Raw genomic sequence first — 72,089 nt, 5'->3', positions numbered from 1 at the left:
TGTTGCCATTGTTTGGGGTAGGGGTCTGTGGAGGGTTTGGTAGAGCAGGTGTAATGGGTCAGTGTTGTGTATAGTTCCAATTTCTGCCTTTATGTGCAGGAGTTCCCTATCCCCATGTAGTAGGTCGTTAACCACCGCCAGCTGGGAGGCACAGCAGTAAGCTCGGAGACAGGGCACGCCGATACCCCCCTCCCAAACCGATCTCTGGAGTGTAGCCAGTGCAATACGAGGCTGTCCCCCTCCCCATATGAGTTCTCTAAGGAGGGAGTCAAGGCAGTCAAATTCGGCGTCCTGAATCTCCAGTGGTGCGTTTTGCAGTACATAGAGGAATCTGGGCAGGGTAATCATCTTAAAGAGAGCGGCTCTTCCCATTAGTGTCAGGGGGAGAAGCCTCCAGTGGCGGACATGGTCTTTAAAATGGTCCATGATCGGCTGGAGGTTATGGGCTTTGTTGCGCGTCAGGTCCTCCGATATCCAAATCCCAAGATACCGGAAGCCGCTTGGTTCCACCTTGTATGGGCATTTCTGGGGGATGGCCAGTGTACCGCCCTTTACCGGGAAAAGGATAGATTTGTCCCAGTTGATTCTCAGCCCACTGAATTCACTGTATCGGATGAGCATTTGCGTTACTATGGGGCAGGTTCGTATCGGGTCACCCAAGTATACCAAGAGATCATCCGCGTACAGAGACGCCCTGTCTTTGTGCCCCTCCGGCCACCTGAATCCCAACTAGTCCTTGCTCTGGCAGAGCCACAGGGCGAGTGTCTCTATCGCGAGGGCAAAGAGAAGGGGGGACAAGGGGTATCCCTGCCAAGTGCCCTTGCCCAGGGGGAAAAGCCCATTTACCTTCACCTCTGCTTGTGGATCTGTGTAGAGAAGTTGTACCCATCCCAGGAAGTTGTCCCCAAATCCCATTCTTTGCATAGTTTCGCAGAGGCTGTCCCAACGAACCGAGTCGAACGCCTTCTCAAAATCTATGGCAAGTAGTGCAAGCGGTTTGTCTATGATAGGGGCCCTTTCCAGCTATAGGTGGAGGCGCCGCAAATTCATACGTGTCGATTTATGTGGCATAAACCCACATTGGTCTGGGTGGACCAGGGAGGTAATTACCGCTTGCAACCGGTTGGCCAGGATCTTGGCGAGGATTTTGGTTTCGCTATTGAGTAATGAGATAGGCCTATAGGAGGCACATTGCTTGGGTGGTTTACCTGTTTTGCGAATAACGACTATCGTGGCTTTGCGCAGGTCTGGCGGGAGAGCGCCCTGGTCGTGGGCCCCGAGGAACATTTTGTGAAGGTATGGTGCCAGTTTCTCCCCACCCAGTTTCTTCCAGGTCTCGACCGGGAACCCTTTGGGGCCCAGTGTTTTCCCCGACTGCAACTGAGCTACAGCCTCAGCAATCTCCACTTTCGGTGAGAGTAGAGTCCAGATGTGCCCTCTGTAGTTCCGATAGGAATGGTAGGGTGATGTTGTCTAGTGGGAAGGGATCTAGAGGGGACACTGGGGCGGCGTACAGAGTAGCATAGAAGTCAGCGAAAGCCTGTGCTATATCACTGTCTGAGTGGCATTTCCCATTCTGCGGGGTTATAATCTCTCTAACGTGGCGTTGACCCTCATCTCTTCTCTCGAGCCAGGCCAGCATTTTCCCAGCTTTGTCCCCGTTCCTTTTGTCTCTTGCTCAGTAATAATTAAGCAATCATGTGGTAATCATTTCTCACTCCCTTTTTCACTGGGAGGGGCAATAACTCAGCCGGATTTAAAGTGCAACATCTCTTAATTTGAATATGTGATGCAAATAGGATACCTCGTTAGTCGTGCAGATGTGACATGTTGCGTCTGTGTTCTATTTAGAATAACGTCTACTGAATGGGGTATCATCACGGCTAAAGAGTGACCTAAAACCATCCCCTCGGTTTGCTTTACTGGTGCGGCAGCTGCAGCAACAGCTTGCAAGCAACGTGGCAAAGCACATGCAACAGGATCCATCATGGAAGAGAAATAACCGCATTTCTGCCCCTGTGTTCCTGAGTCAAAACACCCAAAGTACATCCATCATTTTCATGTACAAATAACATAAACACTTCTCATAATTTGGCGCGCCCAAATCCGGAGCTGAGTATAACGCAGCTCTGAGCAGGTCAAAAGCTTCTTGACACTCCATGTTCCATAGCAAAGGTAAAGTAACATCCTTCCTTGTCAATGCCACTATGGGAAAAAATTAGCAATCCACTGCCTACAATATGAAGGCATGCCAATTAAAGCCCTGACTTCCTTTTGGGTGTTTGGAATAGGCATATCAGAGATGCTTTCTATGCGTTCTGGTGTCAACCTTCTTCCCCCTCTTCGATAAGAGGTAGCCCAAATATGCCACTTCCTCTCGACAATACTGGAATTTCTTCAATGATGCCTTATGACCGTGTGACGCTAAATGTGTCAATAGTGCGACAGTGCTTTCTTTACAAATGACCTCGGAATCTGCTGCTCTAAGCATGTCATCAATATACTGCAATACTATGCACCCTGCTGGTAATTCAAGCATATCTAGCTGTTCCTTCAATAACCTACTGTAAATACTAGGACTTTCAGTGTAACCTTGTGGAATATGTGTAACTGTGAATGAGCGCCCTCCTAATGTAAATGCGAATACATATCTGCTATCTGGATGAACAGGAATACTAAAGAACACATTTTTCAATTCAATGACGCTGAAGTGCGATGCAGAAGCTGGAATCATAGTTAAAATGGTGGTCACATCGGGGACTAATGGGAATTGGGGATCTACTACTTTGTTCACCGCACGCATATCAATTATAAAACAGTAAGGGATTTCATTCCCACCTTTCTTGTAAACTGGAAGAATTGGGCTATTGCAAGTACTAAAAGAAATATCTTCAATTACATGTCTAGCAATTAAATCTGACACAATGTATTTCAGCGCTCTTTCATCTTCACTCAAAATTTTGGATTGCGGAATACGCAGTAAATTAATTCCTTCCTTCAAAATAATGTTTACTTGTTCTACTTTCAAACATCCTACATCATTATCGTTCACTGCCCATATACAAGTCAGCACATCACTCAATTCAGTCGGTAATGGCAAAGATACAAATTGCGATACGGGAGTTTGTTGTGGTGAAATGGTCAAATATACGCCATCAGGAAAACAATATATTACTGCATTCAATTTCTTCAATAGATTCAATCCCAACAAATTTTCACTGCAATTCGTTGTCAAAAGAAATGGACATGAATCAGTAAATGGACCCAATGTGATTGCCACTGGTTGTGAAACTGGACTAATTACTGGCGTACCTGAGAATCCTGCTGAGACCTTTCTATGCCCTGACAGTGATATATTTGGAACCCGCTGATGATCGATTGAACATTTCTGTGCTCCTGTGTCCACTAGAAAAATGTGCTCCCTATTCCCAACCTTGATTTCTATGTAGGGCCCTTTCTGGTTAATGGGAATAGGCACTGGTTCCAACCCATGTTTTGGGCTATCCTAGGGGAACAGTACATCATCAGATGTAAAGTCTCCAGAGTAATATGCATTGGAGGGATTATCAAAAACATTTCCACCATTCATGGTGTTCTGTTGTTGATTCTGATTAATCTGATTATCCTGAAATTGTGGCTGCATCTGGTTTCTATTCTGGCCCGCTATTCCTGGCCAACCTCTAAACGGTCTTCTTGACATAGTCCCATTCCTATTCTGTAATTGTGGGCATTGTGCTCGCCAATGGCTTTCTTGTCTACAATAGGCACATTGGTTTATACCTATTGGACCCCCTTGCATGTTTGATGATAATGCAAATTGGACTCTAGGCAGTGCATTTCCACCATCTCTATTATTTTTGGCTAACTGCTGCAGTAACATTCTGGTTTTCAAGTCTCCTTTCTTTCTTATTTCCTTAACCTTTTCTGAATTTACTCGGTTCTCATAATATTGGGCCATATGTAATACTTTGCTTTGTGATTTTGCTTGCACTTTCAGATGGCATTATCAATGTCTGAGTTTCTGGTAACAATCCTCACACAAACTTATCAACAAATAATCTCTTCCCAGGTTCGGTACTTAGATCTTGATCACTAAAATCTGCAAATACATCTTCAAACCAGTTAAAGAAATCTGTCGCTCCTTCTAATTTGACTTGTAGACAAGCAGTCCATTTTTCCCAAACTATTCTCTTCTCGGGCACTAACGTTTTCAATTTCTCTACTATTCATGAAGGCAAAGTTAAAATTACTTGTGGAGGTTTTGCCTCAGCCTTTCTCTCACTATCAACTCTTATCAAAGTTTCTCATGTATCGCCTAACATCGGCGCATCCTTTATACTTCTAATCTGCTTCCATATGTCCGCAGGAAGTATCATGTGGAACAATAAATCAATGTCACTGAGTGTAAAAACAGATGAATTCAAAACAGATTTGATTTCCTTATAGTAACCAACAGGATTTTTCCTAATGCCAGGGACTGTCTGCTTTATAGTGTTCACTTCTTGCCTAGAAAAGGGAACATGTACAAACTGTGCAATATAATGGGCTTCTATCGTCCGCGCTGGTATTGCTCCATCAGCAGCAACCTCTACTTTCGGGACAAACGTGGGAGGAACCTCCCTCATAGGTAATTGCAACATGGGGGATTCTACATCTGTTCGTTTATTAAGCAACAAAGCCAAATCAAGGGAAAAAGCAGTCATTGCAGTGTCAGACGAAAATGCTCTTTTATAAATCGTCATCAAATCAGCAGGACAACAAACCTTCTTTTTCATGCATTCATCCTGTAAATACTCAACCATAACCTGTAACACCTTCCTCTGCACTTCTGGTGTATATTGACTAAATGTATCATGCACTTCTATCGGGGAAATGGCGGCATCCGTAATCCATCTAAGCGCATCTCGCGTACAAATTCGCATTTCTTCAGTAACAGGTTTCAATGGCGGAAGAAATTGTTTCTGGATATATGACATATGCGATTCACGCTTACTCATTGGGCCTCATTACACGGAAGGCGGTGAGCCATGGCGCTATTAGCGCCATGGCTCATGCCGGTAAAATACCGGCACCGCCTTGGCGGAAAGGGGATTTACCGCCCCATTCCAAGGTTGGTGGGGTGGTAAATCCCCCTTCCGCCATTGCCCTTCCCCATTCCCATTTCTGCCCCATAGGGCTCTATGGGAATGGGGAAGGCGCTAATTACGGCACCGCAATTTTGCGGTGCCGTAATTAGCTCCGAGGTCCCTTAGCGGGTTGGTTTTTAACGCCTGCAAAAAGCAGGCGTTAAAGCACCAACCCGCTAAGGGACCTCGTAGTAAGGCGGTAATGGTTAACGGTCACCGTTACCATTAACGGTGGCCGTTAACCATTACCGCCTTCCGTGTAATGAGGCCCACTATCTCTTTATGCAACCGATCAAGTTCTTTCTTGAACACAAATATTCGCCCTGCATGTTCTCGTTTTTTCACCGCATTATCTCGCAATTTGGAAAGGACAATCAAATCATGCAACTCTTGCGGTACAACTGTGCTAGTCAAATCACTCCATATTTTAACATGGTAATCTTCCATACATCTAACAATACCTGCTGTTCACCAAGGCCTCTAATATCAGATATGGAACTTTGCACAGCCACTTAATTGCCATCATCAAAATACGTCTAAGCCCACTGTTTCAGTTTGTCTTTCCATTCCTTGCTAATCGTACTATGAGTCAGTCTAATACTTCCTCTTTCTGGCCCTATTGATGCAGAACTGCCAGCTAAAGCGTATATCTCAGGCTCTGTAGGAGGTGGAGGGAATGATGTCACAGGCGCAGATGGGACGGCTACTGCAGGTGCAGATAGAATTGTGGGAATAGCAACAGGAGGAATTACATAGGGAGGCGGTACAACTGGGTCAGTAGTTGGTGGATAATTTCTTCGCTCATTTAGTATCTTATTTATCAGTTTGTCTGATGTATGCAAACCTTGAGAAGGATATATTTTCTTCATGTCTAACTGGAAGGCCCTATCCCTGTTCCTAATGGCTTTTGTCTGCTTCTGTTGATCATGCTCTAGCATTTTCTCTACGGTTGATTTATGTCTACGTGAATGTTTCTCTCTACTTTCAAGCGTTGATTTGCTTCCTTCCTCCAGTCCCTTACAAAGTCGAACACTGCAGGTCTGGCCTTTTTTCGTAGGAAAACTGATTCTAAATGTTATATACATGCTAGTTTGAAGCTCCCACTATTCGGCCACTGAAGGTCACACATGTCTGGTTTACCTATGCCAAACTACATTAAACACTACTGCCCCTATTCCATATTTAATGTACATATCATGTGCCGTCGACCCCTCGGGTGGCGTGGCCTGGCCAGTTTCCAAAGATTGTCTATCGCAGTGAAAAAATCTCACTAGACAGGAAGACAAATTCACCAGGCATGGTTATGGTTAACACTTACCTCTTCTTACCCTGGGCGTTTGTACTTGCAAGTGCAACACTCAACCAATATCAGGACGTTTAAGAATCGGGACACGACTCAAGTGATCAATCAATTTGTCTCTCAGCACGCAATTCGCCCGTATACAGGCGCAACCAAGAATCGTCATGACCACGTGTCTAGCACAATTTGCTTCACTTCCAGAACCCTCGCCTCGATGCTCTCTAGACACTGCCCGTCGATCAGGGATCGGCTGTGTACAGATCTGCAGAGGAGTCTCTTATCACTTCTGCAGGGGTGCCCTGAACACCTTCCAATCTGGGTCCAACAGCCTCGTCCTCGACTCGTTTTTGCCTTCAACGTATGCGATGGAGCATCACAGGGAGGGTCCCTATTCGGGTGCCATCTTTGTAAGACCATGTATGGAATAAAGGCACAATTACCACATACTAAATGACACGGCAGTCGTGTGGTTCGAATTCCAAACAAGTCTGGTTTATTCATAAAGTATCTCAGTTGGCCGAACGGGTCTCAATGCCTCACGACGTGTGTTCCCAAACACAGTGAGATGAGAGAGAACGAGCAGCGGTAAAGCAGTCATATATATATATAACAAATCATCCTTTACAATATCATTCGGCCCGCCCTTATACATGACGAACAAGCTATGGTTCAGTAATTGACAGCTATGTATGTAACTTGTCAGTCTAAACATTAGTATTCTAGCAAAGGCTACAGAGACAGTTTTCTGTTATGGGGAACATGGGGCACTGGCGCAGGGGAAGATATCATGTTCTAGCACGGAGACATTCCAATCAATGGTATCTGTTCACTGCAGCTTATGAGCTAAGGATCAGACAGTTCCGAGGCAGAGAAAATACCATCTTCCATGAAGGAGCACCGTTAGTTGCATATAACTCACATTTAACTGCCTTTTACAACAGCACTTGCAAGACAAACTGGCACCTGGGCTACTGATTAGGGTTGACTCTGTGCAGCGCTTTAAGGCCTCCATGTGAGGAAAACAATGTATTTCTGTACGGCTCTAAATTCCTGTCTACGTTAGAATTTCAGAGTTCAAGCTGTGGCCTCGCACCGTGTGTGGATTTGAACCATAGAATATGTATGCAAAGTATTACAAAAACAAAAATGGCCGGCATTTACAAAATGGACTCCCAATGGTCACATTCAGGTTCAATGGTTTGCAATGTTTGTCACATGATACGATTTGCTCCTGGCCAACATAATATTCATCTCATTCGACTATACGATTTCATTTACGGTATAACAGTATGGATCTACTTTTGTGATCCAAACAGACCATCAACCCTTGAGATGGTTAATGCAAATGAAAGGGGAGAACCCAAAACTTCTAAGATGGTAAATCTGCCTGCAAGGGTTTGATTCCCCCATTGAGCACAGATCAGGATGTCACCACCGACAGAGATTCATCCAGGAGTGCATTACATCCTCCTGTCCCTTAGTCTGGGGGTGGGGGGCGAGTGTTAGAGAGAATTCAAAGAATGCCTAAATTCCCTTACCTACTGAGTCCCTCAGCAGCTTTGCTGGATATCTGGGATTTATTTTTTTCACCTGGTAAGAGTGTGACCCTTTTTTTTCCCACTCTTACATGTGTTTTGCTTAGTGTGTTTAACATTTTTGTGTTCATAGTCTGTGGAGCCTAACCTACTCCATAGGCATCATCTTTTTACTGTGTGTTACACAGCACCTTCAGTGCAGTGACACAGGGTTGTCTTTTTCAAACTTCCCACTTTAAACTCCATTTTCTGGGACTGACTACAGTCTCCCAGAACATGTAAAGTTGCCATTGACTTTATTAGTATTTTCAAATACACAGACCCAGAACAAATTATCTTACATAGAGTTCTGGAAAGGGTTAATAGTTATCCCTTTTTGTCTGTTTCTCATGGTCCATTATTTAATTCCCATTTCATTAAGATTTGGCTGGTGGCAGTGGTATCTACCCTATTTTTCCTACTGCAGTTATTTTAAATAGCCTCAGTATTGTTTTGGGCTATCTTAGTAGCCTCAAACTTAAACCCGCTGGACCACAATTAATTTTATTCGGTTCCAGCTGGGTTTATTTGCCATTTCTTTTTGTAAAGGTCTTTCTCGTGTTTTACTCTGTGTGCCAAACCGGTTTGGTTCCTTTGTTTGCCATCCTTTGGCAGGCTTCTGCACAGAAGCCCTCCTCAGGCGCCTGAATGTCTGAGGGGGACAGGATGTGAGGGAGGGGTTTGAGACTCCCTGCACAGGGTCTCCTTGGAGACCCATGTCATACTCTGTGTGATTGACTGTGGTGACTGTCCCGCCGGGACAGCCACCCTGCTGTGCGATTGACAACCAGGCTGTGTGAATGGGGGAAAACTGCCTAAAATGCAGGTCTCTGGGACTGAGGAGGCAGAGTCACCACTGGATCTAGAGAACCAAAGAGAAGCTGACAGAAGAGGACCTCTATCACGACTGAACCTCCCGGTGAAGCCCTGCTGCGGGTCCGAATCTCCAAACTTCGACGACAGGGAAGATCTGCAAGGAATCTTCTCCCCTTGAGCTGATGGGAACAACCAGTTCGCCAAACTGCAAGCCAGGCCTCCCTGGTCTGGTCGAATTTGCTGTGCACAGCTACAGTGAACCGGATAGCCAGGAGAACCGGACTCTGCTTGGTTTTTAAGGAGCGCACCTTTTATTTGTTGCTTTGCTCTGCTGCTGGTTTCGTCTCTGGGCAGTGCAGGACCCTCCAGTCTTCCTACTTCATGTCAGTCTGACAGTCGCTTCAGGAACCGTGAGCCTGCAGGACCTGCCATGAATGTCTGCCTCAGCTACAGCCTTCTTCTCCATTTAAGGTACTGTTCAAATCCGGTCATTCGTTCCGTCCGACCTCGCTAAAAATGCTTGAAATCTTTTGCCAAAATGAGGACTTGTCCTTCTCCATTCTTTAAAGTAACTTTTTGTCTTACCAACTTCGTTCTGAAGTCTTGGCAAAGACTTAACCGTGAACTACTCTGAACTGTGTGATCCTCTGCAAAGACTTTGGTCCATTGACATTGGACCAGGACTCTTGATTTGATTTCCTCACTGTATTTACTTTTTCTAGATTACCCTGCTAACTTACTGGTTGGTGCTGCTCAACTTTTGTCTAACTTTGTTTTTCCCTCTCTTTTAAATCACTGGGGTGCCATTTTGCTCACACTTCATTTTGAGCTCAACTTGTCCAGAATCTATTTGGTGTGGTGTACTGCATTAAGATTGTGATTTTCAACTGCTTGATAATAATGAAAAGTTTTATAACTGATGTATAAATAAATGTATATTCTTTTACTCAGAAACCTTGAGTCTGTGTTTGTTTGAACCATAGTAATTGCTATCCTTTGTTTAACTATTGATACTGCTCACTTTACTCTTGAGATAAGTCTGGCTGCTCAGCCATCGCTACCACTTTACTGTGCAGTACAGGCCAGGCTTGTACCAAAGGTGAATTTATATTGTCACTTGTAGTCTTAATTGTGTGTGGTGTTCCCAAAGGGTACTGCATATGATTCTGCCTAACAGAAGAGTGCAGACATACCATAGCCAATTATCCTATACTGTTAACCCTATTTCTAGGCCCATAAGGGTGGTCTATGGTTTTGGTACACGTAGCCTCCAATCGTCACTATTTCAGAAGTGCCTCAGCACATTCTGATTAGGATTGTACCTGTATACACTAGACATGGGAACAAGACTTGTGTTACTCATCAATGAAAGAGCAATGGGAAGCCATATGTGTGAGTGGAAATACCTCCTCTTTGGCAACTGGACCAAAACAAGTTACATAAATGAAACATAACCTACCCAAAACATGCTGGAAACAGTATAGAATGTGGGCTTTTTCTTGCACATTTGGTGGGTATGTCTGAGGATAATACCATTTTAGAAAGAAATCCAGAGATTTGTAGGAGAGGAGCTGGAACGAGAAATACCATAGGAAACTAGCATATAGGTATTGTGAATCCTAAGAAGCTTTTAGGGTATTGAAAAAGTCTAAGTTGGAGCCAACAATGCCCTGCTCAATGGTGGAACAGTGCTTTTCAAGTGGTAATGCCTAATTTATTTGAGAAATGTCAACTGAAAGATAGACACTAAATACCATATTTGCTTTGGGAGTTAGGGAAAGGGTCGAGAGCAAGATTGATCCTAGTGTTTTTATTTTGGATTGAATCTTAACAGAAGGTACTGCAAGATTTAATTCTGAATAGAGGGTGAATGTTTTTATAATCCAGTAGGGGGAATCAACAAGCATGATTTCAATAGTTTCTTGATTTAATACCGGTCTATTCTCAAGTATCCAATGCTCATTTTGGCTAACGATAAATTACATTTGTGCATTATTGGTTGCAGGGTCATGGTCGAGATGAACGATCATTTGAATACCACCCAAAGCATTTTGAAAGGTCTCCCCAAAGTCAAAGACTTCATATAGATATAGAAGAGTATGTGTGAGATGCAGGGCAACTAGGTTCCCCCACACTCTAACACTTCTGGTTGGGAAACATAATCCCTGAGTTTGATCTGCGAGGTTCTATTACTGAGGACAGAGACAATGCAGCTGACTGCAGACTCACATACAATGGCACATACAATGGCTGACTCCCTAATATGATGAAATAATAGTGTGTGATCAATTCTAACAAATGCAAAAGGAGGCCAAGAAGCATCAGCAAACCCATGTGGCCTTTGTCTATATTCTGTAGGAGAGAGTATGTCTGTATGTCCATAGGTGCTAGCCCTGTACCTCTGCCAGGCTGAAAGCCCCATTGTTGATGTGATTCAGGATATTGATGCTGCAGGTGTGATACCAGATCAAGAATCTTGTAGAGAGAGGGGGTATTACTGAGAGGTTGATAATTTCCACAGCCTTCTGGGTAAAGATTAGCTTTCCTAAATCATTTTTGAGCCAGGCTTCTTTGAGCCGACAGACTTAATTTGGTAATTAAACACTCCTTCATGCTATTAGAGAGAAACAGCTCATTAGTATGTTTGCAGTTTTATGTGTGGCTAGATAAGATTTGTATCTTTAATAGAGATTGCATGGAATTTGAATAGTACAACATCAGGCACCTTAGCAATGCAAACAATTGTAGTAGCTTGCACTTGTGAAAGTTAATTCTTAGAACATACTGGATAGAGATCTGATGAGGAGTGAATACACACTTAAGTAGTACGAATATCCAACAGGAAATTTGCTTGATTTGTTTTACACCATAATGAAGATATTGGTAGCATGGTTCTAGTGGTAGAATCATAATTGTTCAAAGTATGCGAGACTCATAGCTGCTTCAATTCGTGAGGCATATAAACCTCCCTTCAATTTCACAATGTCTTTTTAATAACAAAGCCTAGCATGTTTAAGTAAAAGCACTATTATGTAGATTTGGCTCCTTCTTTATTTGAGACTAGGTTTTAGAGTGTTACGAATAGAAATATAGCACTTATGTTAAACTTTGATCAGTTTGAATTTCAGTGGGGCAACTGAGTCTAAATGTCAGCGGGGAGCGTATTGTGAATCGATGCTATAGGGCCAACATGGGCATCATCCTTGAGTCTTAATTCTATATATTTGAAGTGAGGGTTAAGGTAGCCTACCATTCATTTAGTTTTATCTTTGAAAAGTATTGGCACCTAGACAGATCCTGAAGATGGGTAACCCTGGAATTTAGGCAAGTGAAATAAAAAAGCCATATGAGATGGCCAACCATCAGGAAGGACACTCGGGTTACAAGTATCAATATTCCATGCAATAACAAAATCAAAAGTAGCATCCCTGTTGTGTTTTGGAGGAAATTGATTTCCAAGATCTTTATGAATAGTGTGTAGGAGCATAGCTCGAGTGTCGCTGTCATCATTGAGCTCGAGGTTAAAATGTCATAACCGTCTCTGAGGTGAAGAAAGCTGCACAAAACAAAGGATGAACTCTATTAAGTTTTCCAAAAAGTTATATTCACAATTCAGAGGATGATTAATTATATAATTGTGCACCGAAGGATGTCTAAATAAGTAGAGACTGAGGCAGTTAGATATTTTTGTAAAATGAAGGCTATGACGCCACCCTTTACCTGTTTCCTGTGTGTTGAAAATATGTTATAGTCCTCTGGGATTGTATCAGCAATGGCATGATAAAGAAACAAAAAAATACTCTTTCAGCCAAGACTCTGTAATGTCTAGAAAGACAATGTGATGTTGCATTCAGATCCCTGCTGAATCGCATGGTAGATATCATGCATTGATTAGTGCCAATTAGAAATAGTCAAACGTGCACTGATAGATTTTATTCTCAACAATACTAGTTTCTCCCTTAATTAAAACTTCCTGAGCATGTGATATTGAAGGATAGGGCATGTACATATAATTGAAGGAAAAGCTCCTTAGGCAATCTGTGAAAGAGTTCAACATAGCCTATCCACTGATGAGGTTTGGAAGGTAGGGTTGTATTGAAATACTGTGAGAGCATAGGCAAAGATTCACCAGAGTTGGCCAGTGATGTTTTTGATAGTCAAGACATGTGACTGATTATTACAATAAAGTGTGGTGCAGTGATTGCCATCGGTAAATGTGGCTGAGTGGTAGGTTGAACCTGGAGGATAATTTCTCTTGATCTGATCGATAAAAATGTAGTTATTTCTCAATAATATACTTATCATTTGACGACACATTTAAGGGGACATGCACACACATACATAAAGAGAAACAGATAATAAAAGCAGAGATGCTTATAACCATAAGATCATTAAAAGTGTTCCAGAGGATGAACGGCTAACATGCTTCACCTTAGGTATCTTGTAGCAAACAAGCAATAACAGGCTTTATGGCATTGCCAGCATGATATGTCTGTTAGCTGACACAAGATGATTTGTAAATCAGGCAGACACGCTTCAAGATTGGAGATGCAGTTCAAAAGGTGTTGGCAGTCTGAAAGTGAGAGGTGCAATACAAAGGGGCGCCTCAAGACAGACAGGCTGCCTATTACCCTCTGCTGTAAAGATGAATAAAGGAAAGAAAAAAGCCCTAATACAGTCAATTTGATAATTTATTAATCCATATGTTGAGAATGAGAAGAACACCAAACAAGCAATCAAATATGAGTATATGAGACAAATCAAAGCAAGCCAGGCACTCTCACTAACTTGAGTCCAGCAGGGATGTCAATTCACCAAAATGCCTGGGTTAACGCTAGTAACATCACTTACCCAATGATGACATCACTCAACCTTTCCCCTTGATGACATCACAGGAAGTAGCACAAGAAGGCTTTTGACCCTCAGGACTTCACACAAAAAATACAATTAATATTTACATTATATATTTATTCATATTTGAATTCCATGCAATCTTTATTGAAGATACACATTTTATCTTGCCAAACATAAACCTGCAAACCTACTAATGACCAATGTCTCTCTAATATCATGAATGAGTGTTTAATTACCACATTTTCAAAGCTTCCTTCAGACACTGTAAAGTTCTAGATGTGCTCAAAAAAGCCTGGTTCAGGCTTGTCAGTTCATAAAGAACTTTCACAAATTTAACATCATAAATTCAAATAAAAGGAAGTAACACGCATTACATTCAAACACAATTTCATTTCCGATCAAATTTCTTAATTCTTTCTTAAAAAGAGGGCAATTGGAACCAGTGCATCTCCAGTATAAAAGATATCACTCAAGTGACAATCCCGAGTGAACAGGAAATTATCTTACTGGGTGCAACAGTGCCAGGGTCCTATCCAAGGACCGGGAGGACTGCCAATCTTCTTACACAAATGCTATTAGCGGGGAGGATCATGACTGCCAGCACAAAACCACTGAGGCCCCTCTATGAATCTATTGTGAACCAAACTCTGGGACATCTTTGTGGTGGAAAAGGTCACGGCAGCCAAAGCCGGCCTCCTGCACTGATTTACAGACATTTGGGCCCCGCTTATAGAATATGACCGGAAGTTCCCGGCACAGACAAGATACACCAAACTAGCAACAAGTGACCCTGGCCTGTGTGGCCAGGGGAATGCCTGACCTGGTGGATTCGGGGGATGCGATAGGGGAAGTGGGGAGCCAATAGTTTTTGTGCTATGACAAGATGTATGCTTTGTATTTATGTGCTATCTCCGCTGGTGCAACTGTTTCAAAAATTAAAATGTTAAAAAAAAGAGGGCAATAAAAACAATATCCCGTCAATGGGCCGGCTGCCATGGATTTCCAGTTGCATAATTTACAATAAGGTTGGGACCTTATAGTTTGAGTATCCTCCACAAGCCAATTGTTTGTACTTAACTCTACTAGGTATCATATCCTTAAGGAATTAGGCCCTTCAAGTATTTTTCTCCCTGTAGCCACACATGACAAAGTGCAATATGCAATGAGTCTGACCCCGAATTGAGGCAATATGTCCAGAAACCCTCAGTCTTGATCATGTCATAGCTCTGCACACTGTCAAAGATACACATATAAACCAATGTCTTGCATTCGGTGAATACATGTTTTGTTGTTTCCAATTGGTTGAACAACTTGCACATTACCTCTTCTCTTGTGGATTTTTTTATTGTGATCTCTGAATTGTCACCAAAGGGAGCCGATTTGTGTGTAAACACAGCACAAAACCTAATGCTGCAGGGCTCGGGCTTTTAAGTGAATACGTCTGTGTTTTTTAGTATCTTTGGGACACCTGGACACACTATTATAACTCTGTTAGTTAGATACGCCATGGTGACACACTAATATAACTCTGGGCAGTTTAAACACCTTATGCCAAAACATCCAGAGAAACCCGGTGGTGAAAAGGGCAGCTGTGGAGATTTCGCTGTTTTGTGCTGTCTGTGGAACGTATTGGAACTTTGCATAATCCTTTGTTAAAAACTCTATTTCTTCCGTGGTAATTGGGAACCTGCAACCTTAAAAGCAGCAAGGGAGGAAAGACTCGCCCCTTCAGAAAGCAGTGTACTTTAACTCCACCTTGCAGCCCTCGCAGTGATGAGCCCGGTGGTGAAAAGGGCAGCTGTGAAGATTTCGCTGTTATATGCTGTTTGGTGCAGGACATGCGGTATTTGTGCTCATATGCTTAACATTCAGGGGACCTATTGTTTATAACTATTCATCTTTCCCTACCACAGCACAGGTAACAGGCTGTGTTGCTATTTTGGGCATCTCTTGGTGACTGTGTGGAGTTGCCGTGTGGCTGTTCCCTTTGACCCAAGACCAGTCTTTTTCATGTAGGTCCTCTTCTACACTTGGAATCTTCATTCTGGAGGTAGACTGCGGGGTGGCACGGTGACTGCAGGCTTTAGACTTTGAGCCGTGCTTTCCACTTAAAGCCCGGCTGCGATGACAAGGGTGGCGTGTTTGAGTCTGGAGTTTCTGTTTGCCAGTAGCTCCTTGGCCTGTGCAGGAGACTGTTGGAGGTTTGTCTCCTTTGATCCTGCTTGATTTTTTTTCTTCTTTTTTTGGGGGGCTGCGGGGGACTGCTGTGTGGCAATTTCCTTTGACCCAATTTGAACTTGGTGCTCAAACAGAACCGACAAAAGGGTACTCACGCTATGGATAGTCCTAAATTCTGTTGATTAGTTAGGTAATATCTCCATAATATTTCAAGGATAGTGCTTACAGAAAAAGTCACTGAGGGTCAACCAAAGTAGAAGTCTAGAGAGTACTGGCAATAGATTTATTGTTAAGAGCACAGTTTTTAGTTATTCAGAATTTTTACAAAAGTTAAATGAAGCAATTGAAAAAAACGAAGAAAGTCATGAAACATAACATTCATCATATATACATAAAATACAAAAGAACAACATGTTCATCGAATAACAAATTGGATTGTTGGGGAAACCAATTGTTACCAATTGTTCCTACAACATAAAGGCTACCAGGGTGTATTAAAAATTACCCTGGTAGGTATAGAGAGAGAGTAGTCACTCAGCTAAATTTGCATGGTTGTCTGCCAACGTGTAGGAAAAGATCATAAACTTGTTCCCAAAGGGAACAACACACATGGATATTACGTTTCAAGTTGGACTTGGCGCTTGATTTACTTTTAACTTTTAAGAGACACAGTGCCTGTGGGCTTTCTGCCTTTGAGCTGTGTCTTCTGTTTGAAGTTTGCTGTTTTAAATATTGATTTTCCTTTTTCTTTATACGTATATTTTTTTTTTTATCTTGTTTGCTATGGTCGCCCTGAGAAGTGGTTTCAGGGCGAGTACCTGCAACATGGAACCCGAACCAGTGCAGAATTTGCGACATATTCCTCACCTTAATGTTGAAATAACACAGGGGACCTTGCCTGTACTTTTATCTGTAGCCAATGAGCCCGGATGTTGCTAAAAAGGTACCAGCTGGGGGTAATGTGACTCTAACTAGTGCTACAATCAATCCTGTACAGGCGGATCTGCCTATGGCTGAATTACCTTTAAATGTATTGCCTTTACATGATGGGACTCTGGATACTTCAGGGAATGCTCCCCTAGATGTTGGCCTAATGGAATTAACTGATGCTGAATGCCTGCAGGAAACTGATGAGAGGGTAGCTCCTCTGGCAATGAGGAAAATTGTGAGATTTCATGCTTCCACTCCTCAACCCATTGGGTCCTTTGAGAAATCCAGTGCCCTAATTGGAAACCGCGTAATGACTGGTGGGTTGGTGGTTCATTCTCAGGTTGGGGCACTTTTAAAAATTCATGTAAATGTTCTGCATCTAATGTGTTTGTTTTTGGTAAGTCTACCGAGGGTGCACCCCCTAGTAATGTGCATCACATTTTGCCTGTAAGCGATGGAGGTCACCTAAACCAACATGGCCCTGTAGAAGGCTCTTTTGTTACCTCACAACAGGACTTAACACAGGAAATCTGTTCAGAGTATTAATTCCCTAAGGCGGTAAATGCTACTAGGGATTTGATGCGTGATAATATTGATCTGAACTCATCACCTCCCATGCCTTCTCATGGGAAAGTCTTTCCTAGTTTGATTACAACAATGAACTCCCCGATTGGTTCGTGTGTTCCCAAAATAGGGTTACCCTCTAAATCTCAGCCTATGAAAGAGGTTCCTATTGGGGTGTCTGAGAAGGGGATATGTGAACTAATTTCCCCACTTTTGTCTAATTTACACATTAGTTTAAACTTGGCACTCAAGGTCTTATGTGATACTCAGGAAAATCTGGGGGACTATGGCTGCTCAGCAGAAGGCATTTAATGATCTTACTCTACGTATGGCTGGACATGAGAATATACTTAATAATGTGAATTCAATGAATAGGTCTGTTGTTGTGGGATCCGACTCTCATGATGATTTCAATTTTAGGTTGGAGAGGTTGGATGAGAAAATGTCTGCTGTTTTGGATGCACTCTCAGTCAGACCCCACGGAGACCCTGTAGAGTATGGCCCCAATGTATGTGATCAAGCTGAAAGAAGTGTTCATCCTTTGCCAATGGATAAAAGGTCTGTGGAATGCTCATACAGTCCCTCAGCTCTGATAGAAGCAATGGGTAATCTGCATGATAGTGCTGTAGAACAGGAGGCAATTCTGGTGGATGATTCCAATCTTTAGATTACTGAAAATGATTTGGATATACAGTCAGTGCCCACTAATCCTATTGGGGGAAAAAGGCGTAGGAAGAAAGCATCAAATAATTAAAAAAATTCTAAGAATATGCCCTCTGTGAAGACTAAGAGAGTAATTCCAACCTTAAGGCTATTCGTAAGTTAAGCCATCACGAGACAGCTGATAAAGTGAGCTGTGTTGAACAGGTTGATAAGAGATCAGTGGCTGAAGTATTGGAGAATTGCCCCAGACAGGTCCAGGATACTACTAAAGGAGATGGATCACCGTTGGAAACTTCAGGTACCTCTAGGGGACCTAAAAAGGAGGTCCACGGTGGAAAGGTGTTAGAATGGGTGCAAACTAAACAGACAAAAATGACAGCATTTGGTAAAGTGATTAGTACAATGCATGCTTGTATGTCTACTGTTCATTTACAACCAACTGCACCTACCAATGTTGCCAACCGGGTGACGGTTACAGGTCTTTCTGGGTCTACTCAGGAAGATATACAAGTGGAACAAACTATGAGAGGTCTGCTAGTGCCCAATGTGGGGATGGGGCACTGCGGTTCTCTGGTGGGTGTTACCCGCACCCAGTTCTGACACAACATGTTGGTGGAGTGGCCCCTACTCAAATCTTGGATGGAGCAGTACCGGTGTCTTCTGTTCCAGGCTTGGGCTTACAGGCCAGTGTGGGGTCCTGTCAGGGGGATACAGGGGCTGCACCACGTCCAAGCAGTACAATCATAGGTTGGATACCTATTGAGAATGGCACAAAGGGGAACAGCCTTAACAGAGTCAGGTTACTGGCTTTTTTAAGGCAATTCCACTCCTCAGATCAATAACTACTGATGACATAGATGCCATATCTCTCCCTAGAGTAGCTAATGGCAGAATGATTAGCTTTTTTCATTCAGGCACGGTTGTTCACATGGTTTGGGACCAACAGTGTAATGTAAAATCGATGGGATTTGACCTGGTGGAATTGCATGATACTGCGGAAGCAAAAATATTTCTTTCCTTTGTACAACCTGTGGTGACTACCCCTGAAATAGTTGTGGGGATTACCCCAGTGCCTATGGTCGACTCTGGAAAGTTGCATCTCTTATTTCTAACCTCGTGGGTAATAGCCAGGATCGGTCATGGATACAACCTGCCCTTAGATCTTTACAGAGTCTAGGGCTAGGTATGGCACATTCATGACAGGATAACTATTGATGTTATATCTTGGAATACTTGTGGTTGTTCTAACCTGTATAAACTATTCCACAATTCGTCCTGTACTAGTATTCCTAAAATATATTTACTGCAGGAGAGTATGCTGATGGTTGATCCTTCTTTAGCGGGGTATACTACTGTTTCCTGTCCTGCGGTTAGGGGTATTGAAGGGTGTCAGAGAGGAGGTCTTACCATTGCTATAAATTGCAATCTGCAGCATTCATGGGAAATATGGTGCTGTCTGGAATGGCTCTTGGCTATTGAGTTAAACTTGGGTGCTGGCTTCTCGCCGATATTGATACTTATTCTCTATTGACACCCTATCCAAGTTAATTTTGAAACCGTTGAGAAGGGGATAGGAGGGATTTTGTTTGACTGGATTCAGAGGGGCTGTGGTTTTCAAGTCATTTTGGGAGGGGATTTGAATTCCTTCTGTGCAGAAGGTGCCTGGTGGAATTCACTGGGGGCTCTCCCTTTGGCCCAGCACGTGAACCTTAGTCGAGACATAGGGTGGGATACTTTTCTTAAAGAGTGGGACTTGTCTTTACTGGATCAATCGTCCTCTTCTACTGCCTTTAAACAAACTTGGCATAGAGGAGTTTCAACCTCTCGTATTGATTACTTTTATGTCTCAGAGGGCATTAGGAAACAGTGTGGTTATTTTAGTCATCTTGACCTTGCTTTGAATTACTATCTTCCCATTTCTTTTACCCTGACTATTCCCTTGTCTGTCCCTTGTATTAGGCCGGATTTGGCAGGATTGGAGTGCAATAACAGGGGCACGAGAGTTAAGTGGAACAGGAAAATTGTATTTAAATTCAATCAACTTCTCTCTGTGATGCTCTAAAGGCCTGGTGGTGTTCTTCATTGCCATGATATTGAGGTTGGTGATGATACCTCTTCTTGTAATATGATCTTGGCCTGTATTTGTAAAATTAGGGACTCTATTGGCTCTGTGAATCCCCATAAGAAATGTGTCATGAAAGATGAAAGAATCTTATCTACTAAACTCGTAAAAGAAAAGAGCTTACTGTTTTCAGGAAGGGTGATCGTAAACCCGCTGACTATGGGAAACTCAAACGTTCTATTATTTTGAGGCATGAGAATTATGTCAAATCCCTTAAGATGGACACCTATTCTCTCTGCCATCAAAATATGTTGGAACTTTTGTGTAGGGGGAAAGACAGACATTTTTCGTCAACGGTTAACAGGCTTTTGGGGAATGTTAAAGGGAGTACCGTTTGCCCCATAGATTCTGCTTCCTGGGTATCCTTTTATACCAAGAAATATACCCTGCCTGACCTCTTTTGAGTATTGAAACATTCTGATTTGGGTTTACCTGAGAAGGGTATCTGTAATTGGAACAAGGAGGATATTGCATGGACAATTGCCCACTTCAAGCCATCTAGGGCCCCTGGCCCTGATGGGATTACCCCCTTTGTTCTTAAAGAGGACCCTGGAATTTGCATCAAACTGTTAAAACCTATGTTCGACCACATTTTTCTGACTCATACAGTGGCTGTTTCTTGGTCTAAATCCAATATTGTACCCATCTTTAAAAGGGGCAATACATTGGATTTTTCCAATTACAGACCCATAGCTCTAACAGACGCTACAAGTAGGGTTTTTTCAATTCTGTTATTAAGGGACCTCAATTTTGTTATCAGGGAACGTAACCTTCTGAGTAGGTTCCAGGTGGGGTTTCGTGTTGAGCTTGGTACTTCTTTAAATGCGGCTATCCTTTCCCATCTTAGACATTATGTCCACCACTCGCGTGTTGGGGACATTTATTTGGCATCAATGGACATGTCTAGTGCCTTCGATGGGGTGATTAGATCCAGGCTTTGGTACAAAATGATTACTTTGGGCATTCCCCGAAAGATGGTCCAGTTGATTGCTTTGTTGCACTCTAATACACCCATCTGTGTACTTTTATTTGAAGATGGTGTTCTCTCCTCTGAGCTACCTACCTTTACAGGGGTTAAACAGGGATGCACTCTGTCCCCTACACTCTTCAATCTCTATACGTGCAATGCTGAGAGACTGTGGCAGGGCTCCTCCATTGCACCGGCGAGATTGGGGAGCGTAGGGCTGGATGATTTATACTGTTCAACAAAACTCTGCAAGGATTTAGGGTTAGGATGCAGCTTTTCTATGAATATACAGTGGCAATCAATCTGTTTCCTAATGCCTCAAAATTTAAAGTCCTAGTTCTAACTAAAAGGAAAAAGGATATCCAATCTGCATGGACTATGGGAGCAGATACTCTGGAGCAGGTCAAGACAGTAGTTTATTTGGGATACTATTTGGCTAACAGGGTCAGCATGGAACATTGGAAATCTATTCTGTATGATAAAGCCAAGAAACTTACTGCCCATATGACATTTCTAAGCAGAAAGTATGTAAATTCTCGCTTATTCCCCTGATATGATACTATTTGGCCAAATGTGAGGCTATTAACCTCTATGGTCTTGACCTTTGCTCTCAGAACATGGGAGACCTTTTGAATACTATTCAGGGAGTTTTATGGAAGAACGTACTTGGTCTTTCTGTGGCCATTCCAAACACCATGATTAGACACCAGTTGTGTCTGGTGTCTTTAAAGGCTAGGTATGTGTGGAGACAGTCGTCTCTATTTAGGAGAATCAAGGCTCTGCCCAAAAAACTCCCTTTATGAGAGTCTTAAGGCTGTCATGTTAGCAGGTTCAGTACCATCTTTAAGAGAGTTTAATGAACGGATGTGTTCTGCGTTGGTCCATATTTGTTCATCTGAAGAGGACTGGGCCGAGACGGTTGACTGTATTGGATTTGTGGCGTATGCAATGTTTATATATACTAAGGAATGTCTTCCGCTATATTTTTAAAAATGTTCCTTATTCTATTATACTCATGAATTTCATGCATTTCAGCTTAAACCAACAACCTGTTTTTGGGAAACTTAAAAGCTGGAAAACCATGAACATCAATGAGGGGCCAAATGTATCGGACAAGGAATGTAGGTTTTGTAGGGTAAGAAATACCCGCGAGACTCTGAAACACTTTGTAGTAGAGTGTACATTTTTTGGTGCAGAACAACTTAGGTTTTTCAAGGACTACACAATTGATTGTACAGAGGTAGCTAGACATTTTTTTTGGTGTCGCTGTATGTGGGGCTCTGCTATTTCCTTGGTTTTATCTCTGAATCATTTTCTTATATTTCTTATTTCTGAGTTGAATAAGACACATTTAGCTTTGGAAGGGAATTATTCTTTTTAAACTGAAGTTTTCTTTGCTTTACTTATATTTGGTTTTGTTCTGATCTTTCTTTTCTTTTTTTTCTTTTCTTTTTCTTTTCTCTCATTTTATCTTTTTTCCTTTCCTTGTGTTTTTATAATATGAAATTTGTTGAATTGTTTTTATATTTGCTGTATGTACTTTGTTGTGTATGTTTATTTTTGTAAACTGTAAATGCAACAACAATAAAAATAAAATAAAAAAAAAAAAACCCTCCATCGATTTAGCCAAACCACATCACTCATAGTCAATGCCTTAAGGCTATACATCATCAAGGGACAAAAGCACTGTTTATAGAGTGTCAACACACCCTGAATGGTGCAGCCAGCTGTCTACTGGCAAATGTATTGAAAAGGTATGAGAGCTGGCAAGCCTTTGTTACTTAATCCTCCCTTATAAGCTGGTATCCATTGTTACTGCTCATTTCATATCCCAGGTAATTATGTTTGCATATTCAATGCTGCCTAGAGTGGTGGTCATTTCCAGTTTACATACCTTGTTACCAATGACCAAAATGTTATTCTTCTGGGTAACATTCATAACCAATTATTTTTTCAATGCAAAATCGTGTAACTCATTCAACAATCATACTCGGTAGGTATGATCAAAGATCCCTAATTTATCCGCATAAAGCATACTGGCCACTCGTGCAGCACTCAAATTTAGGGGGGGCAGTTCATTTTAGCGAGCAGCCGAGGAGGAAGGCCTGTCAAGTGCAGATTAAACAGCAAGGTAGCTGGCACACAACCTTGCTTGTCTCCCCTCTGTGCGGATATCTTCACTGATATTCCCCATCCATTATCCAAACGCACACATCTGAGGTATTCTTTTGTAGGAGCTGGATCTCATGTACCAGCCATTTTGGGCATCCCATGTGCACAAGCGTCTGCCATAATATTGCATGGCAACGTGATAAAATGCTGATGGAAAATCAATGGTATTACCCAAATTGGTTTTTTCACAACTTGCCGAATTCAGCCAGTACCATTTGGTCATTTTGAAATGACCAATTTGGGTGGATAATCACTACCAAACATGGGGAGCGGCAGTTGCAGGGGTGTCCCCCGCTTCCCATGTTTGGTCGTGATTGCCTTTGGGAGTAGCAGGGGTGTCCCCGCTTCCGGATATCTGGAGGCGGGGGACCAAAAAACAAAAAAAAACAAATGAACAGCATACACTGCGGCGTCAGATTCGACCTGCACAGGAGGGACTGATCCGACGCTGCAAGGTAAAAACATGCACAGACCGCAAAAAGGTAAGTAGGTGGTGGGTGGGGACTGTGTGGTGGTGGGTTGGGGGTTTTAATTAGGGCCGTTTTGGCCATGGCAAAATTGGCTTTGTGGCACAATTGACCAGAGGCAATTCAGCCGCAAGAAATTGTGCCACTGCCAAAACGTACACATCCAAATGAACATATGTAACATGTAGTGGTGCTTTGTCTTTAAAAAAAAACCCTTAATAAAACTATCTAAAAATCTAATACTGTGTTTGGTGGATGAACCTGGGCAAAAACCAGTCTGGTATACATAAAGGAACTCCCCTGTATACACCCATGCCTGTAATTCATTTAACACAAAGGAGGCAATGTGCTTCCCTGTTGGTTCCAGCATGGACGACAGTCTATAGTATATGGGTATATTTCGTTTCTGTCACCCTTCTGCCGCCATGAGGATGTAATGTGGTTTTCAAGGAAGACTCTTTTCAATAACACAATAAGGATCTTAGCCCAGAGCTTTGGTGACTTCTTGAGCACTATGATAGCAAGGCCATTGGGGCAAAGAGCCCTGGAACTCTTTAGCTTCTCAGTGGATGCAGCTAAGGAATCATGAGTACGCTTAAGAGGCCACTGCTCTTCTCAATTGGGGTCAACTGGAGGAGGATGTGTGCCATGGTCCTGTGACTTTCCTACGTGGCTCACCCAAGCTTCCTGTTTAATTGGGATTACTATCCTCTTTAAGTTGTTACCCTTTGCTTCTGTTAATATTTTCCATATAGAGCTAGTGTTTCTTCTTCTGAGCACCCCTAGCATTCGCTGCCACTGAGCATTCTTAATTGATAGCCTCCAACAGCTGAGCCAGTTACGGTACCTGCATTTTTCTGCTCTTACCTGGGATACTTTCGCCTCAACAGGGCACATAGAATTTAAAATTTTTCTCAGGGCTCTCCGTAGATTGTGCTTGGCATCTTAGATCACTAAATCAGATACATGTGTGTGTCCTTTGTCCAAGATGGCCAAATGCTTGCCCGAGGACGCTTCTGTCATGTCTGCAACTAGCTTCAGCCATTTTGCAAATTCATCAGGTGTAAGGCTAGTTAACATATCAATGTCCTAGAGAGTTGCATGCAGTGCTACATTTGTGGTCTTGTTGAGATTGTCTGCTGATCAATAAATACGGTTACCTGCATGGTTGAGATCAAAATCTTTATAAATATGTCTACTTCTACTCTCCCCCTCTGGAAATCATCCAGAACAGGACTGCAAGACTTATCCTTGGCCTCAAGCTCAGGGATTGTATCTTTCCAGGACTGAATCTCTGCACTGGCACCTAGTGGCTGCAAGGATTAAGTTCAAAATCCTCTGCATTGTCCACAAGGCCTTCTGGGGCCTGGCGCCTCATTACCTCAACTCTCTCTTCCTAAATATCTTCCTTCTCGAGCTCTTCGCTCATCCACCTCCAACTCCCTCAGGGTCAGTCGCTTCTCCAAGCAACGAGTTGGCGGGTAGTTCTCTTTCTTCAGTAGGGGTGTCCCTGTGGAACAGCCTTCCTGCCTCCCTGAAACTTGAGGAGAACCACCTCTTGTGTATAGGCACGCATATAGGTGTATAGGCACGTTATAGATGCCATATCAAGCCCTCCAGTTCAACATAGGATTACATTCCTTAGTGTCCATTTCTAAAGCCAAGGAAAGTATTGCCTGCTCACTATTGTCACAAAACTTCATACTTAACTCAAGCACCTTTTCCAGTAGCGTGTTACTACAAAACAGGTAGTCCAAGGTGGCCCAGCTTGCCACTTTTCTCCATGAGGCCTTCCCAAGGCAATCACCTTTAGCTCTTCTATTAATAAGGGTCAGCTTCCACTCTTTCGTGAAGGCCATCCATAAATTGCTCTGCCTATTCCTCTTTTTTGTAGCATTACACTCTTGCTCGAAATATTCCTACAGGCAGCACATTCAGAATCATCTGTGCATCGAGCGTTTAGATCACCTGCCGCCAGGATTGGTTCCTGGTTTGCTCCCCCTACTATTCTGTGCAGGTGTCTTCAATCCAATCATGGATTTCCTCCAAGTTAACACTTTCTGGCAGTACATACACGTTCACCAGAAGCACTTACCACTTGTTTCACTTTCATTCAATTGAACCTCAACTGTTAAAACATTGTCATTGGCGGACTTTGATAAGATAATACAACATTTTAAATTGCGTCTAACACCAATTATAAGGCCTCCGTACCATCGCCCCCAAGTGCCCTTTTTTGCAAAACCTCCTAAAGCTGAAAGCCATCAATACTTATTGCAGAGGTCAGCCAGGTTTCCTGAAGCATAACAATGGCATATTTTCTAAGGGTACCCAGGCTTGTATTTCAGCAGGCTGCCTCAACATTTCATGTTGTCTCTACCCCTGAGTGAGGAGGAAACCCTTCAGCCATTCCCACCCTCTCTCATTTTCATTCAATGGTGTCAGGGAAGTGACATTCTGGCTCTTCAGTACATTTAATCCACCCTTTGCTTTTCCCTGGCATTTTTCACAGCACCCCACCTCCCTATTATTAGCCACCTCTTTATCCATTTAATAGGTTAGGGTGATGGGAACATACCAAGTGTGCAGTTTCAAGGAGAGCACAATGGATACTCAAAGTTGTGCCATTATGACAATTCAGGGGATCCACAAACTCAAAATCACTGGAGTTTAGTACTCTTAAAGAAGGAATTTTATGATGGATGTGTAGGAGTTCAGTTTGGTTTATCCTCCTCTTAGTTGAGTCCACAGGCTCAGTAACTCTCTTCCAAATCTCTGCATCCAACGGCTGTTTGGCCTCTACCATAATAACTGTCCTTTCCTTATGGATGGAGGCACATCCCATCCATGCTGTATGCTCTCTGACTTTTACTTGCGCAGCTGAGGCCCCAGCGGCTTGCTCGAGCTACACTGAGATACCACACAGGAGGTTTTGGTCTTGTCTCCTAGTTCTTCAATGAGCTCAGTATCCTTTTCTTTTTACAGCCAACTAGTCGCAGTCCGGTGGCATTTTTGCGTCCTTTATTATGCATGGATTCCCTCCTCCTAGCCCTCCTTGATTTAAGATGAATACGAGTATTAGTGATGGAATTTAGGGGGTGGGGTCATTTCTAATGGCACACGCAGGAGAGTTGACTACCGTAACTGACTTGCTCCTCTGCCTGCGTGTCTGGAATAGTGTAAATTCATCCTCCATTTCCACCACCTTTATCTGGTGCCGCGAGCCTGGGCTCAAGCTAATAGGCACTGTGTTCGAGGGCATGCTATTATTTGCTAGTGGGTCAGCTTTTTCGCTTTTTCTGGGGTTGTGTTTTAAGTAGCTCTTTCAGTTTTACAATTGCTGCTCCTTGTAGGTTAACCACCTGAAGGGTACTGCCACGAATTTTCAATACTATCTTGATGGCCAATTGTAATAGTCCAGGGCTCTCCTTTGAGCCCACGTTGCTTAGATTACTCTGTATGGTGTAATTTAAATGTCCCGAGTCATCCGAACTCCCTTTTCCTCAAAGTCTAGGTCATAGCACGGGTGTTGCCGACATCCTATGGGAGTGACTTGAGTTGACGCAGTAGGTGTAAAAGTAGGTGTAAAGAGAGTTGGAGGAGGAGCTTCCTGAACCCAGATAGCAAAGCAGGCTCGTTGGCAGTCGTTACTTTTAATGCACATATTTGTAAAGTGCCTTGCAGTCTATGACTCGGGAGGATAGCTCAGGGGCAACGTGCTCGCCCTGGAAACAATATGACACAGAGCAACTTGGAAGCAATATGACACGGAGCAACACAGCTTCGATCCCTGGTCTTTACTTAGAAACCTCTGGGTTTGAACCGCGTTATAAATAACCTATCATATCTTGACATAATTCAAGCAGGAAATTATTGTCTATTTTCCGTGCCGGAAGAATTGAACTTTTGTGCCTGCACCCTCTCCTCTTGATCAATTTGTAAGTTGTTCCTGCGGCCCTGACTTTCTTCTGCCTCCTGGTGGAATTTGCCCTCGTATGCAGCTAACATTAGTTTTCTCAGTCTCTTCAACATTTCCCACTTCAGGTTCAATTACCTTTTCAGCCTCGTTAGCTAAAGTTTGTGGCCTTGTGGTGGGCATTTTTCAGAAGGGTTTCGCTTTCCGCAGCTTTGCTTTTTTCCCCGTATTCTAAACTTTCCCAGGCATTGGCAAACGTGTCCGTCAGAAGTAATTTTAACAAATACTTTGGCGATCCGCCGGTATCAATTTAAATGGACAATTTTAATATGCGAGACCTAATGTTAACCATTTCAGGGGGCCAGGTTACAATACAGATTACAAAATGATAATCTTGTTTTCAAATGTAACTCATCAATACAGGTAATCTCTCATTCATTCCTTGCACGTGATAGTGGAATGTGTGTGTTAACACCCAGGGACGTCATTTCACCAAAATTCCAGGGGTAGCGAAAGTGACATCACCCGACCCTTGGCCCCTGATGATATCACAGGAAGTGATGTCATTTCACCCCAAAGTAATAGGTAGGATGGAACACAACCTTTCACCCGTTGACAAAACAGGAAGTGGCATCACATAGCATTGTACACTACGAAAAATATGGTTATGATATCACTATAATGTGATGTACATTTCATACAAGAATGTATCGCCATATGTATCATTAAGATCAGTGTGTATAGGCCCATATAACAAATTACTGTGAATGTAAGCAGACGTCCATGACCAAATGAAAATTATGTGTTATTATATAGCACTTACGCTTAAGCGCTTTATATAGAGATAATTTACACCCAATATCACCCAACCTGTGTTGGTACTCATTTATCGACCTCAGAAGGATGAAAGGCTGAGTTGAGGCAAACAGACTTAATCAGTGACTCACCCCCTTAAGTGTGCCTGAAATAAACCTTTAATGAGTCTAGCAATTATTGTATAGAATTCCAGAAAGACACATTATTTGGTTTTCCTATTCTTTCGTATTTAGAGTCTGTGCTGAAAGTGTTAGACTTGTGGCACTCCTGTTCTTATTTTTCTTCTTTTTTCTAAGGGGCCTGGACAAGAAAGCCAGCCACTCAGAAGTAAAGAGCCACATGGTGCTGGCCAGAGCCCAGGAGCTTGCATTACACAAAAAATAGAGGTCGCAAGGGAGTACACAGAGGTTGCAGGGGGGAGACCCTAAAATAATGTCCCTGTTAACATCCGTCTCGCCAGGCTTCAGAGGGCAGGCCAAAGGGGCAGTGAGGATGGGAGAAAAGAGTTATGTAGTGTCTTGCATGTGGGTACTGCTGTCCAATGGCAATTGTAGGCTAACACCACAGATGAAGTCTTAATATGCATCACATGGCCAGGCAATACCATAGTATGCCAAGTGCAGTATTAAGCTGCCAAGTCAGATGTTGAAGCAATCCCATCCAATGCCAAATGAAGCCTCCTTCATTGACAGGCATAAGTCCAGCAACTGATAGCCAAGTGCTGCATCACATGCTAATTGCATCCACAACATCCCTACTATTTCAGTACAATATTATACAGCGCTTCATATACCTGTTTTAGTCACCATATGTATGGTACAGCTGTATATTTCAATGTACAGACACCATGGGCCTCACATCGAGTTTGGAGGTAATCATGGCGCTATTAGCGACATAACTACCCCCAGTACCGGTACCGAGTCCGCCCCCGTTCACTGGGGATTTACCGGTCTATTCCGACCTTTGCATTGAAAAAGCCATTCCCCATTTCCATTTGAGCCCCCATAGGGCTCAATGGGAAGGCGCTAATAACGGTACCGCATATTGCGGTACCGTTATTAGATCTAAAGTCCCTTAACGGGTCCTGTCTTTAACGCCTGGTAAAACCAGGCATTAAGGAAGGGAACCGCTAAGGGAACTCGGACTAGGGCGCAAAGGGATTACCGGAACCGGTGTCCTTAGCGGTGCCCGGTATGCGTTTGCGCCAAACTCGGAATGGGGCCCCATATACCAAATACAGCATCACATTAACCAGTAATGATATCTAATGACAGTCAATGGCTCATATGTATGATACATTCTTCATATGTAAGGCACAGCTTAACATCATCTGATTTGTCCCTTATGACTTACCTACTACTGGAATCACCCCTACGTCAAAGGCTTCTTAAACCCTTGTTAGGAACCACCATGTAAATCACAACACAACGGTGTGGTATTTGCACCACTTAAAGATTGAAGAAAACAATAGTGCAATTCTATATTTAAAGTACATAAAGTGCAAACGAACAGCTACCTCTGCACATTATAAGGATGCAGTAAGTACTTGGGAAGTTGCACGTTACAGCAAATATACAGGTGTTGGTCTCCAAAGCATTTGATAGACATTGTGGCAAGACATTCTGGAGCTGCCGTAGTGTATTACAGTCTGGCTTAGAAATATGCAATTGTTTGTTCTAGATATTAGGTGGCACTGAAAGTGCTGGCACTAAGCCAAAATAATTGTCATGGGAAGTGCACCTGGGGGAAAGATTGGATGGGATGAGGGAAACAGCCTGTGCACTTTGTTTGGTTATTAACCAACCAATTGACTGCCCATAGCTGTGAAAGTCTCTATGGGCTATCTGCTCCTACCTGCCTACCTTGGATCTCAGAGTGTAGTTCTCTGCATTCTGTGCAGCTTTCCAAAAGGAAATGGCTTAGTTACACTTATAAAGCAGCTTAACCAGCTCCTGGTGTAATATGACTGTTTTAAGCAAGTGTACCATTGGCCGCTTGATTTGCAAACAGTATGTGTACCCTTGCATGTGTGCCTTGCACCGAATTCAAATTAAAAACATGCATTAGCAAAGCAAACAGTTTTGGCTAATGTGTAGGTAATAAGTAGGTGTTTTCCAGGCACCAAAATTATGTTTCCAGGAACTGCCACCACTTGCAGGCTGTTGCGTTCTCATGGCCAGCTCGCAACATTTTAGACCATTTTATCAGTTATTGAAAAATACTGAACCAGTTCCTACATACAAGCCAAAACGGTTGCATTTGCCAATGCTTGTTATCAGTCGCATCCAGCCCAACAAACTAGGATGTATGTTTAAATGTGACTGTAAATTCCTTCATGAAATGCTTCAGGAAAACATATGCTGCCTGACCAACCCAACCCACAATTTAACATAAACAAAGTGCATATCTCTTGCCTGTGGCTGCTGAAACCACTGCCCATTTTCAGAATGTAAACATTGCTCTCTGAGCTGTGCTTTGCATTCTCTGAACCACACTGCTTTTGTAAACTCTGTCAGATCAAAGGCTTGCAAGATCCAGACAGGGATAACAAGAAGAAAGCCAGTGGTCGAAGTTGCAACCCATGGCTACTCTCAAATTACGTCCATAGAGTCTGATAAGCCTGGTAGGCACCACATGATGATGTGTAAGCTAGGTAACCACGCAGCAGGATGGGTGTTGTATTTCCTAAAACTTTGCTGTGTTACAAAGGTGAGAAGTGCAACACAAAGGAGAGCCTAAAGGTCAAAGGACAACCTAATACCCTCTGCCAAATACAGACAAACAATGCGTCTATGTGTTGAACAAGACTAAATTAAACATAGCATTGCATTGTGAGCAATCAGAGCAGCAATACATCAATCAAGTATGAGTAAATGAGACTGAACAAAACAAAGCAGCTGTACTGTTAACACTTGATCTGGGTCCCCCAATTTATTAGGCACTCGCTCAGCAGCCTCAACACCCTGTTCTAAAATATATTGCAGAAAACAAGGCAGCAGTAATCAGAGCCGCCACCACTGCATCATACAGGACTCTTTGTGTACAAAGAATGGTGTGATGGAATGGACGACTACATCACACTCTCCTCCCGCACAAACTGCATGGTCAGGCCAGATGATCAGGTGTGATCTCAGAATGATTGCAATTGGGCAATGGAAGGCTGGCCACATTGTTGAGATGTTCAAATTGAATGCACATAGGGGTTAGCGCATACGAGCTTAGACAAACACCCAAAACGGTGGGTCATATTGCTCTCTGGTACATGGGTTGTATAGTAGTTCTGCATTTTGAGTGGGTATAGAAGTGCAAGTATGTATGCATTAGAAAATGAATTAACATTTAAGTGGAAAGAGGCCATTACCACAACAAAGCACAGCTGTGTTACCATAAACTGGCTTGAACAAATAGGTGTAAAAAAAGTGGGGTGAGGCGCGCACTCCAATTCCTGGCCAATTTACTACCTGAAAAAGGAAAAAGAATAAATGGGTTGAATCCCAAAGTGTCCAATTCACTGGGTTAGATCCCAAGTGTTACAAAAATATTCACAGGGTTAGATCCCTTATGCTGCATTGTTACTGCTGTTCTCCTCCTCCAAATATTCACAGGGTTGGATCCCTTATGCTGCATTGGTACTGCTGTTGTCCTCCTCCAAATATTCACAGGGTTGGATCCCTTATGCTGCATTGGTACTGCTGTTCTCCTCCTCCAAATATTCACAGGGTTGGATCCCTTATGCTGCATTTGAACTGCTGTTCTCCTCCTCCTAGAGCTTTCGTGTCCCAACACTCTTCAGGGAGGCTGTGTTGCCTTTCACTTCAGGCGAGTCCTATTAAATTGCGATTGCAGTCTCTGAGAATTATGGGAGCTGTAGTGAAATAATGTGTTCAATTCAGGTGGCCAAGGAAAGATTTCCCTCCAGGAGCACACATCTTACCCTTAGCAGGGGGAGGGGGAAAACCATAACTATGATTCTCCACTGTAGGGAAATATGCCCCCGGTGCCGCAGCCTCTGGAGTCCGGATTGTCACAAATTACATGTAAAAAAAGAGGGGTGAGGCACGCACTCCAATTCCTGGCCAATATACTACCTGAAAAAGGAAAAAGAATAAATGGGTTAAATCCCAAAGTGTCCAATTCACTGGGTTAGATCCTAAGTGTTGCAAAAATATTCACAGGGTTAGATCCCAATTGCTGCAAACATATTCACAGGTTTAGATCCCTTATGCTGCATAGGTACTGCTGTTCTCCTCCTCCAAATATTCACAGGGTTGGATCCCTTATGCTGGTAAGTGCAGAATATAGTGTCTGCCATCTTTTTATGGGAACCAGGCCTGCACAACCAAATTCTGGCTCCAGCGCAGAAGACAGCATGGTGATTACATGCTAATTACATTTACTTACCCTACCAATGTACTCCAGCAAGTCCCTATGACGCTATAGGCCGCTGAGTGAAATATCCATAAAAGTATGTCACCCTAAAACTTTAAAAAGTGATATCACTGGTGGCATTGCATACTTCAACCAATTGATCTGGGTCACACAATTCCTGAGGGGCACTCACAATTAAATGACAAACATTAGCCTTGAACCCTTGCTTCCAAATCTATTGTGGGGCGTAAAACAGCCATAGCTATCACGAAAAGTGCTGGGCTAATGCCTGTGTGCTTGAATAGATAACTCTCTTCTCTCATCCCCTCTGCCTCTTTGGCCTGCCTATGAAAGTAATGGCGCCTGGCATTATTCAATGGCTAGGAACCGTCCTGTGTTAATATGAGAAACAACATTATAAAAGGTTGTGTACAGCCAGCGTAAATCAGCGTCAACACATCACCAAATATGGTACCAAATAAGGTATCCAATGCAGCTTTTTCGTTTGATACAGTGTTGTATTGTATTGTATTGTTTATTCATTTTTATAGCACACCGAGCCCTGGGGCAACTGAGCGCATTACAAGATACTTAATTACAGATGACATTGACATAAAAATATATATACATAATAATACATTTTGGTGGCAGAGATGTGCATATTTACAGATGTGCATATTTACAGAGAGATGCATCAATTAGATACATTAAATACAGATTATTGCTTAGATATGGTATACAGGATATGGTGCATGGATACATGAACATGAGATCACAGGTCACAAGAGTGCATTCACTTTGTATCATTAATTTCGAAGGCGTGGAAAGGAGAAGTGGCTTTTAGGGAATCAGGGATGGAATTCCATAATTGCGCCACCAAGACTGGGAAGCTAGAGCCTCCTGTTTTTTTTTGTTTGAATTTGGGTATTCTCAGGCTATTAGATTGTGCCTTTCTGATAGGTCATTCTCAGGTGTATTTGGCGAATCTATCCAAGAGATATAGTTGAGCTTTGTTGGAGATACATTTATGAATAAGGCTGAGTGATTTCAGCTTGATTCTGTTGTTTATGGATAGCCAGTTGGCGGAGCGTCTTGCCTGGGAGATATGCTGAGTTTTGGGGATACCTAGGTCAGATCTTAAGGTATTGAGTTTATTGGTATTGTGTTCACTGGTGCCTACGTAAAGTGCTTTGCAGTAGTCCAACTTGGAGAGGATTAGGGCCCTAGCGATCATGATGCACCTTTCCGTAGAAAGGAAGGGTTTGCATGTATAAATCAGTTTGCACGTGTAGCTAGTGGCCAATGCTGTTGCATTGATTTGTTTGTTGAGGTTGAGTGCTGAGTCTTTACTTCCTTGGAGACTTTGGTCTTAATTCTATCAATAATGATAGAGTTGGATTGGGGCGAGAGTTTACTTAGGAGACCCAACAATTAAGAGCTCAGTCTTTTCGTCATTGAGGCATAAGTCATGGGTGGCCCTCCATGTTTGTATAATGAGGTAAATTGTATTAATCATGGTTACATCTTTATCATAGTCTCCTTGGATGGGGATGAGAATCTGGGTGTCGTCAGCATAATTAGTATTTGAGATACCCAGATTATCAAGTATGTCGAAGAGGGGCTTGGTAAATATATTATATAATGTTGGCGAGACACAGGATCCCTGAGGTACTCCACAAGTAATAGGTACTGGGTCTGCTGCCGCGAGGGTCAGAAGACTCACGTGGAACTATTATCCAGAAAGGAGATGATCCATGTGGTGGCTTTCTTGGAGAAGTGGGCAGCTATTTTTAGATGATTGAACAGGACTGCATAGTCGACCAAGTCGAACGTGGCTGATAAATCCAACAAGAGAAGGATGGAGACTTCTCCTTTGTCTTTTCAGTCATATAGTTGATTCTTCGGGTCAATGAGGGCAGTCTCTGTTCCATGCCTGGGTCAGAAGCCTGATTAGCGAGTGCCGAGTAGGTTATTTTACTCCAGGTATTTTTGAATCTGGGGATAGGCAGCCTTATCAAGGATTTTGAGAAGAAAAGGTATGGTTGTGATTGGCCTGTAATCAGTGGGTATATTGGGGTCTCAGTTTGGTTTCTTTAGTAAGGGTAGTACCCAGGCATCTTTAAGATTGGTGGGAACTGAGCCTGATTTGAAAGAGGAATTGATGAATATAGTGATGAAAGGAGCTAGGCCTTTGAAAGCTCCTTTGATAAAAGAAGCTGGACAAGTGTCTCCCAGGCATTTGGAGGGTTTGAGGGAGGTGATGATTTTTACAACCTCAGAGGTTGACATAGAGTTGAATTTGAATTTGTGACAGGGTTTGGTTTGTTTGGTGGTTGTTTCCTGTAAAATGGCTTCTTGAGTTTCTAAGGCAATCTTATGTAGTGTGGTTTTCTTGGCACTAGTTTTCTTTTGGAGCATGGTTATTTTGTTACAAAGGGCGTCTTGGATGTCGGTGCAACAAGATTTGTTTTTAACGCACAAGTCTCTAGGAGTGATCAGGGATTCCAGTTCCCTTAGGATAGAGAAGATTTCTTGAGTGCTCAAGCTAGCTTTATTTATTCTTTCATTGAAGGTCTCTTTTTTGGTTTGAATGATTTCCTCTTTGTACCTGTCGGCCAAAGAGGTGAGAGAGTTCTTATTTTGATCAGTTGGGTTATTACAGTACAGTACAGTAAGATTGAATACACTTGATTACACCAACATTATATTTTTCACTAAGTAAGTTTCAGTTAACAGAATACATGCACGGCATGGCTGTCAGGGGTCTGGATGCAGAGGAATCTAATGTCATTGTTCACAGGCACACCGGAGCATTACCTGTAGCATCCCCTGCAAAATATATACCCATGTATTATGACAAAAGACCCTACCTACCATCTGTCTTCACAAGTACCCCAGCAGAATCTCCTGCGAGACATTCACCCAGGCACAGGTGCAACATAACCTACCACCAACTGACACTCAAATGGGGCCCTACAAAATCTACTCAGAGACAGACTCCTGCTATAGCCACACTAGCCAATAGCTTCCATTGGGGCTCAAAGGCACGTCATCAGCAATTACAATCAGACATGCACCCCTGCTTGGTGGCGATGCTAATGAGGACTAGGGACATTCAAAAGCACTCATAGCAGCATCGTTGGTTTCACATGTACCAGTGATTGTGTATAAGTCCAAATTGCACTACCACGCATCCCGAAAGACTTGAGCCCTTTCAACGCTGAAGCAACCCTCATTTTTAATCAGTGTTCACAGGCCCCCCTGCAGCATCTCGAGATGGACTGCCTTAGCATGGATGCATCAGTTCCATATTCAGTCAGAGATCAGAAGAACCCTCAGCAGCTTCTCATTCAACACTGGCATTTTTGCACTGGTACAGCAGTGCCACTATATAATTGGAACTCTAAATTGCCCCCGGCAGCATCTCCTGCTAGACATGCACCTCTGATGGGGGGCGGGGCCCTATTCAGTATCTGTGTACACAAGCTACCCATCAGCAACCTGTGCTAGAGAAGCCTCTCTGCCCAGGTACAGCAGGCCCTCACTACTTTCAGAGTTTGCAAGTAGCTCCAGCAGTATTCCATGCTACATGTTCACCACTACTCTAGCATAGCATGGCATATTAACCTTCAGCGCTTCCTGGCATCCCCTGAAGCAACCTATGCTTCACGGGCCCCCTGGCACATGTGCAGAAGCTGTTACCTACAATGATTGCTCACAGGCTGATCAGCATCATCTCCTGCAAGACATGCCCTCTGTGCTGGTGCAACAACCCCGCCAGACCATTATTGCTAACAGGCACCACAGCAGCAGAAACTCACACTGGAGAGATGGGCACCACTGTAAGGGTGCAACCCCAGTCTCGGGGCAACAGCATCAGCTCTTTTCATACACGCCACAGTAGAAAGGTGCAGGAGCACCTGTGTCATGCGTGCTCACAGACACCACAGAAGCGATTAGAGCTAGACACGCAGTAGTACAAAGGTGCAGAAGCACCTATATGTATCATTGGCATCATAGTTTGGTCAGCTGATCAATTATGCTGAGCATGCATTAAATCATGTGTTTGCCTGACCTTTTCATGAAAGTGCCAGTCACAACTTGATTGATATTGATATTGCTATTGAGTGTTTCAGAGAGTGACAAGGCAAGGGAAGGGGAACAGAGGAGAAACAAAAACAACGATCTTGCTAGGCCCATTGACATTGAGAACGTGCAAGTGCATGGTAGCGGGGAGAGGGAGAAGTGCATGGAAGGGGGAACAAAAGGAGAGTGTGGAGCAAGGAGGAAAAAACATAAATAATAAATAAATTAATAAATAAAAAGGCAACAAACAGAGGGAGTGCAGCCAGCAAGTGGCAGTGCTGGTTTTAAGGCAGCAGGCTGGGTAGGTCTGATAAGTGCAGGAAGAACAAAACAAAGTGGGTGGGAGCTGTATGGGTACAGATACAGACCCCAGTGCAAGGGGTGGCCTGGAGGCAGTGCGTGCGGGTGGCAAGAGGAGCAGGTACCTGGGCCCGGAGGAAAGAGGGTGGCCACGTGCATGGTGCCAAGGGAGAGTAGAGTCAGCAGGGGAGAGGTGGGGCAAAGGCAGAAGCAAAGAGGAAGGTTGTGGGGTGCTTCCGGAACCGGAGATGGTTCTCCTCAAGTTTTAGAGTGGCAGGGAGGCTGTTCCAGAGGGAGGCCCCAGCCGAAGACAGAGATCTACCCCCAGCTCGTTTCTTTGTGAAATGACTGACCCTGAGGGAGTTAGCGGTAGAGGAGCGGAGTGATCGTGATGGGAGGTATTTGCAGAGGGATAGCTGAAGGTATGTTGGACCCAGGCCCCAGAAAGCCTTGTGGACAATGCAGAGGGTTTTGAATTTAATCCTTGCATCCACTGGGGGCCAATGGAGAGATTTCAGAGCTGGAGAGATACGATCCCAGGGCTTGAGGCCAAGGACAAGTCTTGCAGTCCTGTTCTGGATAAGTTGCAAAGGGCGAAGAGTAGAGGTAGGTCGATTAAGAAAGAGGCTGTTGCAATAGTCCAATTTAGAGAGAACCAGAGCTTGGTAGACAGTGAGCTTCTGGGGGAATGAGAGGAAAGGAAGAGTAGCTCTGAGGAGGTGCAGTAGGAATTTTGACTTTTTTGATACATCAGCGATGTGGGCGGAGAAGGAGAGTGTGGAATCAAAGGTGACACCAAGGTTCTTGGCCTAGCAGGTAGGGATAGGAGGAGGGCCAAGGGAGGCCGGCCAGAGAGTGAGGGGAAAGGCAGGTGATGGTGTGCTGATGATGAGGATCTCAGTCTTGCTTGCATTCAGACAGAGATCAATGGCGGCACACCAATCTTGAATGGCAGTTAGGCAATCAGTGATGAGAGAGGTGGCGGAGGTGGCCGAGGGCAGCCTGAAAATGAGCTGAGTGTCATCTGCGTAGCACTGGAAGTTTGAGCAGAAAATGGCAATACAGTGGGCGAGAGTTGCTAGGTATTGGTTGAAAAGCCACGGCGAGAGGTTAGACCCCTGGAGAACACCACAGGTGGAGAGGAAGATAGATGGACGAATACTCCAGTCACTACATTCATAGCACTACCTCTTGTATTCCTTACCTCTCTCTGCTGCCAAAAGACTATTTAGGCCTTAATGCATTGCCATATCATTCAATATGACAGAGTGATTAGTTTTGAAAGTTTAAAATGAATAGTTTGAATGCTATTACATTAGGAATGGACATAGTAAAGAACTTCTGTCCACCAGTGTGGACAGACCATAGAGGTTCGAGCAAGAAGCACTAGGGAGGATACAGAACCAAGGCAGTTTCTTCACCATATGAAGGAGGATTTACCTTACAAGGTGTTTAGTGATAAACCACTGCCCTTCATTCCAGCTCTCAGACGTTAATCAGAACAATGTTGATGCTTATAACTGCAATGGAACAACACAATGAAGGAAGACTTTGAATAGACAGAAGAAGACACTGTAAAGCATCTCTACGCAAGAACAATAACAGCTGCTCAGTTCAACCAACCTCCAAGATTTGCCTTTGTCAAATATCAGGAAATGTGTATCATCAAATGTGATCTTTGGTTAAATTATATATGTCCTATTGTTCATTTCTAAATGGGGTTTACAGTGGGAATTATTCTATATATTATTAAGGGCAGAATCGCATAAGGGATATTCAGTGGGAATTCTGGCATATGTGTTGGGCACTGCATCCTGGAACCGGCTTGCAACGCGAATTATGCCACGTGCTGTGAGTGCAGCAACTTGAAATATTTTACAGTAGAGAATGAAGGCACGGCTGCAGCATGATGGAAGTTTCACAGTGGCAATCACGACAAATACTGTGAGCACAGGCATTATGAAAGTGGGTTTACATTAGGAATGCTGGTGTATATTCTGGTACAGCATCATAAATGTGTTAAACAGAGAGGATGAAAGAACATATTGTGGAGCGCAAAATCAGTCGCCCATTACATTACTCATTCATTACATCATTCATTCACACATTGCTGGCCACTCTCATTCATACATCAATTCAAAAATTCGCATTTATTCAACCACCCATCCTCTTCCACTGGCTCAGCTTCTTGCTAGATCTAGCTCCTATTTACCTAATTGTGCCTGTGTGCATGCACTGGGAAAACGTTTTCACCATATGTCACACCAAATTAATGGCTTTATCAATGCTTGTTTTCCTTCCAAATGATATGCACTTTATAAAATAAAGGTGATGAAGCAATGGTGCAACAATGGCTGCATGTGCTATTAAGAATCTCTAACACCATGTAGATAAAAATCATAACGCATCATAACTGACAACAAAGATAAAACTTTAGTATTTTATTAATTTAATTTTTCGAAACAGGGCCTCCATTTTCATCAGCGAATATTTGCAGGCCTTAGTGAAATTCAGTAATACCCGTTATGGAATGCAGATTTTTGTTTATACAGTGTTATAAGAAAAGACAATGCCCAAAATGTACGCATGCTCTACGGTTGAAAACTTAAAACACATTGGGCCTCACTACGGGTTTGGAGGCAGCTATGCCATTTTTAGCGGCATGGCTACCCCCAAACTCGGGTCTGGGTCCAGGGTCCCGAAAAATGGGAATTACCAGGCCACTCCGACCTTTGCAGGTCCAGTAATTCCCATTCGCGGGAACAGGACCCGGTACATCCCCATTCCCATTTGAGCCCCCATAGGGCTCAATGGGAATGGGGACAATTCTAACAACGGTCCCGTTAATAATGGGACCGTTGTTAGCATCCTGTTTGCTAGCGGGTGCCACTCTGCATGTGGTCTGACCAGGCGTACAGGTTGGCCCTGCGCGGAAAACTCGTAATGTGGCCGTAGAGTGCTAATTGCACCGGCAGCACTACCAGCGCTGTTATCACTCTACCCCCAGGGTCGTAATGAGGCCCAATTACATTAATGATAAGAGCGCTCTCTGGTTACGGATAAGCAGTGTTGAAACAAGTATTGCACAGTTCAGTACCCTAGATAAACTAAAGCTAATATTACTCTGTACAAAAAAGTCTGGAATTGATAGGGTGTCTATTGGGTTTAGGGGGACGCAGAGGTAGGTTATTGTAAAAGTCTGCAAAAGCAGTACTGACAGCAGAAGATCAGGGAGATGGAGATTTGAGAGACAAGTCAGAAATACCATTTGTCCTGAGGAGAATATGGCATTATTTTGTGGCTGTATGATTGGGCAAAGAGAAGAACATGGAAAAAGGGAGAGGATGGTCAGCTGGTGGAAATAATTGGTCATCTTTTGTAATGTAAATGTAGGGCCTCATTACGAGGAGTGCGGTCGAGGGTTAACAGCGCAGGTTGAGATGCCGGCGCCATTAAACCTCTACCGCCTCATTACGAGGTCTGCTTGCGGTTCCCGCTAAGGATGTCTGGTAAAACTAGGCGTCCTTAGCGGGACCCGCTAGCAGACGAGGATGCTAACAACGGGCCCGTCATTAACAGGCCCATTGTTAGCATCCTCCCCATTCCCATTGAGTCCTATGGGAGCACAAATTGGAATGGGGATATACCGGGTATGGGTTCCAGGTATAGGGAATTACCAGGCCCTCCAAGATTGGAATGGCCCGGTATTTCCCCATTCCAGGAACCGAGCCCGGTACCCGGTATGGGGGTAGCCATGCCGCTAAAACGTCTGATGTAAACACCACGTCTCCATTCTGGGCCAGAGTATCTGCCAGCATGTTTAACTCATCCTTCGAGACGTGCTGCTTTCACTGGCGGGAAGCTCCTTTTTTAATGGCCTTTGGCATTGTGCTGGAGGTGTAGCTGGAGAAGTAGCCGGTGTTGTGTGGATCCAGGTCCTGTGTCTCGAGGATTGCAATGGATTGTGTTTTTTCAAGATGGCCGCCGTAGCATTTCACATTCCGGTGCGATGACGTTACTTCCGGTTCCGCTATTGCCGGGCCCGAGATTGCCGGGCCGGGTATTGCCAGACCCGTTATTGCCTGTGCCTGTTATTTAGGGGTGGACGAAGGCGAAGGAGGTGTCAGCGCTTTGCATGATGCCACTAATGTGGGTTTTGTGGTCATTTACGGCATGCCAGTACAGACGATACCGGCATGCCACTACACGCATGCATGCATTCTTGTAATCGGCCGCTGTTAACGGCGTCAGTACTAACCGGACGCAGTATTGCCTCCATGCTAGTAAGGTTTGCTTTTTACCGCGAATCTCATAATGAGGCCCATTGATATTTGTGAGTACAAGTTCCAAGGGTTCCAGGTAATAGAGTACTAATATCCTGTGATCGAGATAGCTTGGACCGGATATCTTTATGGAAAATGAAGGGCGATTTAGGCAGAGAGTGTTATAGAAGTGTGGGGTGCCACTGCAGATGGAGGGTTTTATTATTTTTCTTTTTTGAACTGAGAAATATTTTATTTTGCAACTCAACAGTCGAAGGTCAAAGTACTGACAACACCACATGTACATTGTAGGTGAAAGAGAATGGCAAATTATAGAGAACCTCATGTGCATTTACTAAGACAAGAAGGATACATCACTGGCCCTCCCTCACATGCATTTACTATGCAGAGGATATAACCAAATTGCTATGAACCCTGGGTGCATTTTTTAGGTAGAGGATACGGACAAAGCACTCAGGAACCTAATGTGCATTTATTGAATGGAAGTGTGACTGAATATACTACAGAAACCAAACATGGTAGGGGATGGATAACACATTGAGAGAGGTAGCTAGATATCTGTCCAATCATAAATATTCAAGCAGAATGATATACCATGTTCAGCAAATCCACACAATTTTACACAACACTCAACAGCACTCACATAGCACAGTTTTCCAGTGTATCAGAAACAAACTGAAGCATTAAAGTTTATCAAAAATGAAATGAAACAATTAAAAACCTGTTACCAAATAAGAGGGAATGCTCATAGTTATTCCTCTAGCATTAAGTCACAGCCTACACTAACCAATCAGACATAAACACATTTAATTTACAATATGTGAGAATAGTTATCAGCAAATAAATACATATAAAACAAAATGCAAACTCACGTCACACTTTTGAAAAACACATAACAGCTATGCTCATTCCTACAGGTAAGCACCAGAAAATAGATAATGAAGCCTATGGGCCTCATTACAACTCTAGCGGTAGCCATGGCGGTAAAGCTGTCAGGCTGCGGGCAGAGTTGTGATTTTTTCAGGCACCTGGCTCCAAGGAAACACAGGGGGATTAGGACCCCAGTGTTCGTGGAAGTATCGCACCAGAAAAAATGTAAATCCCCATTCCCATTTTAGTCCCGTAGAACTCAATGGGACTGGGGATGATGGAAGCACCGGCACCATTAATAACGGTGCTGGTGTTTCCTGGAAATTCTGCGTGCGGGTGCCGTCCTGCCCACCATGTCAGACCTGGCGGTAGGGACGGCAACCACACGCAGTCTCGGAGTGTGCCTGTCTGGTAACAACAGTGCTGCTAAGCTTACCGGCACCATTGTCCCCAGACCAGCACACCCATAATGAGGCCCTACGAAAAGTATAACACACACATTTGCTTGATAACATGCATGCATTTATAAAAAAATATTGCAATGCCTCAACAAATGCCTCAACAAATGAAACATCAGGTAAGCCAGAGATAAAAACTTCTGGCCACACCATGCCCCAACAGTCCACAATTAAATGGATACACCACACCATGTTAAAGTACCTGCGAATGTGCACAATTACAATTGAGTCAACACAATCAACACAAAATGCTACTGTAAATATAAACAAATTTTGCTTTGAAAAGCAGAGCACCTTAAAACATAAACATCACAATAAGACTAAAACAAAACAAAAACCGGAATACAATCAACAACATTCCAAACAGTACAATGAGGAATCACCACAAAACAATTATAACTCAACTTTTGTAAACCAAATAGTACTTTCTGCAGTTCTCAAATACATGCACTGAATGTACTGATCCATGTACAAATTTCACTTGTTGTAGTATTTGCAAGCCAGAGGCACCCTCTTCAGCAATTCTCCAACATCCTACGGTATTAAAAGTCTGTTTGCTTACTGTTTGTACATACTAACATATAACCTTGTATCTGCTTAATTATCAAACAAACCAAGGCAAAATAAGTGCAGTGCCATCAAGCAACTTTTCCCTTTGAGTATCACACAAGCTGTGTGATACTTTATGATTATCACTATTAACTTAGCTTCTCAATGACAATGTGAAGTAGACTATACCCTACTTAAAAGAAAGTGGTTTCAGGTCCATACAATTTTGAGAATTTATTTGAGATTCCATGAATGGCACCAGGTTATAACCCATCAAAATGAACGTAAAGTTTAAAGGATATTTAGCCACTATAGCATGAGCAACAATTGAGACAATGGGCCTCATTAGGAGATTGGAGGTAGCCATGCCGTTTTTAGCTCCATGGCTACCCACAAACTGGGTACCGGGTCTGGGTCCTCAAATATAGGGAATTACCGGGCCATTCCCACCTTGGAGGGCCCAGTAATTCCCTTTCTCGGGACCCGGACCCGGTACTCAATGGGAATGGGGAGGATGCTAACAATGGGCCTGTTAATGACAGGCCCGTTGTTAGCATCCTGGACTGTTAGCAGATCCGGCTCTGCACGTCTGGTCTGGCCAGGCATCCAGAGCAGGACCTGTTGCAGACCTCGTAATGTGGTGGCCCAGGAAATAACCGTGCCGGTCCCTTACCGGCACTGTTCATTCTGCAGCCGCCACACTCCTAATGAGGCCCAATATCCTAAATTAACATATAAAGTATAATATCATGAGTGTCCTATTTGAAAGTGGTATTGCATGATACCAGATACAAAAAAATGATACTCTTATAATGTACCCTGGTTAATGTCACTTTGGTTTTAATTAAGCACACTAAGTGTCACTTAACTTTTCGCTGTAATCATACCGGAGGAAATGAGTTTCATTAATTGAAAATCAATAATATGCTCACTATTATGCACACTGGTAGGAGTGCTCAAACCTCATAAAATGTGTCCTGTCTGAAATTTGAGATTTTTTGGGTGGGTTTGGAACTCCTCTGGCATTTACTGATGGTTGAACACTGCTGCTGGTCTTAAGGTTGGGTTCAAATCTACCATAATGTGGGGTTTAATCAATGGCCCCAACAAACAGTACTCAAGGGTCCAATGGAAAAATGACATGCCAGCCTTCATTTACAAAAAAAAAAAACTTCACTCTGAAAATGGGCCATTAAGGCAGACTGTGGGGGTTTCTGCCAGTAACAAAGGAAGTGCTTTGAGAAAAAGCCCTCTCTGTCATTACAAATGGAACAGCCTCGTAATTCACAGTGGCAGATGAAATTCAAAGGCCCCTTTACTGAAAAGCAGGATTTTCAAACACTGACACTAAGTTGGCTTTGCATGTACGTTTGCAGTTTAAAAGCAAAACATGAGAAAAATGTTCCCCAGCTAAAATGAATAAATCATGGAAAAGAGTGTGTTGACAAGATGTAATGTATAGTATGCTTCACATGCAAAATACCAGCAACAACTGAAAACAAAAGGCCATTTTGTTTCCATGGGTCACATGTAAATTTCAATTAGGCTTGAGGCAAATTCTTTTGCTTGTTGTTGGGCAGATTTCACAAATTGACTCTCCCCACTGCAGGCCTGTTTATTTTATTGTTAATTTATAACATGCGCAATACCAGGGAGTAGTTTCTAAGTGCAGGTTCGGGATTCAAACCTGTGTTGTGCTGGTCTGCCTTGGTTAAAAACAAATGCATTGCCCCTGAGCTATCCTTCTTCCCCTGTTGTCCTTCTGGTCTGGAAAGAGAATTCTTTTGAAGCTTGTGCCTTCCAGCTATTTACGAGATGCAGCTCACCAATTTCAAACAACAGAATGGAAAATGGCCTAGAGACAGGAGAGCTCCGATTTGCATATACATGAAGATTTCCCTTTAATTTAAAAAGAAGGTATGCATTTTTCTCAGCAACCACTTGCCGTACTGCATTCATGTATGTGTCATGTTTTAGATAAATTCCAGGCATTTATATTGAAATACAATTCATCCACCTGTGGTTTAGGGAATCATAATGGGAAGCTAAAATGTGTTCCTGACTGCTCTGAACATGTCCCAAATGTAGGTATTGGTGTGTTGGTGGAGGGTACAATTAGGTATTTGGAGAGTACATTGCATGTTCAAAACTATTTTGCTTTTTGTATAAATGGCAAAAATGTGCCACACACCCATGCAATGTGGGGCAGACCCGGCTGCCTACTATTCTATTCATTGTGTGGTAGGCCTTAACATCCAAAATGGCAACACACCTGCCATGTTAACACACCAACCTTGCTTCTTCGATGATTCCTTGCTGACTTCATCTTCCACCTAATTAAAACCTGTCTGCATAACTCGCTACACTACGTTCCTATGAATACAACACCTAAACATCGGGCCTATTGCTGCCCTATCTGTGACCTCTACAACCACAACAATAATACATGGTATTGCTTGTTCTGGGTTGCTGTATGTGAGTATCTAAGATGTGTCAAACCTAACTAAAGCAACATGTGCTCTTCGGCAGTGTAAACTTCGGTCTGCTACCACAATGGTCCATTGTAATAGTTTTTTTTTTTTTTCTCAACCAGAATGATTTTGCCTGGTTGGGATGTTGTATGCTCATCCCAACTTTCCCCTTTAGTTAATACTCCATTAACGAACCCTGCAGCATCCTTCCTCCAATAATCATCATCCTTTGTTACCCATGCTTTGCACACATGATGCAACCCCACCCCCACTTTTGCATACTTCTGCATACTTTTCTGGGATACCAGTCATCTCATCTCACCCCCCACCTCCTGCTAATTCAACCCTGCACTCAATATTATTTTCTGGGTCTGGTGGGGGTGTAGTGAAAGTTCCTGGGGGTTACAAAGCTTGTTCTATTTTAACCATCCTTAGTCTCACAACCCCATCCCATCTATCACCCCAGTGTGTACTTGTTTTTTTGTGAGAGGAGGAGCTTTACCCACACTTATTGATTTAATCATCATGATGTTCTTTCGGCAATGTCTTCGTACAGCACATCAGGGTCATCTGAAATGAACAAAAAAGCACAAGTAGAACATCTATGATGGGAACCAGCATTTTTACTGCTATTTCTAACCACAATGGGACCCATGAAAACATAAGATCAAACCCATCATCGACATTCACTCCAGCGTTCTTTTCCATAGCAATCATCAAATTTTGACGGGACCCTATCGCACGAGACAATGACCCATGGTCTGCATCATTCAGGGGAATATACATACAGGAAGACAGTCCAATATTTTTGCAAATGTCCCCTTTCAAAACCTTAAGCAGATCCAGAACACATCTTTTCTGGAGGGTCATGAGCCTGATTGCTCTCAAAATGTTTTCTATTGAGTTAAGACCCTGCTCCATTTGGTTCGCTATCTGAATCATCTTCTGCCTGGTGATCTGCAGTCACTTGGTGTTCTGCAGTCTGGGTACCTGGCACCAGGAGGGAGCTAAAAAATGTCTCTGTTTTTCTAAGTAGGTGATATTGATCTGCAATCGCCTTTAATTTGTTGTCAGAGGAGTCTTTGGATAAACAGTTTGATATCTTCTGATGACAGTTTTGTAGTGAGTGATGGGCATACCTATCGGATGAAGGACTAGTTGGTTCTGGGGCCAGAACATTTATTACTGACAGATGAGAGTCAGAAACTGGCAAAACGATGGATTTTAGGGTGATCAGCAATCATACACCCATCTGTGATGGTGGGACGTGTAAATATGCATATTGTACACACACCCGTGCACATCCATCAATGCAGCAGTACCTTCAGTCAGGGAGAAACAATGTCAAAATTTCACTCTCTGGTTGTTGCTGTGAGTATAGTGCCATTTCCGGAGAAGCAAAAGGAATACTCTGCTGGCCTCTGTACTTTGGCTCGATCTATGCCAATTTTGTCAGGTAGTTAACCCATGTTCTGCCACATATCTTAATCATGCCTGCCATCATGTCTTCAGTACACATCCATCAATGGGGTGGTATCTTCAATCAGATCAGGGATAAACAACATCTAATTACACAGACTTGTTCTTGCTATGTGTGTAGTGCCATTTCCTCTGAAGTAAAAGGAATACTCTGCTGGCCTCTGTGGCTGGTGTTTCACTAAGTTTGATTTATGTCAACTTTGGCACATAATTAACCCATGTTCTGCCACATTTCTCATTCACGCTTGCCACCACGGCTTCAGAAAACGCTGTAAGCCTCCCCTGCACAGAACAATACACTTGGCACCCATATTTTTGGAAAACAACGCTCCTCCATCTTCAATAATGGTCATACCTTGAACGGGGCTTATTCTTTCTTCTTGGCACAGTCTACATCATCTCTGTCTATTATTACCACTTGGAAAGTGTTTCCTTAGGAAGATGCTGTGCACACTGCACAGGGCCATATGTACCAAATATTGAGATATAGGATCAGGCATTTCTGGAGATATGAACAACATGTGGGCGCCTGATGCATGAGGTATGAAAGAGCATTCATAGCAGCGCTTGTTTGATCTCTCCCTCCCCACTTCCCGCACGTGAATATACCACATGTTATCCAATTCAGGGTGGTACACATCAGCCACAGTGTCATGGACTACCCCCTTGTATTGGATGTACTGTATCTCCTATTCAATTTCCCTCCTCATACTTGTCATCCCCAGATTTTATCATTTTCAGAGACATCTCTAAACCCCTCCTTTCTATGTCCCCACCATATAAAATAAGTATGAAAAAACAACATGCAACCAACAAGGAAAAACAACATAAACAGCATAACATATATATTACACGACATCTGTATTGTTAAGCTTGCAGAGGGAGAGAATACACTGCCATTGACGCAAACAAATGCACATCTTTTATCATGGTAAAGGTATTTATCTACTGCAATATCAAAGAAACATGCTGTAAAATATACTTTAATCATAGTGAACAAGTGGGTTGATCTCCTGCTGCAAAATATATTTTGATCTAATTATAAGAAGTGGGTCAATTTTGTGCGATGGTGGAACAGTGCCGAGTGCCTTTGAATTTCTGACAAGAGGTGGCAACTCCTTTCGCCCACACTGCAAAGGGGGTAGCAAAGATGACAGTGTAAGGGCCATGGAACTGCTGTTCATTCTAACTGTGAACAACAGTTTTGGCATACATGTTTCCCTCCAAAATCAGCTGAGGCAGTGGCAGGTTCAGTTCCTCTGTCAGTGATTCTGTAATGGTATCTTCTCTGCTAGGAGAAATCTGGCAAGGAAAAACCTTGATTACCTTGTTAATTCATGAAAATACCCCTGAAACTTCTCCCCCAAAACTTCTGCTGCCCTGTGAGCATCTGATGCTGTGCGTGTAGTAGTAAGAGGTGTGTGCATTCTTCTACCCATCACTATATCGTGCAGGGAGAAGTGGTGATCTTTACTGGGCTGCATTCTCAAGATAATCAAAGCAGAGGTAGACATTTCACCCAGTTCCTCCCCAACATTACACAGATCTTTGATAATTTATTCTTCAGTAGCCCATTCATCTTTTCTACAATCCAGTTGGCACGAGGATTATATATTGAGCACAGTTCTTTATGCCCAATAGGGACACTATTTCCTTAAATACATCATTACAAAAGTGAGTTCCATTATCAGATTTTAGGACCTCACACACACACACACCTCAACTAGCAAATACCTGGCGTGCCAAATATTTTGCAACTGCATTTGCATTAGGTTGTGTGTATGGACCAATCTCAACCCAACAGGATAACAGACACACTACAAAAATAAGGTAAAAGTAATTACTGCACATGGTGATCATATCCATGTAGTCGATGTGAAGCTCCCTGAATGGCCGAGTAGAACTGCACAATATGTCACGCAATATCCTGAGCATTTGTCCAGTGTTGTAGAGCTGACACATTGTGCAATTTGCAACAAACGTGTTGATGAATTCCAGCAAATTGGGTACCAACCAGTCATTCTGAATGTCAGCAGCAATTTACTGTTTGCAAACATGGGCAGGCTAGTGCAGTTGCACAAAAGCAACCATTAGCAACTCCTGTGGCATTACTACCTTACCTGTAACATATTGCCTCAAAATCAAATCAGTCAGTGACTGTGTGTAACCTTGCATGACCAAGAGGCCTTTCACGTCCTGTCAGACCTGGCCTTGTAATTCACATATCTGTATAATCAGTACTGTGGTGTATGGAATTGCTAACTGTAGCTGTAGGATTGCCACTTCAGGACATTCAGTAACATCTGAATCCCATGAAACGCTGCTTCTTAGGCGGCCTTGTCTGCTGGATCATTGCCAAGAGAAACAAAGTATGTATTCTGGGTGCATTTAATGACTGAAACTAAAGTTTAGCGGGACAAAGCATAACTCAATCTCTCTAATAAGGCTGCATGTTGAACAGGCAAGCCATCCTTTTCCGCATGGACAATACTGAATGTACAGTGATGGTGACATATGCAAAATCAGAATAAATAGTCACCAAACATCTCTGTGATGCTTCAAATGCCTTAATTAAAGTAATCAGTTCTGCTACCTGAGCCCAATGGTATGTTGGTAACCTTTTCTGTGCTAGAAAGTCATATTCTCCATCTACAAGGTGCACCACTCCCACGCCTGTGTGTATCTGTCCTGTCTCCTGATCAATCGTCAATGACCAATCAATGAAGAGGACCCCCATCCTCCAATGCATCCTCTCTAGCTTTTCTTAAATAACCTCCAGTGCCTTCATAAGTGACACAATCATGCCCCTCCTCTCGTTCCTCAACTGGTATTGCGATACACGTGGTTTGGTTTACTGTACAGCATCTAACAATGTGAATGGATTGGCTTGACAAAATCACTTCATGTTCTGATGCCCTTTGTTTAGTTATATTGGATTTAGATATTTCAAGAATTGCAAACAGTGCATGCTCTACCTATAACGTAACCGAGCACCCCATAGTAATTGCTGTGATTTTTTTTTATGGCAAATGCCACAGCAGCCAGTGCCTGCTCACAAGGGAATTTACCCTGCATCACTGAGTCGAATATCCCACTGTTATATGCCATTGGTATGTGTCATAAAGATGTGTGATGAACCAATACAGCAGTCATTAATTGTCCATTGGAATGTGAGAACATTCAATTATTTTATGTAATCAGGAGTTGTGGTTCTGGTGTGTTTCTTATGGCATCTTTATGTTCCTGGTAGCTTGATATCATTTCTCCTGTCCATGTGAGTGACCCTTTCCTTTTGTGTGCATTCTTAAGTCCATGCATTAGGGGTTTTGTGTAAATGGAATAGCCAAAAATCCATGCTCTACAATATTACACAATCAAAAGAACTGTTACATTTCTTTCACTCTAGTGGGCAGTGGTGTGTTCTGTACTGTCGCTGCTCTTTCGGGTGTTACTCTTTTCCCTTCAGAGGATGTCATTTTTTCCAGGTACACTACCTCTTTCTGACCGAACTGAATTTTGTTCATTTGTCTGCGAGCAATTGCAACTGTGTGATCGGATCTGCCCTAAACAATTCTTCTGTTTGCACAGTAAGAGGTAATCTACTTACTGAATGACCCTACTTGGTACATGCATGTTGCTCAAATGTGTAATACTCTGTTAAAAAATACTGGGGGACTCACAAAATCCCGTAGGAAGTCTAATGTGTTGAAACCTTTGCCCGCGATAGAACAACCCTGTAAGATATTGAGAATCGCGGTGCAATGGAATAGAAAAGAACACATTTTTAAAATCAATTACAGTAACATATGTTGCTTCAGTCGGTTTACTGCAGAGGATCATGATGGGGTTCAGTGCAACTGTGAATTCAGCCTCAAAATTGTTAATCAATGGGCACAAATCCTGTATCATCACCATCTTGATGCCGTAGCTATTTTGACAGGGTATATTGCTGTGTTACACAGGGACTCTGACGGTACTATAATGCCCTGCTGCCATAACACAACAGTTGTCTCATATATTCCATCATCTGCCTCCATTGGCAATGGGTACTGTCACACTCTGCATAACACTGCTGCCTGTTTCAACTTATTATGCTTAACCTATGCTCTTCAAGAGCCCAATATCATGGAAGTTGTAAGTGCTTGGGGCCTGTAACAAATCCTCATGTAAATGTGCAGCTATGCATTTAGCAATAAGCATAGAACAAGGGGCATTCCTATTTTGAATCATTATTTGACACAGAAAACAGACCTCCAGGATCTTTTCACCGTCATTGTCAGCATCCTTAAATAAATGGCCATCTGACACCCCACTCAGTGGTTGTGCCGAGTCAATGCACAAAACATTACACAATTCACCTCCCTCTTCATCAGTCCCTTTGAGTAAAACCTTATAATCTGCAGTCTGCATCCCATCCAAGTCTAACATAATGATGGTAACCGGATCATGGTCTTGGGGCCCTGTAGAAAGGAAAAAAAACATCCTGAGGCACCCTCCTTGGCTTGTTTATGATACCTGGCACCCAATTCAATAACACAGTTGTTCCATACATAAACAAATCCAGGCGTAAAGGTATTCCTCCTGTGCCACAATCACTGCAAAATGCTTGTGTCATCACCAGGGCCCTAGTATAACACATTCTTGGTTTGGAGCACAATACTTTATCATCCAAGAAAGATGTTGTCATGTCCAACTTGCTTAACATATCCCTGCCTAACACATTCACTGTAGTTGCAGTCAAACACAGTAGTGGAGCTAACACCACTTTATTAGCTGCCTCAATAGGTAAATCGTCTGTGAATCTAACTGAAAGTATTCCTCCAGAAAAACCTTGTGTGCCCTTTACTTTACCTGGTAGGGGAGTGTCCTTCCTTTATGCATGATTTTCTTGCACCTGTGTCAACCATAAAAACACATTAAGTGTTGCCTATCTCTTTACCTACCATGGGTTCCTTCTTCGAGTCAGCAGTAACTGATAGGACTGGTCACGCCGAAGCTCTCTGTGGGCTCTTCTAATCTGGAAGGGTGTTAGACCCTGGGAACACAAAGGAGCTGCCGCTCACCCCACTTGCCCCTTGGCTTTGTGTCACTGTGCCATGTTGCAAGGCATGTTTATCCCACACCTATGGTACTATCTGTTGTGCTTGTTGCTGCGTGTAAATAGATGCACTATTTAGCGCTGGCTTATGCACCTGCTGTGGTTGCATCTGTTGTGTTAATGGCATCTGATACTGGGGCGGTTGTCCCTCCAGTGGCGCCTGCATGTGTGCTGCGTCAAATGGTGCACTGAGAGGCATCATCCCATACTGCTGTGGGTACATCACCGGAGCCATCTGTCCAATGGAATATGTGCAGTTATCATACGCAACTGCTTGCCTACTCCTTAACCAAATGACCAACACAGTCCTGGTCCACCAACTCTCAGCCCAATCCCTCCAAATGCTCTGCCTCTAGTTCCTCAAAATTCTTTGAATACCTCTCTTCCTCTTGAATAACCTCCCTCATAACCTCCTTAGTACTCTTTTCTTTCTGGAAAGCCTTGATACCCTCCTATCGATTCTGGCACTACACTCATTTCCACCAGTGCCATTTAACCCAGAGGTTTCTAAGCGTGGACCTGTTGATCGAACCTGTGTTTCTCTGTGTTGTCTTGCTTCCCAGGCGAGCATGTTGCCCCTGAGCTATCCTCCTGAGCTATCCTCCTGAGTTCTGCAGGCCCTATAGATGGCCCCGTAGTCACTGCTCCTTCTATACTCAACTTTGCTCATTTCTTCTGTACTTCCTTCCCTTCAGCTTTCGGAGCGTTATCCACTATGTCCTTTTCCTTCTCCAGTCGTTGCTTGCAATGATGCACTATAATTGCCTGAATCTCTGCCCAATCCTTTGGCCTCAATCCATACTACTGTATCCAAATCTTTCTGCACCTGCTTTGGGAGTCCTATTTTCAATATGTGGCAAAATATTGCTGTAGTCATATCCCATGATTCCACTGTTTCAGCACTCCCCATCTCCTGAATGTATAATATATATTGCGCTGGATCCTCATAGTCATTCATAATACGTCCCCTAATTGAATGCTTGTCCGGTGTATCAAGATATGCATTTCTTATGGAATTTCTCTAGCCCGACAATCGTTAAAATGTGCCCAATCATGATTGTCATCGCCAATCCGTACCCCTCGATATCCTGCCTTTTTGCAAATGTCATCCACTTGATCCCCGAATATTGCACATATTCATGTGTCCTACCGGTATTTTAATGTCTGCTGTCTGTTTCCTGAGTGCATGTATCCACTTGCCCACCCCTGCTTGGAGCGATGGCAGCGATCCAAATATTTCTATCCATACTGTGCTCTGAACAGACCTTTATGCAACAATGGGAATTGGGTTCCCACCTGCTTCGCTGATAACTGTCTTCCCCTTGCTTCCCTTTCACACAGCCATGTGACCTGGCCGTTCTCTAAGCCTCGGGACTCCACAAACTGTCTACTCTTGGTGTCACTCTAGGCAGCACCCTGTCTCTCTGCTCCTCATCTGTTCCCCACTCTTCCTCCTCTGCTACTCCTGCACCGGCATCTGATCTGATTGACTCATAATCTAAACTCCTGGTTTTGTTGGTTCCCCTTGATACCCTTCATCATTGCAACCAGTATCTTCTGTTTCCATGTGTACATAGTTAATCGCAGTACTATCAATCCTTAAGAAAATATCCCTGCTCGCAATTCATCAGTTCCTATTGGTGCTCTCTGCCCCGTTGTAACCTTACATGAGCAAGCCTCTGTCCTTCGAAGTGCTGTTTCTAAATATGTCCTATTGTCTGTCTCCATAATTAATGGATTGCATGTGGCATTTGCTCATGGGTCTTTGGGACGTTCTCATAGGTTGCAGGCTCGTTCTGTCATGGGCAGTGTGCGGTACATGCCCTGGTTTAGTTTAGCCTGCTGCTGCTTGCAGTGGGTAGCATTTCTGTGGGACCGATGGGGCTGTGGTAATTGTAATTGTAAGTGTTTATTTATAAAGTGCTTCAAAGAACTTCAAGGCGGGAAGGGAACAAGGGAAAACAGTTGTCATTCTTAGGCCTTGAAGATTCCGAATGATCAAACAACAATAACTAGCAAACTAGGCCAGAGGCATCTCTACTAGTGTAAGTGCATGACAAAGAGCGAAAGGAGATGGGGGCTGAGGGGAAAAGGAACATACAGAACAATACACTACAGTAATAGGCCTGTCGACAATTTAGGTTTCTTGGTGGATGCTCATCCAATGCACCTACTGTGAGAATCCTGAAAGTGTCTCACCTGCTAGTCCCTGGGGATTTGTCATCCAGGTGGCCAGGACACAGCCATTGCTATTGGATCCAGTTCCTGGGGGTTGACCAGTGTGGGAGGATAACCTGGATGGGGGTCCACGGGGAGTGGAAGTGGGACACTGACAGGTGAGATGCAGTACCCCCTTTCTTGCAACACCTTTTCCCCATCCTAACCCGTAGGATATTTAAAGACTCAACCCCCCCTTTTTCTGACACAAACACTTTCTTACTCCAAAAGACAACGCACTAATACCCAAGCCATTTACCTGACATATACCAACACAAGGGTCAAGTCATTTGACAATAACTACGTAAACCTGACGGCCCTTCCCCTTCCCCACAGGGATAGAAGGCAGAGCATGAGAGCACACTATGATGAGGCAGCCGTTTCAGGACGGCAATTCATGAGAAGAAATGTGGCGAGAACCAAAAGGACGACCAGGAGGGAACTGCCCTTGTCCTTTGCAACCCAGTCCCGCAAAGCCTCAGAGAAAGGAATCACAAGGCTGGGAACAACAGCCAGCATGTGGTGTATCAGGTGTCAACGGTGCACAGGACCCTCGTACGCTGATAACGAAGTCATAGGGAGACGCTTGTTACTGTGGTACAACCCTTGACTCCAGAGACAAGAACCACCAAGCGGTTCATCACAGCCAGCGAGTCGGAGGGAGAACCGATAGTAAACAGAATTGTGATTGAGCAAAGGTTGCAAGTGGTGACATGAAGTGAGTCAAGGAACAAAGACTTGGTGTGTTACAGAAATGTTTATGAAACCCAGTCGGAGACCAGGTGCATAGTGGTCCGGCACCACGTGGGTGTTCATTTGAAAGACTCTGACCGGTCCACTTTTTGTTGAGACTAACTGTTAGGCAGAATCATATGCAGTACCCTTTGGGAACACCACACACAATTAAGACTACAAGTGTAAGTACAATTTCACCTTTGGTACAAGCCTGTAATACACAGTAAAGTGGTAGTGATGGCTGAGCAGCCAGACTTATCTCAAGAGTAAAGTGAGCAGTATCAGAAGTAACACAAAGGACAGCAATTACTATGGTTCAAATAAACACTGATTCAAGGTTTCTGAGTAAAAGAATATACATTTATTTACACCATCAGTTATAAAACAGTTCACTTATATAAAGCAGCAGAAAATCACTACAATGACCCCCAATCAATTCTGAACAAGTTAAGCTCAAAATTAAGTTTGAGCAAAATGGCACTCCAGTGACTTAAAAGGGAGAAAAGACAAGGTTTTCAACAATCAATCAGCACCAACAAGTTATAGGCAGGGCAATCTAGAAAAGGTTTACTACAACTAGGATTTAAGTCAATAGGCCTGGGCCAATGTTAATGGTTCAGAGTCTTTGCAGAGGATCACACAGTTCAGAGTAGTTTGTGGTTAAGTCTTTGCCAAGAGTTCAAAATGAAGTTGGTCAGAAGAAAATTTATTTAAAGGAGAAGAGAAGGACAAGCCTTCGGAGAGGCAAAACATTTCAAGCACTTTTACCACGGTCAGACGGAATGAACGACCGAATTTGCACAGTACCTTAAATGAAGAAGAATGCTGTAGCTGAGGTAGTTGTTCCTGGCAGTTCCTGCAGGCGCACGGTTCCTGAAGCAACTGTCGTGTTTACAAGAAGGAGGAAGACTGGAGGGTCCTGAAATGCCCAGGGAAGAACCCAGCAGCAGAGCAAAGCGTTGAATAAAAATTGTGCTCCTTAAAAACCAAACAGGTTCTGTTCCTCCTGGCTATTCGGTTCACTGCAGCGAGGCACCGCAAATTCGACCAGGAGAGAAAGGCCAGCGTTTGGTGTTTGGCGATCTGGTTGGTCCCACCAACCTCAAGGGAAGAAGATTCCTAACAGATCTTCTCTGCCATTGGAGTTTTGGGCAATTCGGAACCTGCAGCAGGGCTTCACCGGGATGTCCAGTAGTTGCAGTAGCCCTCTTACTTCTGCTCCTCATTGGTTCTCTCGTTCCAGTGGCGACTCTGCCTTCCAAGTCCCATAGATCTGCTTTTAAGCAGTTTTCCCCCATTCACACAGCCTGGGTGTCAATCACACAGCAGGGTGGCTGTCCTGACAGGACAGCCACCTAGCCAATCAAACTAGACTGCGTCTTGGGTGCCCTGTGCAAGGGGCCTCAAACCTCTCCCTCACATCCTGTCCACCCAGACATTCAGGCGCCTAAGGAGGGCTTCTGTGCAGAAGTCCACCAAAGGACGGCGAGCAAAGGAACCAAACTTGGTTTGGCACGCAGAGCAAAACGAGAAAGATCTTTACAAAAAGAAATGGCGAATAAACCCGAACGGATCCAAATAAAATTAAAAGGGGTCCAGCGGATTACAGTTTGAGGCTACCAACATAGCATCGAACGTTGCCAAGGTTATTTTTATAGTACGAGGTAGAATAAAAATGGTAGATACCACTGCCACCAGCCAAATCTTAGAGAAAGGGGAACACAATAATGTTCCATGAGAATAAGACAAAAAGGGATAACTATTAACCCTTCCAGTACTCTATGGGAAGATAGGGTGTACTGGGTCTGTAGTTTTAAAAAGACCAGTAAAGTCAATTGCAACTTTTCATGTTCTGGGAGGCATTTAGTCAGTCCCAGAAAATGGAGTTTAACAGTGGGAAGTCTAACAAGACAACCCTGTGTCACTGCACTAAAGGTGCTGTGGGACACACAGTAAAAAGATGATGCCTATGGAGTGGGTGAGACTCCATAGTCCATGAGCACAATAAATGTACAACACACAGCAAAACACTTGTAAGAGTGGGAAAAAAGGCTCACACTCTTACCAGGTGAAAAAAAAAATAATCCTAGAAATCCAGCAAAGCTGTTGAGGGACTCAACAGGTAAGGGAAATTAGCCATTCTGGAAAATTCTCCCTAACACTAACAATAACAGAAAGCCCCAGGAGGGCCGCCCAAGTGGTCAAAGTGATAAAACCCCTTGTACACTGAAAAAAAAAAAACTCTTTGACCCATAACCAAGAGGAAAGCTAAGGGGAATCAATCCTGCATTGTGTAAAGCAAGACAAACTGCAAATTATGGGCAATGTGAACCCAAGTGAGGGATGCTGCTGAACGGGGTGAGGGACAATAACCCTGTTAACATTGTGGTGACAGGAGTGAACCCGGCTGTGGAATGTACGCAATGAACAATTGTTTAAGAAGACATTGAGATTCATAAATACAACAAGTGAAATAGTCTGAAAAAAGGCCGTAGTGAACGTGACAGAGAGAGGCTAACATTGCAGAAGGATCTGAGCCCAGAAGAGGGGGATCCCAGGGTAAGAAGTCATCACCCAATGTGCATACAGAAAGGAACCTTTTGTTTTGTTATTTTAATATATCAGGCCCTCAGGGTAAGAGACTTTGTGTGAAATAGACTTGACCACTGAGGACCCTGATATCGCTGAGAAGAACATAGCCTTTTGCTGAGGAGGCCTAGTTGTATGCTGTGCTCAAGATGCTTGCCTTGTCCCATGCTAAAAATGTCCTGACAAATTATTTGTGAACACTTGTTTCTTTTCTTGTGAACATTATCTGACACTATTTTGTAACTTAGAGGTAAGGATTGGCAATAGGTTTTTTAGTATAGGCCCTTTTTACTTGACAAGACACCATTAGGACTGCCCTATTAGTATTTGATGGTCGTAGCTTGATCCCACAGGACCCCTGCATAACCATGAAGTGTATTAGAACCTACTAGTTGCCCCAAGTCCATGAGCCACAGAAACCCCTTAAATCCCCTTTGCTGATGGCAGGTAACACATCATTCTAGGTGTCCTTATGCCACGCCCTCTTTTTATCCCTTAATAGCCTTCGATATTCTGCCCTGGTCGAACTTACCCCACGGGAAGTAGGCACTGTTTTTTTCCTTACTTCGCTAATCAGCCATCCTTTGGCCAATCTACACTCCTTAGCGTACCATGGAACAGATACCTTGGTTGATTTGCGTATTATTTTTAGGGTTTTCAGAATCGCAATCCCACCTTTGTCATCATGTTCTCATGTGTAGAGACCAAGGTTTTCCTGTCCCGAGCATCTGTATCAATACATTCATCCAAGAGGGTATATTCTAGAGTCAAAATTGCTTCCAAGTTGAGCTTACCCCACCTAATATTTCACCTGGCATTACCCTGAACATCCAGTTCAAAACAGCCTTACAAGGGACTAAATTGGCTCCCAACAGGTTTCCCCAGAAATGCTACTCACCTCCATAATCAACGGATGCTGGTCACTCTCAACCCTTTTGCGGATATACAAACCAATTATAACATTTCATGCCTCTATGTTCATAAATATGTAATCAAGTTTACTATTGGCATTACCATTTTTGATGGTAGATGCTGCTGGGGGAACCCCCCGAGAATCTGCCATTAGAAGACCTTAGGTTAGCTGGCATTAGCAGAATGGCTATCTCCTCTGCGTTCTTGTGTTACCTTACCGGGTAGGTGGAACGAAGGGGCCCCCATCCCTAATGACTATTCTCCTCAGCCATGATGTCAATCATTGTGCACAAGGGCTCAAACTGTAAGTTAAGATCCCCCATGACCATGATCTTAAGGGGGCCAAAAGAGGACGATCTCCAAACCAAAACAAAATTCACAATCTTCCTCACCAGATTCACGCCCCGGATCATAGAATCATTGTTGGGCCAATAACCACACCAGCAGGGCTCATTGGTTCATTTATTGGTATTAATCAAGACACATATTTAAGACCCCCAACCTCTACAGCAGCTCCAGCCAACTGATAAACTTTGAATTCCACAATGAATAGCAGGTAACACTGTACATGCATTAGGCATTCACATAACACCCCCCCTCCCTTTATAAAAAAAAAACTATACACCACATAACCATTAAACATTTACAAAAACATTTCTAGTGAATATGCGAATATGCAACATAACAACACAGTACATATATATACACTTTTTTACTTCTTCAGTTTTGCTACTGTGGACATGTTCCACACCTGCCCACTCTCCAATCTCACAGCATTTTCAAAGACCTGAGTGACCCTTACAGGATCTGAGTATAACGGATCCCCATTTTTGGGTATCACAGCTCTCCTTATCCTAACAAGATCTCCCACTTCAACCATTGTTCTTTTTCTTGGGAATTTTTCATTCACTCTTCTCACCCACTTATCCTTTCGGTCATTCATCCTCTTTCCTACATCATCCACAACAATATCAGATTCTCTCGCACTCCCTAACCAGGCAGGTGACAACAATGTATTGCCCTTGCAACCTCTCATAAGTTCAAAGGGGCTAATGCCAGTTTCGATACATGACGCCATTCGCAAAGCGTATAATCGTTCCTTCACAGCCACTTTCTTATCAAGGCCACAAGCATTTACCCCTCTGATAGCCTCCATTATGGATCGGTTTACCCTTTCAATCATACCGTTTCCCTGTGGATAATATAGAGCAGACCTTTTGTGCTTTATACCGCACTTTGCCAAATAGTCTTCAAACAATTTCCCGGCAAATTGTGGGCCATTATCCGTGAGTACACTCCTGGGCAATCCTTCTCTCTCAAATATCCCAGACAAAAACTCCACAACATGCTGACATGTAACATCTCTCAGTGTTATGAATTCTGTCCATCTAGAGAATGTATCTACTAAAGCCAGGATAAATCTTCCTAGCCCCATTCCCATATCAACTGGTCCCAGAATATCAATCGCAACATCTTGTCATACTCCCCTGGGTGCTTGAACCTTTCTCATCGGCTGTGATACAGCCATCAGATTCTTCCCCGACTTGATACAATCAGCGCAGCCTCCCACCATTTTCTGAATATCGTGCTCCAAACCAGGCCACCAGTAATCAGCTTTGATTATTTCTTTAGTCTTGTACACACCTATATGTCCTTGATGTGCAGTTTTTACTAATCTTTCCCTCAAACAATGTGGAACAATTAATTTATCCCACCGATAGACCAGACCCTCCTTCATCGACAACTCATACCTTACTTCCCATAAGGCTCTTTCCTCACCAGACAACAGTCTTTTTTCCGGCCACTCCTCCGTGACAAAACCTACAATCCTTTTCCACATCTCGTCCGACTCCAGTATCCGTGTCCATTCATCCTTTTGTATGATTCCCTCTACAGTCGCAAAAAACATATTATCCATCTCAACACATTTTACTCTCTCCTCTTCATTACTCTCTTCAGTTCTCACTCTGGACACATGATCAGCCTGTACATTGTTTTTACCTGAAACAACTTCTATCACAAATTTGTGACATTGCAGCCTAGTCACCCAACAGGCAACTCTCCTTGACACCTTATCTAGGCCCTTTGTTTCAAATATGGTTTTCAATGGTTTATGATCAGTCCTTAGGGTAAATTCTTGTCCCCACACAAAGTTTTTAAGTTTTTCTATGCCCCAATGACATGCCAGGGCTTCTTTCTCCAAGACAGAGTAATTCAGTTCCGCACCTTTCAACATGCGGGAGGCATGTAATACAATTTCTTCACCTCCATCTGCTACCACTTGTGACATTACTACTCCTATGCCAGTATCACTGGCATCTACAGCTAAAATTGTTCTCCTTCTAGTGTCATACATGCACAAAGGCTTTGCCATGTCGGTCTTTTGTTTAATAACATTGAATTTGCGCTCACCTTCCTCGCTCCACAAAAACTCTGCTCCCTTCTTCAAAATAGCCCTCAAGGCAGTTACACAATCTGCATAATTTTCCACAAACCTATGGTAAAATTCAATTGTTCCCAGGAACGATCTCAATTCCGCTTTATTCTTGGGTGATTGCATTTTCACAATACCATCCACAAGATCTCTTTTCGGCCTCAGATCTTCCTCTGAAATCTCATGGCCTAGGTACTCTACCACACGGGTAGAGAAAACACATTTTTCTCCTCTCAATGTTACACCTCTCGCTCTAAAGACCTCCAAAACACGTTCTACTCTCTTTTTCAATTCCTCCTCGCTCTGTCCACAAATCAGGACATCATCCTGAAAACACCACACTCCATTTACATCTTTTAACAACTTATCCATTACCTTATGGAACACTGAGGATGCAGAGATTAACCCAAAGGGCATGCAGCGAAATTGGTACACTCCCTCATAAGTAATAAAAGCAGTGAGCTTTCTAGACTCCACATCCAAATTTATCTGGTGGTACGCACTCGCCATATCTAATTTGGCAAAGAATTTTGCATTCCCTATGTGACTCAAGAGCTCTCCCATATTGGGAAGCGGATGTCGGTCAGCGACCACACAACGATTAAGTTCTCTTAAATCCACACAAACTCTCAAATCTCCATTGGCTTTTTTCACTACCACCACTGGAGATATCCATTCAACAGCTTTGGCAGGTTCTATTATTCCCTCTTTTTCTAATTTATTCAGTTCTTCACGCACAGCAGCACGCATAGATAATGGAAAAGGCCTAAGCTTAGCAGCTACCGGTACGCTACCCTCTTTCACCATTATCTTATGTATCATGCCTTTGAGACAACCCACTCCCTTACCAAAGACTTTAGGGTATTTGGCAATGATATATTGCCCCTTGTTGGCAATTTTGTCAATGTTGGACACATTAAGAACTTGTTGCTTGCTGTTGGGATCGAGTTTGATACTCAACCCCCTCTGCTCCCTCCACCCGAGCAAAGTCTCACCCATTTCAGTAACATAAATCTTTCCATAGGTCATTCTACCCTTGAATTTAAATTGTGCTTTGCAGCACCCTAGGATTTCAATTCTACTTCCGTTATATCCCCCAGGACTTTTATCTGAGGGACTCAAATCCCCCATAGATCCTCAACTACATTTTCATAAACCATCCTGGACATGAGGGTGATTTTAGAGCAGGAATCAGCCAACATCTTCACCTGATGAACATTTACCTCAACCCATGCTGATGGATGTTCACAATCATCATGATCTGAACAATGAACCATATTCACTGTAACAATCTCATTCTCTGAGGTATCACCTTCTTCCGACGAATTTGCATCATTCTCATCAATCAACATTATGCCTTTCCCACCACATATGCAATAGTTTTTGCAGCAGTTTTCAAAATGCCCCCACCTCTTGCAAATGCTACAATTGTTCCTTCTCCCAGGGCATATGGGGGAAGTGGACAAATGGCACGCACTCTCGCACCGGTAACACAGTCTGTCATCTTTCTTAATTCCTCCTTGCATGCCTCCTTGCATACTATCTTTCTGAGACAGTTTAAATCCCAGATCACTCACATCCCCTTGGTTTTGCCCATACTGCTTAGATGATCTGACTTTATTTTTCTTTTTCGCCCTCATGCCATCTTTTTTCTTATAACTCACTCTCAGAACTTCTGCACCTTGAGCAACCTTAGGTACATTTACAGATAACTTAGCTACACACTGCAAAGTATGTTCAATTCTTTTGGCCATCCCAATTACTTCCTCTAAACTGGGATGATCTTTGAGCCACACTTCTTCACGAATTTTGTCATTTGAACAATGTAGCATAAATTGGTCTTTTATGTGTTCGTCCAACGCTGCACCAAATTTACAGTTTAAAGACAAGTGTCTCAGGGCGGTGACATAATCTTCCACTGACTCTCCTTCGTGTTGGTATCTCATACCAAAATGATATCTCTCAAGAACAGTGCTTATTTTGGCTTCAAAGTGCTTATCTAATTTAGCCAATGCCACATCAAACTCAGTCGCTCCGTCTTCCAATTCCAACTCTGAAGCATCGGGAAGAGTATCATAAATCCTTTGCCCTTCATATCCAAGAAAGTGCATCAGCATGGCAACCCTGCGTTCCACCGACATACCATTCCCACATGTAGCCATAACATAATGTCAAAATCCCTTTTTCCAGCGAGCCCACTTGAGGTGCTCCCGGTGTGGGCATGAACACTTGTGGGCCAGGTACACCTGACAAAGCCATCCTAGCTTTCCGGTGTTTGCTAGTTTATGCTTATCCCCTGAGTGCCTGGGTGCAATATCCAGGGATGCAAACAATATCAGACCACCAAACTTCTCCCTTCACACCAAATGAGATAGGCACTTCTCTCACCTGTGGTTCTCTCACCTGTGGTTTATCCAACGTTTCACACAGAACGTTAATTATATAAATTAAGTTGTGGTTCAGGCTGCCTTCCCGTTAGGGCCCTGGGCAGCTGTGAGACTCTGTTGCCTCACGGGGCTTGGAATCAGCAAACTGCAATCCTGCAGCGTTGCGTATTGTCTGCAGGGGCGCTGCTCTCAGCGCAGCAGCAATCACGTGACACTGCAATCCTGCAGCGTCGCGTATTGTCTGCAGGGGCGCTACTCTCAGCACAGCAGCAATCACGTGACCCTTCACGTGACGTTCAAGGGGGCCGGGGAGAGGTGAGGCTCTTCACCTGATCCGGACTCCCCCCCCCTTCTCTGTGCATACGATAGACTCCGCCTATGCAAGAGCGGAATGCACTCACCAGCGGGAACGGACGAGCGAAGAAACACATCAATCCGCTTCCTCTCTTGTGCCCCCCATGGCCTCAGTCCGTGTCCTCTCCTGGACACTCGGCAGCCTCAGCTCCGCCGCTCGTCGCAACTACTGGCGAAGATAGGGAACTCCGCCCCGCCTCTCTCTGGTTCCCGAGGAGTCCAGGAATCTCCCCGGTCTCCCGGCGCCAGCTCCACAAGGAATCCTCCGTCTATAAGGGGCACTGCCTTTTCTCCACCTGCCAGCGCCGTTTCCCAGCCTTCCAAAGCGTCTGGGAATCGCGAGTAGGTCCACGGGACACCTGGCAGCCCATGGCAGCTTCTTCGGGTGGACAGCAGCTTCGCTCCTCACTCCAGCGACGTGTCAACAGGGGAGGAATCTGCTGGGTGATCTGCTTGAAGGTAGGTGCCACCCTGCTGTAGTTTGCTTGTCGGGGGTCTAGGGATGGGGACCGGCACTAGAGGGACAGTGCTGACATCCCACATCCCATCCTCGTCGCCAATGTTGGGCCAATAACCACACCAGCAGGGCTCATTGGTTGATTTATTGGTATTAATCAAGACACATATTTAAGACCCCCAACCTCTACAGCAGCTCCAGCCAACTGATAAACTTTGCGCAACAACAACATCAATGTCCTAATATAGGAATGCTCTGACCTCATAGACTCAGGAGCCTAGAGCATAACATTCCACAATGAATACCAGGTAACATTGTACATGCATTAGGAATTCACAAAACAATCATCCCTTAACTTAAGGTACAATTTAATCATACCAGAAGAAGCATTATCTACTAAATTAGCCTACTTAAACAGGGCTGTGTCAACCCACGTAACCAAGCTCCCACTTGTGGGCCCTCCTCTCCTTCACGAGCCAGTATAGCGAAAGTGGCAAACTATATACAATAAATTATATATAAATAAACTATACATAATAAACTATATTTAATAAATATAATACTATAATAAACTATATTTAATAACTATATAAATATACAATCATATCCTATTATAACCCTTGAATGTTGGAGGCTTCGGTGGCCCAGGTTCCTGCAGGCAAATCACCCCGCAATCAGGGACAAAGTTAAGCCAGTCATTGGCCAACATGTATTTATTTACTCCAGCTACATTCCATGAAAGGACCCCTACCCCGGGACCAATCTGTGCAGGCCATGCATCAGGAAGATGATTTAACATGTCCCCTAGAGCTGCAGATCCAGCTCCAGATCGTATAAAAGTGGGGCAGCACTCTCCATGCCCAGGGCGCTCAATCCGTCAAAAGTTGTACTGTGATGGCTCTCCATCCGCCCTGCTCTAGGTCAGACATTGATTGCAGCCAAAGCCTCTGCTCTAGGTGGATTAACATGAGCCTGACATCGAGTTCTCCCGCCTCTAGAATCACATAGCATGGTCCCATGTCAGTCTATAATGGCCAATCCAATGAGGGGATCGACGCTGCTCCATTACCAATATGCCTGGACTAAGGAGGGGTCTTTCATCTGGACTCTGAACAAGTCCTTACCGCATGGCCCTAAGAATATATTGCAAAATGCGATGTCACCACCAATTACAGAGAGGCATCCTGTCTTTGCCCTCAGCCAATCAATGACATCATTAGTCAGTCCTCCCCGTCTTCATATTTATATTCCTGAGGTCTTGGCACATTCATCAATTAAAAACACTCCATCCTTGAGGTGCCTCCCTGTAAGTCCTTTGGGGGAAGGACTAACCTTGTTCGCGCTATGGGCTATGCCCACATACTATTGTCCACCTTCAATGGGATGGTAGGAGATCTAAATTCTTTGCCTGAACCGGTTCTTGCAACGTGCACCCATCTCCCCTGCTGGATCTACTTTTCATAGCATGACCCTCCATCCCCAACTCAGCTAACCCTACTAAGGCATCCACCTCTGCAGCCACATGCAGAGGTGGAGGAGGGAGGACACGTAACACTAGGTCCTCTAGGCCCACTACGACCTATGCCAGTCTGCTCAGACCACTTCTTAGTTAATCTTTCTCCTTACTGATATGGCGCAACCACAGCGCCTGAAACCGATGGGCCATGCTACATTTACTGTTGTTAGGTCTTGATGATCCTCCGTAACACAATATTTGATGGCACACGTCATGTGTGGATATAAGTGCTGATGGCAGTTGGAGTACACAAACTACAGTAACCATGTGATCAGAATCACTGATAGTATCCTTAATGCCGTTAGTGTTCAGGACATCATACCTATTGCTGACAACAATCCCCCGGGGATATCTACTGGCATTTGCAATCTGTAAGTCCCCCCTCCACCAGAACCTCCCCTCCATCCCGACCCTTACTTCCTTCCCTCACGATTTTAGATCCCACTGATAACGCATTAACTTTTACTGGTATGTGGTAGAACTTCCCTTCATTTACAACTGGGCTGTTTTGAACCTAGTAACCTGGCAATATGTTACCCACATCCACAAGTGCAACTTTACTTGCCTTGTGCGATCCCATGCTATACTTAGCCAGTGATCGCATCTCTGAAATACTGAGCTTTCTCTTAGGGTTCAGCCTCTCCCTTGGAGGCCTTCTCAATATTCTCTTCCCCCTCTGGCACACTACAATTAGAGGATACCCACAAGCCCCATGTGCCGCCTTTAGCTCCGGCTTTCCTCCCACTACCTGGCCCCTTGCAAAGGGATCGATATCTTTTAAGAACCCAACAATATCCTCTATCATATCATTGGTCCCTTCAAACCACTCCATGAATTTCATGGTGCGTTTTCTTGCTGAGCAATTTTGTAGGGAGTTTAGCGCCTTTCGTTTAGACATGGGCTGTCGAGTTGTCAGGACCAGAAATACAAGAAGTACTTTAAAATGGATTATACACTAACAGCCGATGAGTGCAAGGATACCTAAAGCAAGCTTAAAAACTAAAGAAATAACTCTATGTAAAAGTAATCAATGCACAATGCACAAACACATGCAAAAAAACATTAGCACCCTGCGCAAATTACAATTTTAAAATTAGTTTCCAAAACCCTACTTGAGGCCTGGGCTCTAAACGTTTATGGTTCGAGTCAATAAAACAGACAGCTACAGGCAAGAGACCATCTAAAATAGTAGCAACCAGAAAAACACACTTGCAGCTTCTAAGAACAAAAAGTGCGGATCGAGGCATGCCCGAGAGTTTAGGAGGCCGCCCTGTCAATCTCCTCCCCCTCGGTCCCACGCAATAATGATTGCAAATCAATTTGCTTACTCAGTGAACTGGCTTCCAAGGGAGCTCATGCAGCTTTGTGCAACAGTACCTCTCAGTGGCTGATTAATTGGCCAGTGATGAATGTTCAATTTGTCCCTGGCTTGAGCCTGAATACCTGTAACCCTCGATGGCCTGCATGGCTTATCTTCTTTTGCAAGACTGCTAGCCACGATTGTGAGTGAGGAACAACAATGCAGCTGTGCAAGCTAAACCCGGCTTTCCAGGTCAGCATCCGGAGTGACAGCAGCCCACCCTCCAGTAACGAAACTCCCTATGGGAGTAGTTTCTGCACCCTTTATTCCATGCGGGATTCAGTTTCTGCACCCTTTATTCCATGCGGGATTCAGCCCTGCGGGTACTTGGGTACATTTTTATAGGCGGGACGTGGAAGTACTCGTGCAACTACCGCTTTTCCGCTTGGTTAATGTGTTTACCTGCTCCTGTTTCCTGGATTAATTCCTGGATATCATTGACAGGCTGATTCCTCGTTTGCACAAGCCTGATTGGATCCTGAACTTGCCCCACCTCTGCAAACAGTGGTCTGAGCACTTCCTATAAAGCGAGAGCGCATGCGCACAGCGCGTGCTCCCTCGCGGAAGTACTCGTGCAAGTACCGCTTTTCTGCTTGGTTACTGTGTTTACCTGCTCCTGTTTCCTGGATTAATTGCTGGATATCATTGACGGGCTGATTCCTCGTTTGCACAAGGTGAGTTTTGAGATTGGGTCCCGATTAGAAGCGATTCCTATTGGAGGACTCTGTGACCTAACATTGTTACAACGGTTACAACGTTTGTTTTCTCTTTCTCTCCCAGCCTGATTGGATCCTGAACTGGCTCGCCTCTGCAAACAGCGGTATGTGTACTTGTGCAAATACCGCTTTTCTGCTTCACTGCGGCAAGCGGTGTATGTTATCCTTTATCCCTTGTATTGCCTGTATATTGTGTCCATTTCGTTTGAAGCAGGAACAACGTAGGATGATATTAATAATGTTTGTTCCAAACTCATTGAAAACTGGTATGCCAGGACAAACGGGTTTCGTGTTACCTGTAAGGAACAATGTAAAGTTTATTCTTTCATCACATACTTCAATCAACCTCACTCCAATTGGTGCTCAAAACTCCAACTTTAGAAAGCAAATTGGAAGTGTGGATATATTAAGACCAACTATGCCTTCCTGTTGATTTAACGTTGCAAAAAATTCTAGTACGGTTGTGGCACCCACTTCCTATGTTATCACCAATTCCATATTTAAACTGCGACTCTAACTCAACTGGCATCTCAATCTATGCCAGTCAGTGTGAGTCTCCAATCTCTATTATTGGGGAGAGGTCGAAAATATCAGTAGCCTCGGATAGATTTAATGTATCCAATGTGCACTCCACAATTCCGTCTTTTGTATTACCAACTCTGTTAGGGAGAATTCTCTGTTAAGGCTAATTCCCCAAACCTAGTGAGTCCCCCAGCAGCTTTGCTGGATTTTTGGGGTTTATTTTTTTCTCCTGCTAAGAGTGAGACTCTTTTTCTCCCACTCTTAGGCATGATTTGAGATATCCTTTGACTTAGTGATGTGTTTTATGGGCTATGGGGTCTTTTACTCCATAGGGTTTCATGTGGTTTTTGGTAAGTGTGTTACACAACACCCTCAATGCAGTAAAACAGGGGTGTCATAGTGACCCCCAAACATAGACTCCATACCCTGGGACTGACTACTGTCTCCCAGGGCATGGAAAATCACCATTGACTTTACTAGTCTTAAATTGTGAACAGAACCAGTACCAACCATCATATTGTGGAAGTACTGGTAGGGGTAATTAGATTGCTCCTGGGTCTGTTTTTCGAGGGGGCACTCGTTGAGTTTTGGGCTGGTGGCAGTGGTTACCACGCGAAATATTCCACCGGAATATTTCCTATGGGATTTTCCCATTCATTTTAAACACACCACTTTTTGGTGCAATGTTAAAGATACTGCCGGGTTATTTATTTAATTTTTATTCCCTGGTTGGGTATTTTTGCCAGTACTCAGTTTTAAAATGGCATTTGTGTTCACCTCTGTATCTCCAACCCAAGTCGAGACCTTTGTTCCACTTTTTGGCGGGCTTCTCCACAGAAGCCCCCAAAAGTGGTGCCACTCTGTCTGGGTCTACAGGATGTGTCGGTGGGGGGTTTAGGCACCCTGGACTGAGTTGCCTCGGCAACTCAAGTCACACTCTTGTGTGATTGGCCCAGTGGTGAGCCGCCCGGCTCACCACTTAGCATGTTTGAGTGACAGCTAGGACTGATGAATGGGGGTTTTCTGCATGAAAGCAGGGCTTTGGGGACTGGAACTTCAGAAGTCGCCACAGGACCAAAGAATCCGAAGAGGGAGAAGCTGAGCCGACTTGCAACGACGACACCACCGGTGGAGCCCTGCTGAACCGTCTCACCACTTCCCAACGACAGAGAAGATCTTCATCCCGGAGAGTCTTCTCCCTCTGAGCTGGTGGGGATAACCAGTTTGCCCTCTTTTTCACCTTCCTGGATCGTCCCATGCTCGAATCGCCCGTGCCAAGCACCCCGGAGGCCGGATAGCCACGCTTCACCACTACCGCGAATAAAAGGGTAGTACCCTTTGACCGGGAAAACCCTGCGGCTGGTTTCTTCCCTGGCAATGCAACAACCTCCAGCTTTCCTCCACGTCGAGATGTCCTCTTCCTCTGGATGAAGCACTGACTTGCACCCGCTGCCAGGAACAACTGCCCCCGCTGGAGCTTTCTCACCATTTCAGGTACTGAGTCCCGCCTCGTCTCCCTTGCAACAGACTGTTCAAGGTGGCCCGTAAATCCTTGACTTTCTATCCTGGGATGACCTGGGACCTACTAACTAACTTTTCCTAACTTGAGCCAACCCTTTTTGAACTCTTTGCAACGACTCTTAAAAAGTACTATTGAACTGTGTGATCTTGGACACATTCCGCCTTGCTCTCTTCAAGAGTGGGCCTGGCCTATGACGTTCTTGCTCCTCAGTAGACTCTGCCTTTTCTGACCTGCTCTGGTTCTCCTAAAGTGTTGGTATTGTGAATGTTCCTAATTCTGCCTTTTTCCCTCCCTTTTTAATTAACTTATTGGAGTGCCATCTTAGGTTAAGCGCTCACCTCTGTCTGAAAATAAGTGGCGTTTTAACTAAGACTTGTTCAATAAGTGATCAGGGATGTATATATATTCATAGTGACTGTGTTTTGAACTTGCTGGCCATATTAGTGTTAGTGTATATTACAAGGTGTGTTTTTAAATAAATAATTATATACTTTTATACCCAAGCTCTGGTCAGTGTTTGCTTGTGCTACTGTATTTTGGTACCTATCTTGTATTCTCTATATACTGTCTAACTCTTCTTGAGAGAAGTCTGGCTGCTCAGCCACAGCTACCAGGTACATCTGGGTGGTACAGACTGCTACCGATTGGGTTTACTGCCAACACCTGTAGTCTTAAGCCTTTTGCAGTGGTCCCTAAGGGAACTGCACAGGTTTCTGCCTAACAAACTCCTCAGCCCCCCACTCATCCTCAGACCAGTGAACCTCTGCAAAATTTCAATATGATTAAACTTGCACTCTCAGCTATGAACACTACTATTATGAGCATGTTTAAATTATTTGAATGTTTGGATGCCAAAATTGCTAAACAGTCTTTGCAATTAGATGACCTATCTAAATGGTTAACTGATAATTGTAGGATCATCATGAAAAGAAATGGACATGCTCATGGTGGCCTTGTTGCAGCGTCTGACTCTGTGATGATAACTGAAAATAACATCTCACACAGAACACCACAGTGTTCGACGGTACCAATGTCAAAAGAGAAAATTATATCGTGCCTCCCATTGCAATAAATAAATGTATATTGGCCTACGCCAAGCTGCTCGAAAGTCGCTTGTGAAAGAATCCGTGTTGCAAGGTCCTGACCATAAAATCAATGTAAGACACCATATTAGGTTTATTCTCCTTTTTAGGATTCGCTTTGTAAAAGTCACCCTGTGAGTTAAAATGGTGGACAATGTCATTCCAAAATACAACATGGCCGCCTTGACCTCTGTACATAGCTAATATGTAACTTGCCTGCAGGCCACTTGTTGAGGTCGTGAACTGAGACCTTGTCCTTCGTTGACTTGTGTGTAAGGGATTACTCGTGTAAAGAAACTAATCCACGAGTATACTATAAAACAATGTATTCAAATACTGAACATAGAACACTTGTTTAACCGCATTGTATTAATGTTTAAGAAGACTAGCATGGAAAATCCCAGATCACACCGTTATTGCATAGGCTTGTTGATACATGTATTAAAGGCAAACCAGTTATATGCGGTTGTTCGAGACTTGGCATGAACCCTAGATCGGTGATGTATTAAGTGGAATATTAACCCGAAGTGGGGCTGGACATCGTGCCCACAAAGTGTATAAAAAGCGAATGCATTCTAATGTACGTCGTCTCTCACTGAACCACGCTGGAGTTTGTTGTGTTGTACTGAGTGCCGAAAGCTATCTGATTTTGCTCTGTTTTTGTTACTGGATTCAGTATAAAATAAAGTACTTGGTATGTTCCTTTGTAACCCGTGTTCGGTGTATTTCCTTTTGGGGTACTCAGCCTCGATATTTTGATTTTCTTTTCACACCAATGCTTCCAGGGACTCTGGCAACAGAAGCGCTGCCTGAGTTTGTGAACATTATTCACCCAGTTGATGATACCACTGCCGTAATT

This window comes from Ambystoma mexicanum, chromosome 5q, assembly GCF_040938575.1.
Source record: "Ambystoma mexicanum isolate Mex_15411 chromosome 5q, UKY_AmexF1_1, whole genome shotgun sequence".
In the NCBI taxonomy this organism is placed as follows: Eukaryota; Metazoa; Chordata; class Amphibia; order Caudata; family Ambystomatidae; genus Ambystoma; species Ambystoma mexicanum.
This window is presented reverse-complemented; position numbering follows the sequence as displayed.